Below are 72,089 nucleotides of genomic sequence, written 5' to 3'. Positions count from 1 at the left end.
CAAGCAGAAGACTTAGAACCAGAACAGAGTTGCAATCAGACTCCTCTCTAGCCAGGGCTATAGGCTGCTTAGTCCGTTCCTGGCCATGTGTGGTCCATCTCCTGTTGGCCATCTCTGTGACATAGCTCCATCACCTACACAGGGACATGGCACACTGAGGACCATCCAACAGCTCCCATTCTGTGGCCACTTCCAGGATTGATGATGAACTGTAGACATGCCATAGAAGGAGAGGAGAGGGTGGTGATCCTCAGAAGAAACTGTGGAAACTTTAGTCTCCAACCTGGCCCTATCCCCCACTCCACATACAAAATGGTCTTTCAAAAGACACTCCTAATCACAACTAAACAAATTGAACTCTGACAGGCCAAACCCTCAGCTGATATAAATCGGCCATAGGGCCAGGCCATCATTCACATAACCAGCTCTAGCTACTCTGAAATCAAGGGAACTATCTTAATTTACACCAGCTCAGGACATGACCCTTCTTTTTTAATGTTTGCCTCTGGCTACTTCTTAGTGATCCATTTCAAGCAGCCAGGGCAGCCTGAGCTGTGGGTTCCTCTGCTGGCTGCATCCCAAGAGCTGCTGATCCAATGCAGGGAAAAAAACAAAACAAAAAAACCCTCTGTTCTCTCTAGAAGTAATTATGCAGTATGAATGAAAGAAGAGGCTATTCCAGGCCGGCTGAGCTTCTGGTACCACTAGGCTCTAAGATATTTAAGGTCACCTGTCTCTGATATAAATATATATTTGATTTGGCAAATATCTTGGGACACTCTTTGGCCTCAGCCCTGCCTTGTTTTTTAGCCAAGGGTCCTTTCAGAGATGTTGCCATTGTGTAAGATCCAGATTGGGTTGTGTTCTCCCTCTGTGGGGTCAGTTAGAGTATTTTGTCAGGATGATTTGTTCAGCGGTAAGCTCATTGCTGGGCTCATAACCCTGGAGACATCATTCGACTATTTAGCCCCAGAGCAGGGACTTTCTGGGCTGTAGCCATGTCAAGCTGTACAGCTGGGAGGGACTTTCAGTCCCTGATCCTATTTAACCCTTCTCTTTTCAGCCAAGCCTACCACAGGAGTGGAGCAGGAAGTGCCCATCTGTGGAGTGGATCCCTGTCTGCTTGGAACTGCAGAGAGACCCAGCAACTCAGAAATCCAGTGGCAGAACATGAAAATCAGTGCTGGATAATGCAGTGATGGGTTAAGGAGAGAGACAAAGAGATTGTTGTTCATAGAGATATATAGATAGACAGTGGCCAATAATTTCTAGTACTGCAGGATCAAATGCTTGCAAGTTGGGAAATACTGTCCAAAAACCAACACAGTAAGTTTGCTATTGTCTTTTTTTCTTCATTAGAAATGTTGTTTTTTTATAGAAGTCCCCTAAATTTCCAAACATTGGGATTTTTGCAACAGAGAACCAATCATTCTCTCCTGAAAACTGAAAAATTCCAATCAAAATCTCCCTCTCCCCAAAGAAAAAAAAATCAGCTTTTAGATAGACAGATAGATACTTTCCATGAAAAAATTTTAACTGAAAACACAAATTTTCCTTTAAAATTTTAAGCAAAACATTATTGACCAGGGTGGGAAGCAGTAATATTATCCAAAGAGGGATAGCTCGGTGGTTTGAGTATTGGTCTGCTAAACCCAGTATTGTGAGTTCAATCCTTTAGGGGGCTACTTAAGGATCAGGAGCAAAAATTAGTAAAGGCAGGGGGCTGGATTTGATCATCTCTTAAGGTCCCTTCCATTTCTAGGAGATAGATATATCTCCAATTATCAAAAAAAAAAAGCACTGTAATTCTGTTATATCCATTTTTATTTCTGTTTCAAAGACATAACTGCAGGAAGACAGAACTGAATAAACAGCATAGCTGACGCCCAGGGAATATGAGCTGTACCTAACAGACATTCTAGAACCTTGAAACTCAGAGTCTGGGTTGAATCGAGCAGTGGCAGGCTGTCTATCTGGACGTTGCCCAAGGACACTAAGGGCATATCTACACCACAGCTGGGGGCATGCTTCCAAAATCAGGTAGGCAGACTTCACTAGCTCATAGCAGAGTACATGGGGCTAGCACAGGGAGCGGCTCAGTCTAGCCATCTCAATACAAGCCTGCCTAAACTCTGTGGGTTCGTAGTCAGATGAAGCCTGAGTTTGTGCCCAGGCTACCTCTGGCTACATGGGTATGTTTTGTGCAGTATCTTGAGCAGACATAGCCCATGTCCATCTGCTGGAGCTGGGAAGCTATTCCCCTCTGCTATGTAGGTGAACCCTCTGGAGGTCAATGGAACAGGAACCCAGACTTCTTCGTCTATCACCATATCCCGTGTGCAACACTGCTGCCAGCTGAACACAGAGTCTGTAAATGGGTTCACAGTGCAGATACATGATAAGACACAGCCGATCCCTTTCAGAGCTCATTAAAAAAATGTCAGAGAAAAGGAGGGAGCGGGAAACAGAGGACTGAGGAGAGGAAGTGACTGTCCCAAGGTCACACAGCTGGTCCCTGGCAGAGAAAAGAACAAAAGCCAAGTCTCCTGACTGCCTCTGACCTGCACAGACCAGATATAAAGTCACAGAGGGAAACGACACAACCTACCAGCAACTGTGCAATGCTTCTAGCCCATCTTTACTCAGAGATGGGTGTGCTGCTGGGACTGATGCCATTAATCAATTTGTAAAAGCAGTAAAGAGTCCCGTGGCACCTTATAGAATAACAGACGTGATTGCTTTTACAGATCCAGACTAATACAGCTACCCCTCTGATACTTGATATTAATCAATTTGTAACCGAGTGGCAGGTTATCTATAAAAAGAGTTTGGGGAGTAATTGTTACAGACAAGCTAGCACTTACGATGCTCAGCGAGTCTGTCATATTCCCCTAGAAAGTGGGATTTGGGCTGTCCTGGGTTTCTAGTACTTTAGTTTCATTCCCATGTTTTTCCTGTGTTGTTTGACAGAGTTGAGGACCCATCTTTGCTTGATCTGTGGGAGATTTTTGCAATTTGTTCCAGTTTTAATGCATTTGTTCAAGTGACATCTTAGGCCAGATCCCCAAACGGTGCAAACTGATGCAGCCCCATGGATTTTATGGGAGTTATGCTAATCGACACTAGTGGGATAACACACCTGAGTAGTGGTGTGATTGTATGCAGTACTTGTAGCCATGTTGGTCCCAGAATATTAAATAGACAAGGTTGGTGAGGTAGTATGTGAGGCTCGAAAGCTTTTGTCTCTCACCCATGGAAGCTGATCCAATAGCAGCTATTACCTCACTGCCCTTCTCTCTCTAGTGCTCTGATCGTCAGCAGTGAGGAGCACTCCCTGCCCCTAGTCAATGGAAGTATGGGAGGAGTGCTGTGAACATTTAATAGAGGATTGTGGGACATTACTCAGAAGGGAATCAAGGCCATTCTCTCTGACACTTGAATCCTGACTATAGACCTTCTTCCCTCCACAGTCATCACACAACATGCTGAGGAAGAAAATGTCCAAATGAACCACCATTACAGAATTCATTCTCCTGGGTTTTTCTGATATTCAGGAGCTGCAGATTTTGCACTCTGTGATGTTTCTGGTGGTTTACCTGGCAGGCCTTATTGGGAACCTTCTCATAATCACAGCTATACACCTCAACCACCATCTTCACACACCCTTGTACTTCTTCCTGATGAATTTGTCTATTCTGGACCTTGGATTCATCTCTGTCACCATCCGCAAATCCATGGCCAATTCCCTCATGAACGCCAGGGTGATTACTTATTCTGGATGTGTCACCCAAGTCTTTCTTCTCATATTCCTTGGTTTGGCTGATCTCGGCATCCTGACTGTCATGGCATACGACCGATATGTCGCCATCTGCCAACCACTGCACTACAAGAGAGTGATGAATGGAGAGCTTGTATACAAATGGCAGCCAGTGCCTGGATCAGTGGTATTCTTTACTCTGCCCCGCACGCTAGGAACACATTTGCAATATCCTTCTGTGGAGGAAATGTGGTAGATCAGTTTTTCTGTGACATCCCTCAGTTACTCAGGTTGGCCTGTTCTGACTCAGACCTCAGTGAAAGTGGGGTTATTGCCTTTAGTACATGCTTAGTCTTGAGTTGCTTTGTTTTAATAATTGTGTCTTATGTTCAGATCTTCAAAGCAGTGCTGAGAATCCCATCTGAGCAGGGCTGGCATAAAGCCTTCTCCACCTGCCTGCCTCACATCACTGTTGTCTCTTTCTTTGCTTTCACTGGCATCATTGCCTACCTGAAACTCAACTCCAGGTCTATATCATGTCTGGATCACATGGTGGATGTTTTCTCTTCCATGGTACCTCCGATGCTGAATCCGATTATCTACAGCATGAGGAACAAGGAGATCAAAGCTGCCCTGAGGAAACTGATTGGGCAGAGGTTATTTATGACCAAATAAATGTCCATCTTTCTCTTTTGATTTTAATTTCCTTTTATGTTTCCTTATAAATATAATCAAATGATGACATAATTGTCTCCACGAGAACATGGTTTGCCATCTCTTTATGTAAAAAGGGGAATTTTTACTGGCAAAAATTAAAACACCACTTAAGTCAATGGACCTAATGTAAATGTATGCCAATGTAAATAATATCATTATCTATCTGTTTGCCTGTATATCTATCTATCACAGGATTGTGTACTGCCACCCATCATCATTCTATGTTAGCACCTTCTGCATAAAATCATTAGCCATATCAAAGTCCTTAGAGGACCTCAGGGAATTTTGTCTCTTCTTTTTTGGAGTAAAAATTGGATTGCAGTATCAGTTCAGTAGCTGTTTGTTTTTTGCCTCTGTTTCTGTCTCTGTGGGGTTTTTTTTTAATTTTTTTTGGGGAGAGTTGATTTCTTTCTTTGTTTGAAGTTTTTTTAAGGTGGGAACGACTGGACAGATGGTAAGGGTTCACTTAGACATCATTGCCGATGTTTTGTTACCTATCGGGAATGCCCAAATGTCATCTGTTTGATGAGGTTTTCTGAGCAAACTGAAAGTTTCTTTCCACAATGATAAAGGTGTGCACAAGAAGTGTCTGCATGGTTGAGTTTCTGTTGAAATAATTATATGAATAGGGCTGGGATATCATCTTACTTTTAATGATGTGTTAGGGAATCAAGAGCCTTAGGTAAACATCTTTTCATTATTGTAACCCTAAATAAATCAATCCATGTTGTGTCATGTGTGCTATGGTGGGAACGAGTTGTTTCTTAATTTGTTTGTTGAAGAGAAAGCTGTGGAGTATTTCTTAAAGACAATCAGATAAGATAATGCGTCCAGTTTTGATTCCTGTTAAATCACTGAGATTAAGCCACTCACTTCAAATGTATTAGGATTTGGCCAATAGTCAATATACACAACGATCCAAGAATGGGTAATGGTGGCCTGGAGAATGTGAATGCAACAGAGATGCATGAGTAAATTCCCCATCTCAGGTTCAGAGGGGTATCTGTGTTAGTCTGTATCAGCAAAAAGAACGAGGAGTTCTTGTGGCACCTTAGAGACTAACAAATTTATTTGGGCATTAGCTTTCGCGGGCTAAAACACACTTCATCAGATGCATGGAATGAAAAATACAGTAGACAGGTATAAATATACAGCCTACCATATTTTTCACTCCATGCATCTGATGAAGTGGGTTATAGACCACAAAAGCTAATGCCCAAATAAATGTGTTAGTCTCAAAGGTGCCACAAGGACTCCTTGATGTTTTCCACATCTCAGCTAATCCCTTGCTAATGCAGAGTAGCTCCATCAACATATCTGGTTTGATACTGGCTCAGAGACACAAGGCTAAATTCAATAGTGACATAAACACTGGTGTATGCAGTGTTTTTGCAGCCATGTTGGTCACCAAATATTAGAGAGACGTGGTAGCTGAGGTAATATTGTTCATTTGACCAAGTTCTGCAGGGGAGAGAGACAAAATTTCAAACGTATACAGAGCTCTTCTTCAGGTCTTGAGATAAGCTCTGCATGAGGGCCACTTTCTCTCTCTAATAAATACTGGTATGAGTAATTTGCCTGGTGTCATATTTTTATAATATTGGTTTAAGTGGAAAAGTACCATCACATGCACTGACCTCTGTTACTGAGAGTGGAGGAGTCAGGGCCCTGCACCCCCAATTCCTGTGATTCACCGTGACTCTCAGCCAGCCAGTAAAATGGAAGGTTTATTGAATGACAGGAACACAGTCCCAAACAGAGCTTGTAGGTACAACCAGGACCCCTCAGTCAAGTCATTCTGGGGGGCAGGGAGCTTAGACTTCAGTCCTGGGGAATCCCTCCATTTCCCCAGACAGCTGTAAACTGAAACCCCTTCCAGCCATCTCACTCCTGTTCCCCCTGGTTTCTCCTGCAGCCTTTTTCTAGTTTCCCGGGCAGATGGGGTCACCTGGGCCCAACCCCTTCCTGGGCCCTCATGTTACATGCTCAGGTGTCTTCCCTCAAGGAAAGTCTCCCATCCCTAATGCAGACAATCCCCAGGTCAATACTCTCCACTTCCTGCTGTGTCACAACTTGGTATTTCATTCATCAGCTATTGTAAAACTAGTCACATCCAAGTTAAGAAAGAATCTCTCAATCCAGGCCTATTATTAGTATTAGAATATCCATCTTTGTGCATAGATATATACAATTCGTATATGAGGGACAAAAGCATAGTATGTGATTCGAGAGAGAGATCACTCAATATATAGATAAATAATGCCAATTATTGTGACTCATTTCCTCTTCGTGTCTGTCTATAAGTATTCATTATTAAACATTATTTACCAAAGAATATCTATGATTATCTTACTCTGCAGATCATTTACAAGTAGCTCATCATAAGTAACTGGTGTTTGAGTCTTTTTCTCTGGGAACCTTTTTAACATGCACTGTTTCTTTTCCTTGAGTGGATACACTGAATTATCACACCAGGGTTCATTAAATATGAAGGTGTCAATCCTCAGCTGGTTTAAGCTCTCATTGCTCCACTGAAATCAATTGAGTTTGAGAACTTACATCATCTGAGAATCTGCTCTCAACGAGCATGATTATTAATCCATAGCTCACTTCCTTTGAATGTTTTGCACTAAGGCCCTGATCCAGCAAACCCCTTTAGAAAGTGCTCAACTTTAAACACGTGAGTAGTTCCACTGACGATTTATATTTTAAAACTCATCCTTTATTGGATTAGGGGTAGGACTTGATCTAAATTGGTATCAGAACTGTCACCACCTGAATAATTTTGCTTCCCCGGTTAATTCATCTCCTACAATTGATGCATTTAAATTACTCACCCCTTCTGGGGACTGGTTTATTAACACAGAATAAGAGTTGTCTCAAAGCTAGAATCTCCGCGTTGCCTTCGCCCAGACTCACCAGGCCATTATGCCCCTCCTGGGCTCCTAACTCCCACTGATGGGTTCTGTTCCTGCTCTGCAGTGCAGGTCACTCAAGCCAGGCCTCCCCTCTGGCTGCTCTGGAGAGCTTCTTCAAAAGTTCTCTCTGGCCCTGGGTCTCCTTTCTGCATCTCCTGCTAGAGGCTCCCTACTCCCTGACTTTCTTTTACTTTTTATCCCTGGATCAGAGATCACAGTTGGAGGTGCTTGGCTAGAATGGGAGCTCAACTCTCAGCTCTTCATTCTGGAAATCCCAAGAACCTTGGCTCAAGAGTGGGGTCTGAGGGCTTCCAGATTCCATGCGATGAAGCTGGGAGCCTAGAATCCCAGAGTCCATGGCTCTGGGGTAACCTTGCCATGCAGACTGTCCCGGGTCAGGAACTTGAGGGCTTCCAGACTCCCTAGTCTAGAACAGTTCCATGGTTGGCACTGTCCCTGCACAGCAGTTGCTAAGCCCCATGCAGCCACTGGGTGAAACTGACAATCTTGTCAGTCACAGCTGCTGATAAGCTAACAGCTGTTCTGAAACTGACAAGATTGTCAGTTTCACTCAGCAGATGCCTTAGTCCAGGGAAGCAAATTTTGTTTCTGAGAACTATGTGTTGATATTTCTAAAAAAAAAAATAACAATAAATAATGTTTTTTTTTGTTCGGAGTTTCTAGTTAGAGTGAAATTTTCAAATAGCAATATTTCCTATGACTCAGAAATCCTGCCTTTTGCCCAGCTCTACTTACAAGCTTTGTTTGTTGCTATATATTTCAGTAAATACTCATGTTCATTCACCACCTATCAGAACAACTTTCTGGCCACAGACTGTTAGCATTTCCAGAAGTTGCAATCATTAGAAACATGAAAGTGCAGTGCCTCTCCTCTCCTCTCCTATCTTCATTTAGACACCAGGAGAACCAGAATCTGCTGAGACAACTGAGCAAACCAATGCTGGTTCATTGACAGTGAATGCTTTCTGAACCCACAGCCCAAGTCTGTTAAACTTCAGGATGTGACCTGTGGCTTAAGCCATTCTCCAAAGCTTTCCTTGAAGACATGAATACAGGACATGATACGACTGGGAAGAATTATATGGAGGTTTTGTTGGCTGAGGAGGCAGAATGTTATGGTTGGTGAATGGGGCATGTTCTCATCACTGAAAAGGGAAGAAGGCTAGTGTTGATTGGGAGAATTGTATAGATTATAAATGAGGCGGAAGATAGGTGGGAGAGGGAAGATATGTGATTTTTGGAAAGTGGAGAAGTGTAGAGGTACTGAAGGGCAGAGAAAACTATGGCTGGTTGAAGAAGGAGAATGTGCTAGCTCATTGGTGGAGAAAAAATTGCCATTTGCTTAATGGGGGAAATTAAAGTTAGTTAATGGGAAAATTGTTTGCTGAAGGAAGGAGAATGTTATGCTGGATAAATTTCTTAGTATTTGGTGAATCAAGTCAATGTATTTTACGTGTGTTCTTACCGTACTGGGCACAGACCTACAGTTTGGGCTCTCTTATCAGTCAAAATAGACAAGAAATGCAAATATTGCCGTGACTTGATCCTATGGCTCACGCCACAAGGCTATATCTATGTAAGAGATTATCCAGTTGGACGGGTCCCATTCCTGCAGCCATTGCTCGGACTGCACTGCCACTGACTGCTGCCAGAATGTTGAGTAAGGGCTGCAGGATCTGGCCCTGGCATCCCAAATTCAGCCACAAACAAGCACACCTTCTCCACTGTAGAGTAACAGCAGGGGCTGAAAAATGTTTCCAGATCCCTGAAGTCTGCAGAGAAAGCCCTCTGGTTCCTCAGTGCAGGACAATGTGTCCCAGATCACATGGTCTTTGTCAGAAGACAGAACAAAAGCCTTGCTAGGCAGAGATCTGTGCACTAAACATAAGAATGTAAGAATATGAGAACAGCCATACTTTGTCAGACCAAAGGTCCATCTAGCGCAGTATCCTGTCTTCCAACAGTGACCAATGCCACATGCCCCAGAGGGAATAAACAGAACAGGTAAACATCAGGTGTTCCATCCTATCGCCCATTCCCAGCTTCTGGCAAAAAGAGGCTAGGGAGACCATCCCTGCCAATTCTGGCTAATAACCATTGATGGACCTATCCTCCATAAATGTATCTAGCTCTTTTTTAACTTTATTATAATCTTGGCCTTTGCAACATCCTTTGGCAAGGAGTTCCACAGGATCACTGTGCATTGTGTGAAAAATATTTTTTGTTTGTTTTAAATCTGATGCCTACTAATGTCATTTAGTGACCCCTAGTTCTTGTTTTATGGGAAAGAGTAAATAATACTTCCTTATTTACTTTCTCCACATCAGTCATGATTTTATAAAACTCTATCATATCCCCGCTGAGTCACTGGAAAGGGGTTTGCTGAGCAACGTCCCCCAGCCTTAGTGGAGAAGCCATTTCAGAGAAGCTGCTTCCCAAATGCTTGAGTTGGATTCACCAGCAGGCCACCTTGGGAGATACATTGACTATTTCATCGATGTGTTTTATTGGAAACATTTTTTTAAATCTGTATTAAAGATTTTCAAAAATGTTAATGGGAACTCAGAATCCATAATCCCACAGCAGTTTTGAATATTGAAACAGGGGTGCATAGACAGAAATATTTTTGTGTTCACAGCTTTCAAATTCAGGTGTTTAAAATTATGCACCGGAATCCACGGGCACGTAATACAGTGACTGGATTTATTTCAGATGTGGTGAGCACATGCAATTGCTTCTAAAGACAATTAGAATTAATTCCTTCTCTTCTTGTAACCAAAGGCACACACTGGGTGTGTGAATCCTCTAAATAAGTGGTTCTCCAATTTTCCATTCCAACCCTTCTTCAGTTTTAATCAGGAACTATGTTGGATCGCCTTGCCACATATGGATATGGGAAGAGCATTCTGTTTGTCATGAGCACCTGACAATTTCTTATGACCCCCACATTGAAGTGCAAACAATTCAAGGTTTATTGGGGTGAACTTCCAGCAAACTTAAATCCAAGTTCCTTTTTCCTTATTTTCGAATCCCAACTTACTTCTTGTTTGCCCCTAACTTATATAGCAATATTTTTAGCTATACCTTAACCAATCTTTCTACTAAAATTTACCTAACCAAACCTAACATCTTGTAACATGGCTATTTAACCAATTATATCCCACCACCTTAATTAGTTTACATCCAGCAAAATTAATTATACAGCAGACAGAAACAATTACAGAACCAAATAGAGATCATGCAAACAAACATACAAAACAATACAGAAGTGAGGATTTCACAGCTAAATCTATACAGATATAAGGGTTCTCCAGCTGTGTCTATTGATAAGTGAATTCTTGACAGACAGAAAAGTATCAAACTAAATTTCCTTTTACATGTTTTAGGCTCTTTCCTTTCTCTGGAGGTAATAGATCGGATCACCTTCCTAATAGCCCCAGATTGCCTTATTTCAATTTGACTAAACAAGGCCTCAGACTGTCACAATGAGAGAAGGCCCTTACAGAGATAGACAGTGATTTTGATTCTTTATTTAATATCTCTATAACTAGTTAAGTGATAAGAATACATCTACATTTTTAAAGTATAAGCCAAACAGGCTTGAATATTTCTATCCTAACAGTTAGGCAAAGGTTTGATTTCATAGGTAGGCTGCTCCTTTTCACACCCAATGATCCCCAAACTCAGGATGACAACTGGTGTAGTTCATAGGGTCTGCTGTAGCAGGGATGCCCTGCACTGAGGATGACTGAATTTAGTAAACTAAGATAATTATTAAAAAAGTGTCTGTCAAGAGGCATTAATATTGACTTAATACTAGTAATTCAAGAAGGGAATAATAAGAACTTCTTCATACTAATTATTACAGTTGCCTCTCTAGACATGTTTTGAAGCTAGTAAATGGAACAGCAGAATCTCAGCTCCACAGTGATAGAATTTGTCCTCTTGGGCCTCACCCAGAATGCTGAGCTGCAGCAATGCCTCTTCGTTGTTTTCTTCATAGTCTACCTGACATCCTGGTTGGGAAACTTCACCATCATCACCACTGTGATCACCAGCCACCAGCTCCACACCCCCATGTACTTCCTGCTGGCCATCTTGGCTTTCCTAGATGTTAGTGACTCATCAGTCAATGCTCCAAAATTGCTGTTGGGTCTCCTCTCCCAGCACGGAACAATTTTGTTCAATGAGTGCATCCTCCAGATGTTCTTCTTCCACTTCTTCGCTAGTGCTATGGTTGTAGCCCTTGTGATAATGGCTGCTGATCGGTATGTAGCCATCTATAAACCACTGTGTTACTTGACTGTCATGAACCGTGGTATGTGCGTGGGACTGGTGGCAGGGGTATAGCTGGGTGGATTGGCTCACTCTGCTGTTCAGATTGCATTGATCCTCCAGTTGCCTTTCTGCGATCCAAACATCTTGGACAAATACCACTGTGCTATCCTACAAGTCGTCAAATTGGCTTGCATGGACAGCTACTTGGTCGAGCTGCTGATGGTTTCCAATGGTGAGATGCTTCTCATAGTAATGTTCATCATCCTGCTCATTTTGTACACCATCATATTTGTCAAGCTAAAGACACATGTTACAGATGGGAAGCACAAAGCTCTGTCTACCTGTGGATCCCAGATCACAATTGTGTGTTTACAATTCGTACCCTGCATCTTCATCTATGTTAGGCCCTTCCGGAAATTGCCCATGGACAAGTTGGCATCAATCATTTACACTGTAATCACCCCAATGCTGAATCCAATGATCTACATGCTGAGAAATACTGAGATGAAAAAGGCCATCAGGAGACTGATGAGCAGAATCCTGTCCTCAGGGAAGAAACTATAAAGGTAGAATGTATCTTGAATTATCATTGTTTTTTAATTGTTATTATTGTCTTAAAAGAAATTTTCATCAGAGTTATAACAATCCATATCTTTAATCCCTATTTTTGACATTTAAAAACATTGTGTTGGTCAACCTCTTAGCATGAACTTTGTACTCATTATGTCCAAATTCCAAAAATGGAAATGATTCAATATGTACTCTACTTGACCCCAATTCATAGAATCATAGAATCACAGAATATTTAGGGTTGGAAGGGACCTCACAGAATCACCGAATCACAGACTGTCAGGGTTGGAAGGGACCTCAGTAGATCATCTAGTCCAACCCCCTGTTCAGGGCCAATCATCTAGTCCAACCTCCTGCTCAAAGCTTTAGACTTGAAATTAGACGAAGGTTTCTAATCATGAGAGGAGTGAAGTTCTGGAACTGGCTTTCAAGGGGTGTAGTGGGGGTAAAAGACATATCTGGCTTTAAGACTAAGCTTGATAAGTTTATGGAGGGGATGGTATGATGGGATAGCCTAATTTGGCAATTCATTTGGCAATTGACATTTGATTATCAGCAGGTAAGTATGTCCAGTGGTTTGTGATGGGATGTTAGATGGGATGGGATTTGACTTACTACAGAGAATTCTTTCCTGGGTGCTGGCTGGTGAGTCTTGCCCACATGCTCAGGGTTTAACTGATTGCCATACTTGGAGTCAGGAAGGAATTTTCCTCCAGGGCAGATTGGCAGAGGCCCTGGAGGTTTTTTGCCATCCTCTGAAGCATGGGGCACGGGTCACTTGCTGGAGGATTCTCTACAGTCTGAGGTGTTCAAACTACGATTTGAGGACTTCAATAACTCAGACATAGGCTAAGGGTTTGCTACAGGAGTGGATGGGTGAGATTGTGTGACCTGCATTGTGCAGGAGGTCAGACTAGATGATCATAATGGTCCCTTCTGACCTTAAAGTCTATGAGTCTAATCCCAAATAAATGAATGAATGAGTCTCTGCCCTTTTATCTATTAGAAGGTTTGCCCATACTTTATTTCCCTATGCCATTAATGTTGGTGGATCTATCCTTCTCCAAACATGAGCTATCACATATCTTGTTACCAGAAGTAATTGTGTTATCAGTATGCCCTTTCCTGAGTCAATAACCAACTTTGGACAATAATTCTGGGTTCTATAGGTGACCTTCCTTTACTATTCTTGAGAAATCTGTTTCATTAGTCAAAAATAGTGTCCAATTTCCTTTACTATTATCTTAATGAAATCCCAGCATATATGCCTCCACACCTTCTCTAACGATTAGATTTCCCTTTCTTATACCTTTTCCTGAGCTTAAGTGGACTGACTTAGCATTGATGAAGTATTTTATAATACTTTTTCCTGAATAGTTGCAAATATAGATGTTTTAGCTTCCTCTAGCTGTTGTCCATTCTTCCAAGTAATATCTGCTTTTAGATACTTTCCCCATTTTTTTTCATAAATGTGCTCTTCTCTCTCTCCTAGATACATCAGTAACAATAATACTCAGTGTAATAGGTAGGGTCTCACATTTCATAGCTTTTGTCAGCTGAGCCCCTTGCTTTCCTCTTTTAGCCCCACCAGCTTCCTGTGTGCCACCCTCCCATCCCCCTCTGTTTCATGGACTAAGTAGCTACTTTCCACAAATGGTATGCAATGCATCAATCTTAAATTCATTTAATTTGGCTAAATTGAAAATAGTTTGTACCAATATAATTATTCATATTGAACAAGAAATAGTGCCCAGCCATTTTATATTCATGCAATGTTAAGTTAAGAAAATTGTAAGTTTTACATTACAACATTAAAATATATAAACAACCGTACGGGGTCAAACCAATGGTCCATCCAGTCCAGTATCCTGCGTTCTGACATTGGCTGATGTCAGGTACTTCAAAGGAAGTGAACAGAAGAGGGAAACTATTTGATTGATCCATCTCCTGTCATCCAGTCCCATCTACTGGCAGTCAGAGGCTTAGGAACACCCAGACCATGGAGTTGTATCCCTGACCATCTTAGCTAATCGTCATTGATGGATCTGTCCTCCATGAACTTATCTGATTCATTTTTATATTTTAGGACTTCACAACATCACCTGACAACTAATTCCACAAATTGATTGAGTGTTGTGTGAAGAAGTACTTCCTTTGTACTTCCTTTTTTGTTTTAAATGTACTGCCTATTAATTTCATTGGGTGACCCCTGGTTCTTGTGTTTTGTGAAGGGGTAAATGACACTTCCTTATTCACTTTCTCCATGCCTGTCACAATTTTTTAGACCTCTATCATATCCCATTTAGTCATCTCTTTTCCAAGATGAAAAGTCCCAGTCTTTCTAATCTATCTGCATATAGTAGCTGTTCCATTTGCTTAATCATTTGTGCTGCCCTTCTCTGTACCTTTTCCAATTCTTCTACATCTTTTTTGAGATGGGGGTGACAGAACTGCACAGTTTTCAAGGTGTGGACATACCATGGATTTAGAAAGTTGCATTATGATATCTTCTGTCTTATTATCTATCCCTTTCCTAATGGTTCCTAAAATTCTCTTTGGATTTTTTGACTGCTCCTGCACATTGAGATGTTTTCAGAGAACTATTCCCAATGACTCCAAGGTCTCTTTCTTAAGTGGTGACACCTAATTTAAACCCCATCATTTTGTATATGTACTTGGATTTATGCCCAATGTGCATTACTTTGCATTTATTGACATTTAATTTGCCATTTTGTTGCCCAGTCACCCAGTTTTGTGAGATCCCTTTGCAAATTTTCACAATCTACTTTGAGCTTAACTATCTTGAGTAATTTTGTATCATCTTCAAATTTTGCCACCTCATTTTTTATCCATTTTTCCAGATCATTTATGAGTAAGTTGAACAGCACTGGTCTCAATACAGATCACTGAGAAATACCACTATTTATCTCTTTCCATTCTTAGAACTGACCATTTATTCCTACCCTTTGTTTTCTGTCTTTTAATCAATTACTTATTCATTGGAGGACTTTCTCTCTTATGCTATGACGGCTTATTTTGAATAGGAGCCTCTGATGAGGGAAATTGTCAAAGGTTTTCTGAAAGGCCAGGTACACTGGATAACCATTGTTCATATGTTTCTTGACCCCACCCCTCAAAGAATTCTAGCAGAGGAGAGAGTAGAAACCAGATCAACAGAATGGGCCAAATTTATCCCAGGAAGAAATCCAAAGATATCCAATGAGAAATGAGGAAAGGAAGCAAGGGGATTTGTGGCAGAATCTGGAACTATACAGTGAACTCTTGAACCAGGATGTGAACTTTGACTAGGATTTTCAGAACAGTTTAAAGAAATTAGGTGCCCAACTCACCTTGACTACCCAAGGGGATTTAGGTACCTAACTCCGTTATATCTCTTAGAATATCCCATTCTTAATACACAGATATTACTATCATGTGCCCTGTTGTTCCTTCAATTGCCCAAATCAGTCAGATCATTCAGTACAAGACTAGAGTCTTACATTTTGGATTTGGAATGCATAGAAGCCTAGGTAGCAGCTGTAAAATATTTTCCTAGTCACTTGAAATGTGCTCAGACACCAACACACTAATGCGAGCCCAAATCTGTAAACCTGGACTCTAAGACACAGGCTTTTCTTTGCCATGAAGACATACTGTCTGTTGGGGTGGCTCCAGGCCCCCGCACGCCTGTGGGAGGTCCGCCGAAGCCAAGGCACCAGGAGACCCTACACAGGCAAGCTGCCAAAGGCAGCCTGCCTGTCATACTTGGGGAGGCAAAATCCCTAGAGCCTCCCCTGCTCTCTGTCTATCTAATCACTGTATTCTTTCTGCATTTGACTACATCTACATGGAATGCTAGGCCAGTGTATATGATGGCTCTTCTCCATTTACACAAAGGTTATAATAAAATGATTCCTCACAAATAACTTACCCCAGTGATTATGTCACTACTGAGTTTATCCCGGAGTCTTTGGGCAGAAGCTCATTAGTGTTAAACATGGATGTCAATGGAGCAACTCTGCGTAGGTCCAGCTGAGCTGGAAGTCAAACACTTACAAACCTTCCACTCATCTTCTCCATGGTACCTTTAGCCATATTTGGATCCTTGTGTGTATTAACCATTTGCCAAACCTGGATCCCTTCAAAAGGAGAAGTTAAATCCCAGCAACAAAAATAGGATCACATTTTGACTTCATTTTCCTGAATCAGCTTGTCTTTAGGACACATGTCAAAACCTTGCTCTTCCAGAAAGTCTTTCCATCGTAGGAAAAATGTCAGGGTATTGATGTATGTCTTTAGGTACAAAATAATAAAAGGATGCATATTCAAGGCTCCAGGCACCCTTATTAAGCATAATTAACACAATAAAATCCTAGATGCATTAACATAATAATCTCAACATGAGGTGCCCATGGAAACTCTTTTGTTCCCCTATTTCATTGTGGGGAACAAATTTTCTCCTTCAGAAAACCCATTTAAGAGGCGACATATGGGTAAAACAGGAAAGAACAAAACATTGATTACTGCATGTAACTAATCATTCCTATTCCCCAAGTATATCTACCCTCAGAAAACTAAACGTCTGGAAGAATCAGACAAATATAGATTTTGATTTTATTTACACTTGTGGAATCCTAAATATAAGAACATAAGAGCAGCTGTCAAGGTTCCTTCTCCACTCTGAACTTTAGTGTACAGATGTGGGGGACCTGCATGAGAAGCTCTAAGCTCAATTAACAGCTTAGATCTGGTCTGGCTGCCACTACCCCCAAGCACTCCCTTCCCTGGGTAGCCTTGAGAGACTTCACCAATTTCCTGGTGAACACAGATCCAAAGCCTTTGGATCTTAAAACAAGAATAAATTAGTCATCCTCCTCCTTTCTCCCACCAACTCCTGGTGGATCCAGTTCCAACCCCCTTAGATCTAAAAACAAAAAAAAAATCAATCAGGTTATTTTAGGAAAAAGAATTTTAATTAAAGAAAAGAAAGGTAAAAGAAAACCCTCTGGGAGAGATTAGCATACCAGCTACTCTCATAGACAACATATTCAAAACACAGAGGATGTTCCCCTGGGCAAAAAATTAATTACATCAATGAAAATACCCAAATATCCAATTTGATTCTTCTTCTAATTGCACAAGACTGGTACAAAGAAATAAATATAAACCTATTTATTCCTTTCTAAAACTTACTACTCTGATAAGAAACTGGTTCCTTGATCTTTTTCACTCCAGCAGAAACTGAAAAAAACCTAAACAAAGGAAACTTCCCTCCTTTCTTTTGAAACATCTTGTTCCCCCATTGGTTTCTCTGGTCAGGTGTCAGCTAGGCTAGGTGTACTTCTTAACCCTTTACAGGTAAAAGAGGCATTAACCCTTAACTATCTGTTTATGACAGCGGCCATATTGGATCAGACCAAAGGTCCATCTAGTCCAGTATCCTGTCTTCCAACAGTGACCAATGCCATGTGCCCCCGAGGGAATGAACAGAACAGGTAATCATCAAGTGATCCATCCCCTAGTGCTCATTCCCAGCTTCTGGCAAACAGAGGCTAGGGACACTATCCCTGCCCATCCTGGCTAATAGCCATTGAAGGACCTATCCTCCAGGAATTTATCTAATTCTTTTTTGAACCCTGTTATGGTCTTGGTCTTCACAACATCCTCTGGCAAAGAGTTCCACAGGTTGACAGTGCTTTGTGTAAAGTATGTTGTCATGTGTCAAAGCCTTATTCTTCCAGAAAGCCATTCCATCCTAAAATAACTGTTTGACTTCAATAGTGTTAGTCTGATTTTTTATTTGTTTGTTTTGTTGGGGTTTTTTGCCACTGTAAAAGCAGCATTTTGCGTATACACATCAGGCACCATGTTCTCATGGACACAACATTTTCACCTATTGGTTAGATTAATTAGGAAACACAGAATTAAACCATGGTCATGAGAGACAGATGGGCATTTTATTTTTGATGAGTAATCTCCCCTGAGTCAGTTTCTTTGTGGAGCTTTGATCTCATTGTTCCACATCCTGTAGATGATCGGGTTCATCATGGGAGGCACCACAGCATAGAGACCACCCACCACAAGATCCAGACCTGATTGAGACCTGGAGTGGGTTTCAGGTAGGTAAAGGTCCCAGTGCAAAGTAACAAGGAGGCCACAATGAGGTGAGGAAAGCGTGTGGAGAAGGCTTTATGCCGGCCCTACTCAGAAGGGATTCTCAGCACTGTGGTGAAGATCTGAACATAAGACATTACTATTAAAACAAAAAGGCTTAATCCTAAGAGTGCATTAAAGGGAATAACCCCAACTTCACTGAGATAGATCGATAGATGTACATAGATACATAGATAGATAGATTTTCATGGATCTGGGTGAAATATTTGTTGTTGTTTTTTCAAAATAGAATTTGCCTGTTTCCCACAGGAATGTAGGAATCACCAGAGTCTAATGCCCATTTCACTGGGCCCAGTATCAAATGCTGCACCACCCAGAACAGCTGGAGTTGGTGCTGGGGAGCTGCTCTAAGTGCAGCCAGTGCAGGATCATTTGCCTGGGTCTGCAGAGAGCCTGAGACAATGGATCTGACAAAGTGGAACTGCCCCAGGCTTTTCCATGGGTGCTCACCTCCCAGCCTCACTGCTCTTGAGAACCCCACCAATCCCACCTCCAGCACGGGGCTCTGTGTGCAGGAGGCAGGGAAGAGCACAACTGTCCCCACCACCTCACACAAGCAGATACTGTCTGGTGGGCAAGTGAGGACGGGGGGACAACTGCTGTCACTCCATGTGGGCCAGGGTCAAAGGGGCAGAGCCCCATGCATGGCCCCGGAGTGTCTGAACCCAGCCCTGAGAGCAGGCAGAGATTTATCGGACTAAATGTGCCTCTTTCCCCAGGCTTCAGGGAACAGCCCTGCTCAGAGCAGTGACTCCTGGTGGGACCAGCCCCAGCTGCTATAGAGGGTGAGGCAGGGAGCACCCCCTCTCCCATGGACAATTCTGCACTGACCTTCATGTCAAGGAGTTTCTAAGTGGTCTAGAGGCTGGGTGGAGACCTTCACCAGGCAGGTTTATTTCATTCTGTTATCTAACATAACCATGGAGGCTCTCATAATCCATGCCAATGTCTCACCTGCTGAGCTCTTTGTCTCAGTGATACTTTGTGGCAATGAGTTCCCCAGTTCAACTGTGTGTTCAGCTGTGCTGGGCAGAGGCCACCCTGGGCACTGTTCAGAACAAGGGGACTGGCTAGGCACAGAAAGGAGGAGAGTGAGAGAGGACGGAAATGATGATCAGGGCTTGCCAATGGGCAGAAGCAGGGGAAATAGTCTTTTGCTTGATGATGAGGGTAGGGGGAAGAAGGCAGGAGTGGGTGGACTGTTCCATGGGCCTGGGACCAGGTCAAAGGAGTGGGGCTGAGAGAGGAGGGAACTAGTAGTCATAGGGGTTAAGCAGGGATCTCTGAGGAAGCTGAGTCAGGAACTCTGGGTGGAGGAATTGGCTCAATGATCCTCTCTTCCAAGTAAAACCCAACAGTGATGTCATGGACAATGTCCACATTCCTGATTGAAAGATTTTTTCAGTAATGGTCTGATTTCTGACATTTCAAAACATCGGTACTTTTGGCATTTTTTACCTAATGTAAGATCACATTGAAATAAGAAAGAAGGCCCATGTAAGGCACTTTAGCACATAACTGGCAGTGCAAAAAATAAAGTTGAAATAATAATTCAAAATGGAAACCACTGTTTAAAACGTTCCCAATGTAAAATAAAAACATTTAATTGAAAATGACATTTTCCCATTTAAAAAAATTGATGTCAGTGAAACTGTTTGTTTTGTTGAAAATATTTTTTTGGTCAAAGATTTCTGACCACTTCAGCTGTCTAACAGCTAATGGTCCTGACTGGAAAGCATTTGTTAATCATTTGCTTACAGTCAATTAGATGTACTTCAGTGCATTGTTGGGTCAGGCTACAGTGGTTAGCACCTTGAGGAACTGAACATGTTAGAAACCCTCAGGGTTAGATTCACAAGAGACCTGAGGTGCCAACTGCAGCTTTAGGCACCTGGGGCTGGACTCACAAAGAAATATAACCTTGCAATGCTGAGCGGTCCCCACAGCTAAGTGTTAGGTACCTAGAAAATCACTGGGGTTCAAAAAGCCTGCACCTAGTGCTCAATGAATGGAGGATGATGGCACCTCAGAATGGGATCTGTAAACGCCAATGCATTTGGCAGCTCCTCAGCTAAGGCAGCCAATGGGAGATGCAGTGTGCTAAGCCCTGCCCCTCTCTCAGAGGTAGGCACCTAAGCGCCGGCTACAGGGAGGCGTGTCCTGCTGCTGGGGAGTCCCAGCTGTGACTCCTCTCCTGGAGTTAGGAGCTTAAGTCATGTTAACGGCAAAGCAAAAGCTCCCTCACAACCATTAGCCCAGCACTTGGGGTATCATCTGGGAAGTGGGAGACCCTAGATGCACATCCCCACTTCCGTCTTCCACACCCCAGATGAATGCGCTGACCATGTGGCTAAGAGCTACAAGGGAAGTACTCCTGCTCCATCATTCTGTGTGACATGCCTATGGTGTCCCGCTCTGGTAGGCAAACTCTGGGCAGACTTACTGCATTGGCCGTGCAGCCAAGTTAGGGGATGAATGTCTGTTGTCCCTGGCTTATGGATTGCTCTGGGGTTTAGGTATCTCTCCCCTCTACCCCCCATCTTCCTGCATTGACTCCCAGAAATGGATCACAGTTGGGAATCCCAAGCAGAGGGAGGCACCTCCCTGCAGCTCAGACTTAAGTGCCAAATTCCCCAAGGGAGGCAGGGCTTTCTGTATGCCTATTTCCCTGGCATCTCCCCCTGGCTAGCTTAGGTGAGAAGCTGCCTTTGCAATGCCTACATCCCTCTGTGAATCTGGCCCTTGCAACCTGCTCAGGCTGACTGGGTCAGCCAGCATGTCAGGGACACTCCCCTTTGCAACCAGGAACCTCCCCATTGCATAATGTTATCACTCCCAGAATGTGACTGGACAATAATAGGTGACTGGGCTGGATGAGAACCAGTGCTTGGGGGCTTTCCATTGGCCACGATGCCCGTCACTCTCAATGACCTCGGAGAAGGTGGATGGAAAGAGGAGGTGAAGGCAGCACAGACAAGATGGGGAAATGGGAAGCTGGATGCTCCTTTCCCGTGGGGGGATAGACAAGCCAAGGGAACCCCTCGCCCCAAGGCACTCAGCAGTCAGATTGCCTCAGTGGATCTTGCCTTCAGAATCAGGGGTACAGGGATCCCATGTCAGGCCTGCTCCTTCCCCCAGGAGCCAGTGGCCAGCCCCCTCAAGCGGGTGCCAGTGACTAGTGCTCCCCACGATCCTCCCCCTGCCTCGAGGGGCTTGTAGTGAGGGCTCTGCAAATCTCCCTGAAATTAACGTGGAAATGTTGGTCAGTTGGAGTCTAATCTCATTCACACTGGGCTTACTCACTTTGATACCTGCTGTCATAACATTTTTCCCAGATCTGGACCTTAGCGTCCAAAGTATGGGTGTTAGCATGAAAACCTCCAAGCTTAGTTACCTGCTTGGACCTGGTAAAGCTGCCACCAGCCAGGAATCTATACAGTGCCTAGCGCACTGTGGTCTCCCCAAAACCTTCCCTGGGGGACCCCCAGACTCAGATTCCTTGAGTCTCACAACAAAGGGGAATAAACCATTTCCCTTCCCCGTCCTCCCCTCCAGGTGTTCCCTCCCTGGGTTCCTGGAGAGATATACAGAAGCAAGCTCCATGAATCTAAACAGAGGGACTCCACCTTCCCTGTTTCCAGTCCTGGAAAACAGAAGTACCGAGAGCTAATCTCTCTTCCTCACTCACCCAGAGGGTATGCAAAGTCAGGCTTAGTAAATATAACACAAAGAGATTTTCCCCCTGACCTCTTCCTCCCACCAATTCCCTGGTGAGCTGCAGGCTCAATTCCCTGGAGTCCCCACTAAAGAAAAACTCAAACAGGTCTTAAAAAGAAAGCTTTATATAAAAAGAAAGAAAAGGACATAAAAATGGTCTCTCTGTATTAAGGTGACAAATACAGGGTCATTTGCTTAAAAGAAAAAAATGAATAAACAGCCTTATCCAAAATGAATACAATTTAACACATTCCAGCAACTACACACATGTAAATACAAAAGAAAACAATATAAACCTACGTCTTACTATCTTTGTGCTTACAACTTGGAAACAGAAGATTAGAAAGCCAGGAGACAGAAAAATCACTCTCATAGCCGAGAGGGTACAGACACAAGACAAAGAACAAAGAACTCAGACACAAACTTCCCTCCACCCAGATTTGAAAAAGTCTTGTTTCCTGATTGGTCCTCTGGTCAGGTGTTTCAGGTTACTGGTGTTACCCCTTTACAGGTAAAAGAACATTAACCCTTAGCTATCTGTTTGACACCTGCCAACTCCAGTAGAGATACTAATGGTCTATACCAGGGGTTCTCAGCCTTTCTCTTTTGAGGCCCCGCTCCAACAGGCTATAAAAACTCCATAGCCCACCTGTGCCACAACAACTGTTTTTCTACATATAAAAGCCAGGGCTGGTGTTAGAGGGTAGTAAGAATGGCAACTGACCAGGACCCCACGCCACAGAGGGCACCGCAAAGCTAAGTTGCTCAGGCTTCGGCTTCAACCTTGGGTGGTAGGATTCAGGGCCCCGGCCTGCAGTCCAGCACAGCAGGGCTTTGGCTTTCTGCCCTAGGCCTTAGTGATTGTAGCACTGACCATGCTTGGTAGACCCCCTGAAACCTGCCTGCAGCGCCCCAGGGAGCCCAAACCCTAGCTGAGAACCACTGCTGTAGACCAGGTGTTCTCAACATTTTTCTTTCTGAGGACGCCCCCAAACATGCTATAAAAATTCCACGGACCACCTGTGCCACAACAACTGGTTTTTCTGCTTATAGAAGCCAGGACTGGCATTAGAGTGCCATAAGCAGGGTAATTGCCTGGGTCCCCATGCCACAGGGGGCACCACAAAGCTAAGTTGTTCAAGGCTTTGGCTTCAGCCTCCAGTGAGGGGCTCATGGCCCTAGGCTTCAGCCCCACACAGCAGGGCTTCAGCTTTCTGCCCTGGGTCCCAGTAAGTCTAACACTGGCCCTGCTTGGTGGACCCCCTGAAACCTGTTTGAGGCCCTCCAGGAGGCCCCAGACCCCTGGTTGAGAACCACTGGTCTACAGCATTGAGAGATCAGTCTTAGGCCCATTCATTGAGGCTTCCCTACAGTTTATTTACCTGATCCTCTTGGGCATGAATGACTTGACTTTAACGCAGTTACTCCTGATTTGCACTATATTGGTGAGAGCAAAATCAAGCTGACTCACTCCTGCTTTCCAATATGTCACATATAGCACCCTGCCCAACACATCTGGGGCTTAATTGTTTATTGCCCGGCATGTTGGGAAATTGCTTATATTTGTGTAAAATTGAGTGCAAAGTGGGTGTCAGATGCTACCTTTCTAGTACAGTAGAGTTTCACACTCATTTGACACAGATGTAAATGGCTTGGATTGAACTGAGCCATTCAAAGGAAGTCAAGTATCAGAGGGGTAGCTGTGTTAGTCTGGATCTGTAAAAAGCAACAGAGAGTCCTGTGGCCCCTTTAAGACTAACAGATGTACTGGAGCAGAAGCTTTCATGGGCGCCTGACAAAGTGGATATTCACTCACGAAAGTTTATGCTCCTATACATCTGTTAGTCTTAAAGGGGCCACAGGACTTTGTTGCTTATTCATAGGAAGGACATTTACATTGTGATCTCTCTCCATAATTTTGTGTAGAGGACAGGAATTATAGTCTTTGCTTTCTCTCTCCCACATGTGGCCTCCAAGGAAAATCCAGACAATCCACCCTCTTATGCTGAATGTTAACAACAAAGAAAAGAACTGAACACAAATATTCTCTCCAGATAAAATTATGAGATGCTTCATGGGACCTACATCCCAAAGGACTGTAATGAAGCATTAATATAGGGCCTTGCATAGGAGCAAAGACAATTTATCACTCTTCTCACTTCTGCATCACTCATTGACGTAACTCCTTTGTCAGAAACAAATGAAGGTGCATGTGAGTCTGTTCAGGGACTTCATATTTTTTACCTACTTCATAATAATTCATGGGTTGCAAAGCAGGATAGACCACCTGGGATATTCGCAGCAACAGTAAGTCATTTATTTATTCTGGTATGGTTTCATATTCATTAAGGGTGCTGGAGGACATTGGAGCCCAACTGTCATTGAATATTACCATGGATTGAAGTGGTCTTTGTTGATATTCCTGGATTCAGGGTTTCTTAAATAAAGTGATAACTAATCACAGAGATCTGGGAGGTCTGACAGATAGATAGATAGATAGATAGATAGATAGATAGATAGATAGATAGATAGATAGATAGATGTGTTGTAAAGAGAGAGAAAAAGGAATAAAATCTAGTTTAAAAATGCCATCATTACAACTAATTATATTTGCTAAGATTTTTTTCTTCCTGTACCAGATTCCAGAGTTTTCTTGTTCATATGAATAGCTCATTGTGACCTGGCTTTTGCCTCAGCACTTTGCTTCAGTAATCAGTAGAACTTGTAAATATAATGGAAACTTGGGCTGATGCTGATGTTTTCAAAAGTAGAAGGGAGATACGGAGTCCATTCATCCTAGGGATTATTGGCAAATTTTGATTTTTTAGTGCAAAAAAACCAACTTCAAAATGGTTTGTTCAAAAAAATCAGTTGGTCAATAAATCGCTCCCCTCTCCATGCTGGAAAGCAGTCACAAGGCACAATAAATATATAATAAAAACAAATAAAAATAAAATAAATATTTATTCAAAAATCGAGTTTTCCATCATAACAAATGTTGTGGAGGGAAATTTTCGACCTTCTCTACCGATCTTCCTGAAGTGAAGCTGGATTTTCAGAGGATCTCAGCTGCCATTATAGGTGCCTAAATGAAGTGACCGACCTTTTCAAAGAGCAGAGCAGCCAGAACCTTCTCCTGAGAATGGTAAATTCCTTTGACTATCTGGTTTCATTCTTTGTGTGTCTAAGCAGGAGTTGTCAGGTGCTGATCTTTTTTGAAAATCAGACCGAGAGTATTTTTTGTGATCCAGTAGCTCAGCAGTTAGAACACTAAGCTTCTAAACCTGAGCTGTGAACTTGAATCTCAGTTGACCATCATAAGTTCTTCTTCTTTCGAGATCTCCCAGAAATGTACAAGAATTACACTTGATCAGAAATTCTGTCAATTTTCTTCTTTTAGCAGAAAAATTTCTATCTAGCAAAACTTTTTGTGGAAACTGTTATCTGTCTCCCAAAATTTTCAGTTATGGCAAGGGAAAATTGAACAATTTCAGCCAAGAACAGAAAATATTTCAATCGGGAGGGAAAGGTGTCAGAAAAAGCATTTCACTTACAAAAATCAAAATGTTTTGGGACTTTATTGGATGAAATGTTACAAGTTTCCAATGAAAATTTCAAAAAAGAAAAGAAAAGGAAAGAAAAGAAAAGTATGTTTTTGCCATTATTTTTTTTTCATGGCAGTAAAAGGAAACACCTTCTGACCAAGTCTAGGAAGAATCTGTATAGAACCTGAAAGTTACAATAAAAGGTGGCAGAACATATATTAATATGGTTGGATAATGCTGATGTGTCCTCGGTACTCAGAGAATGAGTAACGACTGGCCAGTGTGGTGTATTGACAGGACAAGCTATCATTCTAAGTTTGTGAGGGGTTTCCTGCTCCTAACAGCAGACTAGGGGAAATCTGTTGGGAAGTGTGTGGCTTTGGCATTCAGTTTACATAAAGCCAGACTAGGGTAAAATGGGGTGAAATATGTTTCTCTCCTTAGGAAGAAGCCTGTTTTCTCTCTCTCTGGTTTTAGGTTCTTCTGTATTATTCTCAGAAATGAATGTAGTGTTATATTGCTGCCTTCCAGCAAGAGTATTTTATGTTTTTTATTTAACTTCCTTATGCATAACAGACAGCAGTGTCACAACCTTCCTCTGCATACAAAGTGTTGTAGGACTTATGCATTGGGAAAAGATGTTTGTTTTAGCTCTCTTCATTCTAACTGCATTTTTCTGATGTCTCTTCCTTGTCTTTCCCATTCTTGCCAGATAGGATATGACCAACCAAACATCTGTGAGTGAATTCTGTCTCCTGGGATTTTCTGACATACATGAGCTGCAGATCTTGCACTTTCTTGTGTTCCTGTTTGCTTACGTGGCAGCCTTCATGGGGAATTTCCTCATCATTGTCCTCGTGACCCTCTACCATCACCTCCACAGCCCCATGGACTTCTTCCTCAAGAACATGTCGTTCTTAGACCTCTGCTACATCTCTGCCACTGTCCCCAAATCCATGGTGGATGCCATCATGCAGTGCCACTCCATTTCTTTCCACAGCTGCTTCCTGCAGTTGTTTTTCTTCAGCACGTTTGGGACAGCAGAGATGGCCTTGCTGACAGTCATGGCATATGACTGCTACCTGGCTATCTGCAGCCCTCTGAGATACAGGACAGTCATGAACAGCAGAGCATGTGTCCAGATGGCTGCAGGGTCCTGGCTTAGTGGAGCACTGTATTCAGTGTTGCATGTGGGTAACTCATTCAGTTTACCCTTCTGTGGGCCCAACTTTGTCCACCAGTTCTTCTGCGACATCCCACCCCTTCTGCGGCTCTCTTGCTCTGACACACAGCCCAATAAGGTCCACAATATGGTCTTAGCCCTCTGCTATGGCTTTATCTGCTTCATCTTTATCTTTGTGTCCTACAATCACATTTTCAATACTGTAGTGAGAATCCCCTCTGCAGAGGGCAGGTATAAAGCCTTTTCCACGTGTCTGCCTCACCTGATTGTAGTCTCCTTGTTCATTGGCACTGGATTCTTCATGTACATGAAGTCAAACTCTAGGGCCCCATCCACTCAAGATATGCTGGTGTCTGTGCTCTATGCTGTTGTACCACTTAACCCTATTATCTACAGCCTCAGGAATAAGGAGATAAAAGCAGCGCTGAGAAAAGTGAAAAGGCAAGGGTGGAATATGGCCACATATTTCCGATGATCTGCTAAAAAAAATTCGGAAAAGCATAGCAGAAGGTATCCAGATACTATAGCAATGGGTGAAAAAATAAATAGTTGAGGTTGGGATTATTAGATAGATAGATAGATAGATTCAGGATGTATCAACATTTATATTTCTCTCCATATGTCAGCAAATATAAGTTTCTTCTATTTTATCTTACTCCTAGTGATGCTCAGAAAGCATCCTGGAAATATTTTTTCATATGTAAAATTTAGACTTTTCTTAGACTATCTCAAAACCAGTGTGTGACCTTCAGTAAGTCATTTGAATCTCCCTATGCCCCAGTTCCCCTTATGTAACATGCAGGTGATTGGGACAAAAGGTCAAAATTTTAGGGGAAAAAAAGTGATGGAAGGGAAATGGAGGGGATAATGGAAATGGGGTATTTTGTCTTGATCTGTAGGCAACTGACTCTCTGACTCCCAGGCGAATGCCTTCCAGATCGATCTGATTTCCCCAGTGTGCAACCTGGCTCCCAGAAGCCTTCTCCACCTATGCCTCATACATAAGGCTATGTTTTAGTCATGGATATTTTCAGTAAAAGTGATGGACAGGTCATGAGCAGTAAACAAAAATTCATCGTCCTTGACCTGTCCATGACTTTTACTATATATCCCTGACTAAAACTTGCAGGGGGCTTGCCAAAGTATGAACCTCCACTCAGAACCTTAGCGTCCAAAAGATGGGGTACCTGCATGAACCCCCCCGAGCTTAATTACTAGCTGGCAAATGGTAGAGCTGCCACCACCCAAAAATATAGTGTTTTGGGGCACTTTCTGGCCCCCAAACCCTTCCCTGGGGACCCAAGACCCAAACGCCTTGGATCTCAAAACAAAGGGAAATAAACCATTCCCCTCCTTTCTTCCTCCCAGATTCTCCCCTCCCTGGGGGAGATCCCTGTGATTCAACTCCTTGAATCTTAAAACAAAGAGGAACAAAGAGGAAATTCACTTTCCCCCCCTTCTGTCCCCCTCCCAGACTCTCCCTGAGAGAGAGACAATAATCCTAACACAGAGAAATCAGGCTTTTCCTTGCTCCCACCAATTCCCTGGTGAGTGCAGACTCCCTCCCCTTGGGTCTCACACAAGAATAAAAAAACAATCAGGTCCTTAAAAAGGAAAACTTTTAATAAAAGAAAGAAAAAAGTAAAAATTGTCTCTGTAAAATCAAGATGGAAAATGTTACAGGGTCTTTCAGCTTATAGACACTAGAGAGAATCCTCCCCCCAGCACAAATACAAGTTGCAGCAACAGAGATACAATCCTTCCAGCAAAATACACATTTGCAAAATAAGAAAACAATTAAAAGACTAATCCACCTTTCTAACTGGTACTTACTAAATTGAACAGGAGATGCTGTTTCAGAAAATTGGAGAGTCTGTATACATGTCCGGTCCCTCTGAGAACCCAGAGAGAACAACAAAAAAAAAAAAAAACCAAACCCAGAAAGCACAAAGGCTTCCCTCCACCGACATTTGAAAGTATCTTGTCTCCTGATTGGTCCTCTGGTCAGATGTTCCAGATTTACTGCTAGTTAACCCTTTACAGGAAAAAAGAGACATTAACATTTAACCATCTGTTTATGACAGGGCTGCACAGGTGCACTGTGGGTGCTGGGGGAGGGCAGGCCAGGTGCTGAGAGGGAGGTGGGCAGCAGCATGCAGGCCGTGCTGCCACTGGTGCTGGGGGGGTTGGCGGAGCTCCCTACCTGGCTCCACGTATCTTCCCCCCCCCCAGCATCAGTAGAGTTTGGGTATAGGTGGGGGCAAGGGATTGGGACATGGGACGGGGTGAGGCAGGCTCTGGGCAGTGCTTGCCTGGGGGGCTCTTTCACTCAGCAGCTAGGCAGAGGTGCGGCAGCACTCATTGGCCAAGGAGGCCAATCCCAGTTTTGAGCCTAACTGCAGGAAAGTGGATAAAGCTTCATAAACAGTTATTATAACTTATAGCAGCAAATGTTGATGGGAAAAGATACAAAAGGGAGACAGAGAGACTGGATTATTCTGAAGAAAAAGGCCTCCTGATATAATCAAGGACTGTGTTAAGATTGCATGCCTGGTACACAGGGTAAGTGTGGGACTGGAAATCAATGGACCCAAATTGGTGGGTCAGAAATTAGTTCTAAATGATGGACACAATAATTAGGGGATCTCTTTATTTCTTTATATCTTCTGGTCTTTAAAAGGAAACTTCAGAGGTAAAATTGAGGGATGGTGACACAGATGTGGACTCTGGCTGACTGAAAGACAAGGAAAGGGGAAGAAGTGAGCTTCACAATCTTGGCTGCCACCTCCACCATCTGCTGGGATCCCAGTGTCTGCCGTGACACTATTGGGCCTTTGTCATCCTAATCCTGAGAGATGTTCTCATCAGACTAGGCCAGAGAGAGGGATTCAGATGATATTGCCCATTCAACTGACTCCAGCTCAAGCTCAGCCACTACCCGAGATGGGAGACTTTGCCGTCCCCCCCGACTCATATGCCCTTTTTCTTCCCCACCTTTTTCCTTTTCTTTTTTCTCCCTCTCCTTTTTCCTTCTGTCTATTACAAGTCTGGCTTAGCTGGCCAAGATGGCATCTTCTGTTACATTTCTGTAAGCCTTTGACCAAAGAGGCAACTAAAAGCAATGTCCCAAACAGCCTAAGAACATAAGAAAAGCCCTACTAGGTCATACCAAAAGTCCATCTAGGTCAGTATCCTGTCTTCTGACACTGGCCAATGCCAGGTGCTTCAGAGGGAATGAACAGAACAGGTAATCACAAGAGATCCATCCCCTGCTACCCACTCCCAGTTTCTGGAAAACATTCTGGCTAATAGCCATTGACCGACCTATCCTCCATGAACTTATCTGGTTCTTTTTTGAACCCTGATATAGTCAAGCTACACAGACCAGAGCCCAGCAACCCTGCAGGTCCACTCTCCCGGTGGAATCCCAGAGGCCCCGGTACACCGGCTAGAGCCCTGCAACCCCGGAGACCCGCTCTCCCAGCCAGAGCGCCGCAACCCCGCAGCCCCACTCTCCCAGCCAGAGCTCCACAACTCTGCATCCCCACTCCTTCGGCTGGAGCCCCACAACCCTGTGGTCACACTCCCCCAGCTGGAGCCCCACAACCCCGTGATCCCGATACCCCAGCTGGAGCTCCGCAACCACTAGGGCCCGCTATCCCGGTGGCAGCGCGGCAGGTCCCGCGGCCCAGCTACACTGACCCGAGCCCCACAACCCCACTGGCCCGCTATCCCAGCTGGAGCTAGGAGGCCCCGCTACCCCGGCGGAGCTCCGCTACTCCCGTGGCCCCGCTATCCCGGCCAGAGCCCCTCAACCCCGCTCCTTCGGCCAGAGCCGAGCAACACTGTGGTTCCGCTCTACCGGACAGAGCCTGGAGGCTCCGCTACCCAGGCTAGAGCTCCGCAACCCCATAGCCCCGCTCTCCCAGGCCGGAGCCCTGCTACCCCAGCCAGAGCCCCTCAACCCCGCAGCCCCACTCCTTCGGCTGGAGCCCAGCAACCCTGCAGTTCCTCTCTCCAGGCCGGAGCCAGGAGGCCCCACTATCCAGGCTAGAGTCCCGCAACCCCCTAGCACCTCTCTCCCATCCAGAGCCCTGCAACTCCATAGTCCCGCTCTCCCAGCCGGAGCCCCGCAACCTCGCGGTTCCGTTCCACCAGCCAGAGCACCACAACCCGGCGGTCCCGCTACTCTGGTGGCAGCGTGGCAGGGTCCCGCGGCCCCGCTACACTGACCCGAGCCCCGCAAAGCCATGGTCTTGCTCTCCTTGCTCGAGCTCAGAGGCCTTGCTATCCCGGCTAGAGCCCCGCAACCCCGCAGCCCCGCTACCCCAGCCGGAGCCCCTCAACCCCATGGACCTGCTCCCCCAGCTTGAGCCCGGAGGACCCGCAACGCCGGCTAGAGCCCCGAAATCCCAGAGCCCCGCTCTCCCACCCGGAGCCCCACAACTCCGCGGTCCCGCTACCCCCGTGGCAGCGCGGCAGGTTCCGCGGCCCCGCTACAATGACCAGAGCCCAGCAACCCAGCGGCCCCGCTCTGTCGGCCTGAGCCCAGAGGCCCCGCTGCCCTGGCTAGAGCGCACAACCCCATAGCCCCCCTCTCCCAGCCAGAGCCCCACAACCCCTCAGTCCCGCTCTCCAGGCCAGAACCTCACAACCCTGTGGTCACGCTCCCCCGGCAGGAGCCCGGAGGCCCCACTACCCAGTCTAGTGCCCCGCAAACCCGTAGCCCCGCTCTCCCGCCCAAAGCCCCGCAACCTCTTAGTCCCGCTACCCCGGACGGAGTCCCACAACCCCGTGGTCCTGCTATCCCGGCCGGAGCCCCTCAACCCCGCGGCCCTGCTCTCCCAGCTGGAGCCCTGCAACCCCACGGTCCCGCTCCTCTGGCCGGAGCCCCGCAACCTAGCATACCCGCTCCTTCGGCCGGAGCCCCACGGCCCTGGTCCCCCGGTCGGAGCGTGGCAAGTGTGGCTGCCCAGCTCCTGCGGCCGGAACCCCGAGGTCCTGCAACCATGAGGCCCAGCTACCACCGCCCGAGCGCGGAAATCTGAAGTTTCGCCCGGACAGTACATGCCCTACAAATCGGCCCCGCACTGGCTAAAACCAACCCTGGAGCTGGGAAGAGTTTAAATCCCTGATCCTGTTGAGGGCTTCTTTGTAGGAACAATGAGTTCACAGCCAGCTGGTGAGTGAAACGACTCTGCTCCAGCCCACTGCAGACTAACTGTCCCTAGGCACTCTGCTGACATGCAGTAACAGTTGGTTACAGCACTTTGATCCAGTGCTCTTTGAAACAGGACAAGATCAGCAGGGTCACATGAACAGTTAGCCCACTGGCTAGTGCAGTGTAGATTCACATCCCAGCTTGCGGCATATTAAATGTTCATGTACACAAGCCCATAGTCCTTTACATCCCAGCCAAGCCTGCCCAAGGAGGGGAGCAGGGAGCGCCCATCTGTAGAGTGGATCCCTGGCTGCTAGGAACTGCAGAGAGACCCAGCAACTCAGGAAATCCAACAAATAGACATGGAAATGGCCGCTGGATAATACAATGATTGGTTGACAGATAATGACCCATGATGACTCATTCTGGAGGATCAAAATCATCACAAGTTGGGAAAAAATCCATAAAAACTGTCACAGTAAGTTTGCATGATACAGTTTTAATATATAGAAAAAATTTAAGAATATATCTATCTATATATATATCTATATAACTAGTGGGGCTTCTTAAGACTTTCACTATCAATCCTCTAAAGCATACTGAACCTGAGAGAATTTTTTTAAGCAGAAAAACAATTGATTTTTCAAGAAGTCCCCAAAATCCCTAAATTGTGGGGTTTTGGTGACCAAGAACCAAACCTATTCAGCCACAAATGGCTGAAAACTGAACATTTTCAACAGTCACTCCCCCCCACCAAGGAGTTTTCTTTTTTCTGTGTATCTAGAAAAAGCAGAAATCCTATTTTTGCTTTGCATATCTAGATCTATAGATATGCAAAAATAGATATAGATATAATTGTATATACATACACACAGAGGGGGTAGCTGAGACTTATTTGGAAAAGTTCTTGGCTTGAAAACCTGATTTTGCTTTCAAATGAATTTAAAGAGAAAATTTCTGGCCACCTCACCCCACATTGGAAACATAGCATTAAGTTCAGTTGAGGAACACTGATATTGTCCACTGACGCCATAATTTCAAAACCATTCATTTTATTGCAGCCATTTTCATTTCAATTTCACAGGGAAGCTGTAGAATGGCAAAGCTGAGTAGCAGCAAAGCTAAGAGCCCAGAGAATGTATTCTAGACACACTAGTACTTTTACAGTCAAGGTCAGAGTTGAACCAGGCAGCCAAAGTTTGGCCCTGCCTGGGGACATACAAGGGGTAATGGGTCTAAAAACCAGATCTCCTGGTGTAGCTTCATTGCCACTGTACAGCCCTGCCACCAGCGGAGTACAAAATACTGTGAGTGCAGAGAATATACTGGTAAGACATAGACTATCCCCCACAGAGCTCTCAGTCCTAGTGGACCAGGCAGAAAAAGGGAGGGAGGGGAAACAGAGTCACAGGGAGGGGAAGTGACTGGCCCAAGCTCACACAGCAGATCAGTTTAAGATTCAAGAAAAGAATCTAAAGAATGTCTTGTAGCATCAATAGCTCTTCTCCTTCCCTGGTGTTTACTCCTTGCTGTATTCACAGAAGGCCTCAACATTTCCAGGCTAAACAAGCTGAACTCTTTTAGCCACCTCTTGTAAAACAGGCTCCTCATTGCCGCAATAGGACAACTGTCATTCCTAGGAGTCATTAATTCAGGATGTAATTTTATTCCATTTTAATGCTGCATTGCATTGAGCCCCATCTTGGAACAGATCCTCAGATAGTGGGAATGGTCAACATTCCATTAACTGTAAGAGAACTAGAACAATTAACACTCATGTGATAATGCACCTGACAAGTGATCTGATTGTCAGAGGTCAGGAGCACTCCAATCCTAAGCCTTGTCCTTCCCTCCACAGAGGCAGCACACAATGAACTGAGAAGGAAAATGTCCAACCACACCACCGTGACCAAGATCCATCTCCTGGGATTCTCTAAAATAAATGTCAACATATATAAAACCCCAAACTCTCCTTTCCCAGGCAGAGCCTTTTTCCCCCAAAAGGAGAAGAACCAAAGTTTCCATGAAGTCCATTAGAGACCTTACTATGGCTATTGATTTTGTGTGCAAGGTGCTTAGGTAGCATGATGATTGGTGGCACTATAAAACCCTAAAATAGATAGATAGATAGATAGATAGATAGATAGATAGATGCCAATTTTTCCATTCATTATTCTCTCTGTCTAGTTGGTCAGATCATGCAGTTTCAACAGAGGTGAAGCTGTTTATGTGAATGTGTCAATTTCCTCAAAGCATTCAATGGAAACCAGGTGTAGGAGAAGGAGAAAGCCCTTACACCAGGCTCCACGTTTCAGGCTAAGGCCTAAATAAAAATCATGCCCTGCTGATGTAAAGCCAAGTTAGCAAGAGTTAGGCTTTGAGCAAAAATCAGGCCTTGTTACGAAGCAGAGGCCTGCTTGCAGAGTCACTGTCTGGTATGTGAACTTGGCAAGAATAGGGCTAGTGCTGCAAAAATAGAACACTCTGAAGAAATGCTTGGCACAGTACACGCACCCCGGAAGGGCGGAATCAATACACCCCGATACCAGGCATGGTATAAACACACTCCCTGAAGGTGATACAAGGACACACCAACCCCTCCTAAGGATAAGGTCAGGATGACAGGATGATGGATAGAGATGTTTTGACCGAACCAACAGGTACAAGGTAAAGGGTGGTAACTAAATACGTCAGAAGGTCAATATGTAACTTGTTTGTATCAGTGTATAGAAGAGGGGTCACAGAGGTGGTGTCTTTGTCTGGCTGAGGGGGGAGAAGGCGGCCCATTGTAATGGGCATACGTGTCTTAGTATCCCTGTACAATCTATGGGATGCTATTACTGTTCTTCATTGACAATAAACCTGGCCAAGTGCCTTGGCCTCTGAACTGAGTCTGTGGTCTTCTTGGGCAGTTCGATTAGAGCCTGCCATACTGGCTACCTGCCCAGAGGCAATGCAGCATGCAGAGAGAAGGAAACACCCCAATGACCCACTCCCTCCGGGAGTTCCCTGGGAAGGTAGATCAGCACTGTATATTGCTAACACTGTTGCAAGCATCACAAAGCATTTTGGGGTGGGTCAAAATTGTGTGAGTGGAGAGTGGAAGTTTCCTTTGCAGAGTCCGAGAGGCCGAGGGGGGGAGAAAGAAGAAGAGCAGAGAACAGGTTAACTCAACACTGCAGCTAGCAAGCTAAGTCTGAATATAAGAAGCTGACTCCATCCCAAGGCCATTTGCTACCTGACAAGACAGAAGAGGGAAATCTAATCCCCCCCACATCCCGGACTAGCCGTGGGAAGGAGAGTTGTTGAAAGAAATACAGGGGCCTGAGAAAGGAAAGCAATGGCAAAGGCCAAACAGGAACAAACAGAACTGTCTCACGGCCCTGAAGCTGATGTATTTTGGGGAAAGCTGAGGAAGCCGTGGAAGGTTGGTTTGAACTGGTACACAGAGCATGGAGAACAAAGGTTCCTGAAGGAGACGCCCCCCGAAAGAACCCAGGACTTAAAAACCCTCCTGAGAGCTGAAGCAAATCGGAGAACACTGCAGATTCTTGGATGACCTGGGCCCAGGACAGCACTCCCATCCACCTTTCCCCCCTTCTTCTTTTCTTCTTACGTTACACCCAGGCTTGGCCAATTTTGGGTTGGGCATATGTGAATATGAAAGTGGGCTAGGACTTGGGGCATTAATGTTTTCTTCCTTCCTCTGAGTGATATGGAAGCATTTCCAGTGCTCTCCACTGTTATTTTATTATTTTGTCAATAAAGCTTTAAAAATTAGACCCTTGGCGTGTGCTTTGTCATCTCCTCCCCAAAAGATCCTTTAGCCCCAGCCTGATCAACTGTAGGCCCTGGGCAGATTAGTAATGAAAATCTGTAACAAGAACACAGATACAGCCAACAACTGACAACACCAGACAGGAAGTCAGGCTATCTGGCTGGCCAGTGCGTCTCCCCCTGGGGTCCTGTCACTCCAACTGCCAGCCAACCTGCTCCACAACTGCCTGGCTGCCAGGCTCACAAATCCTTAGCAGTCCACTTCACAGGGCATTTGGTAGGTGGCGCTTGCCAGGCAACTGCCTCCCCAGGCTAAAGGGGAGACTGTGTGACTGCCCCATGTGTCTCCCCAGTCCCATGACTTCTCCTGCACCCTGCACCCAGCCCGTGGTCACAGCACTCTCCCCAGGCCATTTTAATTGTGGGAGGATGAGGGAGGGAAGGCTTCTGCCTATGAGAACCTGGTTGGGACACTCGCTTTCACATACACACACACACACACTCAACTCACCAGGGAGAGCAGTGAAATGTTCCAGAGGGAGGCACAGGGAGAGAAGAATATATCCCCTCTCCTTTCCCGCCCATAGCAGGCCAATCTCCGGTGGCACTTGACCCCCATACCTCCCCTACGCATTACCTCTGGCAGGATGGAATTTCTGGAGAAAGAACCATCAGATCCAACAGCCCAAGTGGTCACAGCTCGGGCTGCTCTGAATTAGGGAAAACAGGGACTCTCACAGGGCCCCCAGCTGTTGGCTACAGAGTCACTATCTTTGTCCCAATGAGGAGTTAATTATTTGGACAAAGTTGAATGGTTCCAACAAGAAAAATGGAGGAAAAGCCCAAGACTTTTTCCATCCTGATGTTTAGGACGCTTGTCTGGAAGGAGGGAGAGCCAGGTTCAAGCCCTTGCTTCTGACATTTAGAGAAAGGTCCCTCCTGGGGAGGCTATAGGCATGTTTCTGGTGAATAGGGGAAGACTGTACAGCTGCTTCCAGGGCTTCTATATGTTCTATTGAAAAAATTAAGACTTTAGACCCTTGGGCTAATCATCTGGCCAGGTAGGCTTAGGATGAGCAATGAAAAATAAAATACCAAGGGGCTTTTGGAAATCTTTCTGAATGAAGGCTGGGATATTTGAAAGGGTCTTCAGGATCTAGGTGGGTCACACGCATTGTTCAGTCAATGGGCACCTGATTCCTTTAAGCCATTCTGACAACCCTTGTCACAGATCACAGCCTGTAGTAAGAATTCACTGTATTGTTCCAGACTCTGCAGCACCCACATCCCTTTGTTCCCACTCTAATTACACAAGATGCTGCAGGTCCCTCAACTGGGCCAACCTCGTTCCTGGTGCCTTTCCATGAAAATCAATGGATATGAACCTAGGATAACTTTAGTCCATCCTGATAAGATGTTTTCCAATAATTCCCCTGCTAATTCCCAGTGGGGATAATAACAACTCTGCACTCCTCATGGGGATTTCCTAGGGGATTCTGCTCTCAGTCTGATTGCTTTGGTTGCTATCAGTACCTGAATCCTCAGGCTGATATGTCCCTTGAACACCATTCAGAAGCTTAATGCTGTGTCAAGGCCTGAGACTAGATTGTGCCCCAATAAGAAATCATTAGAACGCAGGACAATCTCTGGCCTCAGCCCCCACTGGACGTGTGAAAGGACATGATGTCTCAGTTCATATCCCATTTCCATGTAACTGTTACAGACATCTCAGAGCAGAAAGGGACAGGCTGGCTTGGAAGATAAGAGATGAAGCAGTTGCTTTCATTCCTAGACCAACTGTCCCAACCCAACCCCACTGAGCAGTGATGAGATCCACAAAAGTATTTAGATACTTAAGTCAAAAATTTACATGCTCAAAACCTCTGCGCAACTGCTGCCTAACCCTGTAAGTGCCTATGTTTCCCTGGCTACAGACAATTACAGTCTCATGCTGCATGGGTTTGCAGATGGTGACACAGTGGCCATATAAACCCAAGGTTTGTTCTATTAGGTTCTTTTGGCAAATCACAGGCTTAATATTTCTGAAATTCAGGAGAACCCCAGGCCTTGGAAGCTAACAAGATACAGACAGAACCAAGATTGCAAAAGGACTTAGGCACCTAACTGTTCTAATAGGTACCCAGTGGGATTTACAATTCACTTAAGCAGACTAGGTGCCTAAGTGCTATTGAAAGTGAACAGGACTTAGCCACCTAGCTCACATAGGAGCTTTGATAAAGCACACTAAGTGCCTGTCTCCATCTTAGGTGCCTAAAAGACTTTGTAAACACAGAAGCTGGGCTGGAATCAGGAAACACTGCAGGAGATCTTAAGACCTGTGCTATGCAGGGGTCAGACTGGAAGATCACAATGGTCCCTTTTGGCGTGGAAATTGATGAATCTGTTAGTATGTAGGCCTGTTAGCCTGATACAGAATTTTGGGTTTTGTTTGCCTGTTTGACTATTGATACTTTTATATCCTTACTAATATGTGTGAACAAAGAACAAAGACACTGTGTGTTGCATTTCCCACAACCAGATGGGGTTTACAGTACAATAAGAAAAGGTAAGGGATATAGTTAAAGTGATTCTGGGCATGGTGGGAGTGTAATATATGAGCATACTCTGGAAGACTGCCTGGCTCCTCTCTTAAGCCAAGGTCAAGAAACCAATTAGGAGGGACAAGGAGGAATGTTGGCGGGAGGCATAAGAAACATTAAAAGCTAAAGAAATGCCTGTTCCTGACCAAAGCACAACCTCACTCCTTACCTCTCCCATGGGATACAAAAGAGGTGGTACTGAAGCCCCCTTACTCAAGACCCTCCAAAATGAAACATGACCATAAATTGTAAGAGGTGGGACTGAGGGCATGCACTGCAGGCATATTTGGGCATGCTAAAAAGGAGGGGACCAGGAACATGGGGACAAAGGCTCTGCAGTGTCAGAGCTATGGACATGCTTGCTTGAAACAGACCCCAATAAACATTGGTCTTCTGCTTTCTGTCTATGTGACAAGAACCAGGGGAAGGGGTGAAAGGAAATCCCCCAACAGAATCAATTAATTTTTGCCTCTGGACTTCTGCTTCTGAGCTGTGTATGACTCTCATAAGTCCTTCTGAAATAGACACAGAAAAATCACACATCATAGGTCCTTTGATTCCAGCAAAGCTCAAAGCCAGCTACACACTGCTCATCTACAGAGAGAAACAAGTTTGGCACTAGTTCTGACAGTTCAGTCTTGGAGTCCGTGTTGGCACTTTGGGAAATATAGCAGCATAGCCAAGGTTCCATAGATGTGCCAGAATAACCCTGTAGCGAGCAATATGAGCAATGGGGGGTTAATAGGAAAATCACCTAGCTGAGCAATGGGGGGCAATAGTGAGCAATGGGGGGTTAATAGGAAAATCACCTAGCTGAGCAATGACAGCTAGATTGAAGTATTCTTCCATTGACCTTACTAGGTGTACACCTGGGCTCAGCTTGTCATAGCTACATCACTCAGACCTTTTCACACTCCTGAGTGATGTTGATCTAAATTTTAAGTGTAGACCAGACATAGGTGTATTATAGCTGCCAGGGCATGTCTGGGGCACTAGATGCTTATATAAAACTCCAGTTGCCCTAACAACTAATTAATAATATACTAAAACCTCTGAAACATTAAAATAATCATTCAGTAGGAACTCAGCCATCTGGACATCTACAGAAACTCTTTTCCCTCTTCATCACTGTTGGAAGCAAAACTTTAACTCTCTCAGAACACCTCACCAAAGAGATGATGACACTGACATCTCCAGTATATGAAAAAAACAACCCACCTGATATCCCCATCTACACAAATACCCCACCCTTTCAAACCCCTCCCCGCAAAAAAAAACCAACCCACCTGGAACAAAGAAATAAATCAACCAACCAACCAATGAAACAAAACAAAGAAACCAGAGAAAATCAAGGAAACAAACAAAGCCCCTCATGTCCTAGGTAGAATTCCCCCACCCCCCCCACACACACACACACTCCAAAAGAGATTCCAGGAAGTCCAACATGATTTAGCTATGGTTACTGGGTTTATCTGCCAGGCACTCTGATTGCCTGGTGGAAGCATAAAACCGATTAGATAGATAGATAGATAGATTCATTCTGATCTTCTTTCCGCTGCTATAATTCTACAGTAACTCCAATAACTTGAGTGGTGTTTACCACTACCTAACCTGATTTCATGCTTTATTTTCATGGAAAAAGATATTGTCATCAATTGAATATATCCTAGAATATCAGGGTTAGAAGGGTCCTCAGGAGATCATCTAGTCTAACCCCCTGCTTAAAACAGAGCCAAACCCCAAATGGCTCCCTGAAGGAGTGAACTCACAGCCCTGGGTCTAGCAGGCCAATGTTCAAACCACTGAGCTATCTCTCTCCCACAGTGTTGTTGAAACACAGCATGAAATCTTGTTCAAAGGAAGCTGTTTTATTCCTGGTGAATAACCTCCACCTAGTCACTTTACTCAGGGCAGCTTTGGTGTCTTTGTTCCTCATGCTATAGATTTCAGATTTATCATTAGAGGCACCACAGAACACAGAACACCCATCACAAGATCAAGTTCTGATGCTGAGCTGGAGGAGGGTTTCAGGTAGGCAAAGGCAGCAGGGAAAAATAAGGAGATGACAATAAGGTGAGAAAGGCAAGTGAGGAAAGCGTTATGCTGGCCCTTCTCAGAGGGAATTATCAGCATCATAGTGAAGAGCTGAACATACAACACAATTATTAAAGCAAAAGAGATTAGGAATAGGGATATCCTAAAGAAAATAGCTCCAGTTTCACTGAGATCTGAGTCAGAGCAGGCGAGCTTGGGTAGCTGGGGGATTTCACAGAAGCATTGGTTCATGGTATTAGAGTGTCAGAAGGGTAACCTGAGATGTTCCCGGTGTGCACTGAAGCATAGACAGTACCAGTAATCCAGGCACTGGCTGCCATTTATACACAAACTCTCCTATACATCATTCACTGATAGTGCAGTGGTTGGCAGATGGCAACATATCAGTCATATGCCATGATGGTGAATAAGGACATATTGGTCACAGTGAAGAAGCCAAAGATAAAGACTTGGACAACACATCTAGAATAAGAAATCAACCTAGTGTTCAGTAGAGAATTGACCATGGACTTGGGGACAGTGACAAAAATGGATCCAAGGTCTAGAATGGAGAAATTCATCAGGAAAAAGTACATGAGGGTGTGAAGGCGGCAGTTAAGGGCTACAATGGTGATTACAAGAAGATTACCTGTCAGGGATGTCAGATACATCACCAGAAACATGACAAAGTGCAAAATCTGCAGCTCAGAGAAACCCGAGAGCAGGAACATGGTCACAGTGGTACAGCTGGACATTTTCATTCTCAGTACATCGTGGAGGGGAGGACAGAACAAAGGCCAGGATGGAGCAGTCCTCACCTCTGACAATCACACACCCAGTCAGATGCATTATCACACGAGTGTAAATAGGTAGGGTCCTGGTGATAATCAATAACTGATCATTAATAATTTGTCGATATCAACAACCAATGACATGATAACCAATAATTGCTAAACATTTCAACTCTGATTATATACTTAGCGAGAGGGCTTTTCTTGTGTTTAGATTCGTTTACTTGTAACAAACCTCGGAAAAGTCAAATTTGATTGGATGTATTGATTAACAGATAGTAAGGATAGCACACACAGAGGGAGGCATATAGTTACCAAGAACTGGGGAAGAACTTCTCCATAGTTCTCTGCAGATTGGGCTCTACTACTTCCTCATTTTTCAGGGCAGTTATACCCTTGTTACCCTCATTGTGTATGATTCTGGTCCTTATCTATTTTTTTCTTTTTCGAACACACTTCTTATCTTAGGCTATTTCCAAGGTTCCCTGCTCCATTGGAACTTTCCAACTGTCTCAACATCTGTTGGTGAGTCAATAAGTATGCCCTTCTAAGAGACGTTGATTCATTTCACATCATGCGGTTAGAACATTGCTAAGATATCTCTATAAAAGTTCTGAAAATATGCTAAGGGTTACTGCTTGGCAAAAGTCCACTCTCTAAAGTTAGCTTCCTCTTAACTGTGAAGCATCATAGGACTCTTGCAAGCCTTAAAGTCTTTCTTGGCCTATCTTAAGTGTCAACACTCCCTTAAAGTCAATAGAGTGGCATCTATTTCCACATTCTGGCAATCTGCTTCAAAATATGTTCGATAATATGCAGTATAAATATGGAACAAATTACCATCTCAACCCAACAATCTTGGAACAATAGTTGTTCTATTGCAATGATAGACAGTTTATTTTGTGAGAGGAGACTAAAAGAGTTTAGTTTGTTTAGCCTAGCAAAACACAAGCTGAGGCAGGAGATGGTCACTCTCTATAAATACTTCAGAGGGACAAACACCATGGAAGGAGAAGGGCTATTGAAGCTAAAGGACAATGTTGGTAGAAGAACAAATGGGGAGAAACTGTCCATGGGTAAATTCAGTCTGAAGATGAGAAGAAGATTTGCACACATCAGAGGAGGGAGGGTCCAGAAGAGCAATGGGTCAAACAATCTAAGTAATTTTAAGATGGAGCTTGATAACTGTATTGCCAGGTTTGTATGATAGAGTTGCCAGTGATATCAGGGGTTGGATTTGATGACTTGGGTCATGTCCAGTTGTATGTTCTTATGGTAAACAGCAGGCTCACAACTTGGCCAGGAAACTAAAATTCTAAACCACTGGTACAGCCTGATTCCCTCTTCCCATTGAAACAGGACATGGGCGTGCCCAACATCTGAAGTGGCAGCTTGTCTGTGATGTTTCCACCCAATGTCACGTCGATGGCCTGCTACTCGGCTGCGCACTGATTTATGGCACCTTCTGCTGCACTTTCCTATCACTGCAATAATGGGCTGATACCATCCCTCCGCTACTGCTGTGTTGTATTGTTTCCCTCTGTGCTGAGTGGATCAGTCACCCTCAGAAGACTTGGGTTCTATTTTTGGCTCTGCCACTGACCTTGGGCCTCTGCTGTGTGACCTTGGGCCTCTGTTTCCTCTCCCTCCATCCTATTTCTCTACCTTGTCTAGGAGGGCTGTGAGCCCTTTGGGGGATGGGCTGTGTCTGAATATGTATATGCTCCATCTTCAGATTTGTGCTCAGCTAACAGCAGTACACAGGATACAGTGCTAGATTAAAGAGCTCAGTTCTAGTTCTGTTAACCCCTTATTTGTCCTTGGGCAGGATACAGACAGACAGAAATTGTCTGCTTGGTTCAAATCTGTCCCTGACTGTAAAGGTGCCAGCATGTACAGAACAAATTCTGTTGTCTCTCAGCTTTGGTACTCTGCAGTTTTGCCATCCTGCAGCTTCCCTGCAAAACTGAAATTAAAATGGATACAATAGCATGAATGAGCTTGAAATTGTATTATTGGAAAATATTAGTGATCCCCAATCTTGTGGAAAGCTAAGCTTCCAATTAGGGGTGATCAGAAAAGTTCTGATTAAGCTGTTTTTAAAGGAAAACTGGGGGGTTGATTACATTTCCAGGTAAAGTCTCAGCTATCCTTCCTCTCCCCCGGCGGGGTGTGTTTGTGCGTGCGTGCATGCGCGAACGTGTCAGAAAAATTGAAAACTCATTGTGGGGGACATTATAGCTGAAATTTACATTTTCATATGACCCACATTTGGAGTTCTTTAAGCTAGGTGTTGCTGAGACATAAGCTATGAAAAAGGTTTCTAAGTAGTGATTTTTTTTTTAAGGGGGGTGGTATTTTTGATTTTGATTTTTCGTTTTGGGGGTCTTTTTGTGCAGAAATAGAGGTCAAATAATTGATGTGATGCAGTTCAAAATTCTCATGATCTGTTGACTTTTACAAAAGGTAGATCATGACCTCCATAAAAATCTTTGGGGAGATCAAATTGAGAATGGTATTTGAGAAAATGTCCATTTTTAGTGTGCATGCACCAATGCAGAAAAATGGCTACAAAGTTTCCATTCCCAGCAGTTTATATTCTTTAAAGCTTGACTCTTGTAGGTGTTCTAAAATATGCTTTGCTCTAAAGTTTGGTGAGCCACTTGCAGGCATGGGGTAGCTTTAGTGATCTAAATCTGGGGTCATTTCTCTGCAGGTATCCTGTGTTTCTCCTACCCTTCCCCCCAAAAAATGTTTCCTTCCGCTGTCTTGCACTGTTAAACTGAGAGGTACTAAGGACTAGATGAATCACAGAACATGTTGAGATGGATACCTGTGAACTCACCCTTCAGTTAACATAACTAAAAGTCAATTAATCACAAGTCCCTATCCACCACAAAAGGAATTTTGGACTTAGTGGCAGGTAGTTACTAAATTTGTGAAGCCTGGGTGGCAATTTTATTTTAGGAGGAAGGCCATAGAAAGAGAGGGTGCTGGTCTTCAGGGGAAACTGCTGGAGCTTCCATCTCCACCACTGTCCTATTCACCTCCACACACATAAAGGGCTTTCAAAAAGTCCCCTCAATTCCAAATAAATGAAGCAAACTCTAACAAGCCAGAACCTCAGCTGGTGTAAATATGGAGATATAGGGACCCTGAAAGGCCATCAAGTCCAGCCCCCTGCCTTCACTAGCAGGATCAAGTACTGATTTTGCCCCAGATCCCTAAGTGGTCCCCCTAAGGATTAAATTCACAAGCCTGAGTTTAGCAGACCAATACTCAAACCACTGAGCTATCCCTCTCCCAGATCTTGACCAAACCTTGATTGAAACCAAAGGGCCAGGTCATCAGTTGCATAAATAGCCCTAGCTACCCTGAAATCAATGGCACTATATCAATTTACACCAACTCAGGACCTGATCCTAAGTTTTTAGTCTTTGCCTCTGGATATCTCTTAGTAACCAACTTCAAACACCCAGGGCAGCCTGAGCTGTGGAGTCTTTTGGTGGTTGCATCCCAAGAGCTGCTGATGCAGTGGAAGAAAAAAAATTCTCTTCTCCCCTGGTGGTAATCATGTGTAGTTAATGAAGGAATAGGCTGTTCAAGGCCAGCTGGGGCTCTGGTGCCACTAGGCTCTTAGCTATTATAGGTCATATGTCTCTGATATATATCTGTATTTGATTTGTCAAATACCTTAGCAAAACCTGCCTTGTTTTTAGCCAAGGGTCCTTCTGGGGATGTTGCCATTGTGCATGATCAAGGGCAGGTCATATTCCCACTCTGCGGAGTTAGGTTCGGTTAGGGCAGGTTGTCAGAGTGACTTGTTCAGAGGTCACATCAGAGGTGGGCATACAGCCCTGGAGACCAGATTCAGCTATTTATCCTCAGAGCAAGGACATACTGGGATGTAGCCGCCTCTGGATGCTGCACAAGCTGGTATCAACTCTAGAGTTGGGAGGTGCTTTCAGCTCTAATCCCATTTAGTCCATCACGTCTCAGCCAAACCTGTCCAAGGAGGGGAGCAGGGAGCACTCATTTGTGGAGTGGATCCCTGACCGCTAGGAACTACAGAAAGACCCAGCAACTCAGGAGAACCAGTGACAGAACATGGAAACTGCTGCTGGATAATGAAGTGATGGCTCCATGGGAGAGATAAGGTGATAGACTGTTGTGCATGGAAATATATAGATACACAGTGGCCAATAGTTTCTAGTACTGGAGGATCAAATGAATCGCAGTTAAGGAAAAAAACTGTCCAAAGACCAGCACAGTAAGTTTTCTATTGCAACTAAATATGTTAGACTATTAATGCACAGGGCAAATTTAAGAACATAAATGTGAACTGCAGTTGAAACTCTTTATGATGTTTACTATCAATTCAATCAAACAAATAGAGCCAGTCAGATTTATTTATTTTATTAGAAAATTTTGACTTTTCATAGAAATCCATAAAATCCCTAAATGTTGGGGTTCTTCTGAAAACTGAAAAATTCTAATCAAAATCCTCCACAAATTAAAAAAAATCAGTTTTTGGATTGATAGATAGATCGATAGATAGATAGATAGATAGATAGATAGATAGATAGATGAGACCTTGCATAAAAATTTCTTTAACTGAAAACCCAAATTTTCTTTAAAAAGAGTTAAAGCAGAACATTATTGACCAGGGTGGGAAGTACTAATATTGTCCAATGATACCATAATTTCAAACGCTTTCATTCTGTTACATCCATTTTTATTTCTGTTTCAAAGACATAACTGCAGGATGGCAGAACTAAATAAACAGCAGAGATGACACCCAGGGAATATGAGCTGTACCTAATAGACATGCTTGAACCTTGAAACTCGGAGTCCGGTTTGAATCAGGTAGTCGTAGCCTGTCTACCTGGACCCTGCCCAAGGACATGGAGGGCACATCATCAGCACAGCTGGGAGCGAGTTTCCCAACACATCTAGGCAGACTTCACCAGCTCTGTGTTAAACATTGAGGGGTAGATGGGGACAGCGCAGGCAGCAGCTCAGTCTCGCCACTTCAGTGGAAACCCGGCTGGACTCTGAGGCTTCGTAGTCAGCTGATGCCCACGCTACCTCTGGCATTTAGGATGCTCAGCGAGTCTGTCCTATTTCCCTAGAATGTGGGCACTGGGCTGTCTTGGAGTTCTAGTACTTTAGTTTTGTGCCCAAGTTTTTCCTCTGTTGTTTTACAGATTTGAGGGGCCATATTTGCTCGATCTGAGGGTTTGGGTTGTAATTTATTCCAGTCTTTAATGCATTTGATCAAGTGACTCCTTGGGCCACATCCTCAGATGGTGGAAAGTGATGCAGCCCCATGGCCTGTAAGGGCATTACACCAATTGATACTAGTGCGATAACACACCTGGGTTATGGTCTGTTTGCATGCAGCAGTTGTAGCCATGTTGGTCCCAGGTTATTAGAGAGCCAAGGTGGGTGAGGTAGTCTGTGTGGCTCGAAAGTTTGTCTCTCTCACCCACAGAAGTTGGTACAATAACCGATATTACATCACCCTCCTTGTCTCACCAGTGCTCTGATTGTCTGAGGTGAGGAGCACTCATTGCTCCTAGTCAATTGAAGTGACAAGTGCTGTGCACCTTTGATATTCAGATCATAGGGTATTACTCGGAAGGAAATAAGGGTAATTCCCTCTGTTGCTCTAATCTTGACCGTTGCCCTTCTCCTTCTCTCCACAGCCATCATACAATGTGCTGGGGAAGAAAATGTTCAACCGAACCACTGTGACCGAGTTCCTTCTGCTGGCGTTTTCTGATGTTAGGGAGCTGCAAATTTTGCACTTTGTGGTGTTTCTAATGATTTATCTGGCAGGCCTGATGGGGAATCTTCTCATCATCACAGCCATAGCCTTCGACCAACATCTTCACACTCCCTTGTACTTCTTCCTGGTGAATCTGGCCATCTTAGACCTTGGCTCCATCTCTGTCACCACCCCCAAACCCATGTCCAATTCCCTCATGAACACCAGGGTGATTTCTTATTCTGGATGTGTCGCCCAAGTCTTTCTCTTCATGTTCCTTGGTTCAGCTGATCTCGGCATCCTGACTGTCATGGCATATGATTGATATGTCGCCATTTGCCAACCACTGCACTATGAGAGAGTGATGAACAGGAGAGCTTGTGTCCAAATGGCAGCCAGTGTCTGGATCAGTGGTATTCTTTACTCTGCCCTGCACACTGGGAACACGTTTGTAATATCCTTCTGTGGAGGTAACAGAGTGGATCAGTTCTTCTGCGACATCCCCCAGCTACTCAAGCTTGCCTGCTCTGACTCAGACCTCAATGAAAGTGGTGTTATTGCCTTTAGTGCATGCTTAGTCTTAAGCTGCTTTGTTTTAATAGTTGTGTCATATGTTCAGATCTTCAAAACTGTGCTGAGAATTCCCTCTGAGCACGGCCGGCATAAGGCCTTCTCCACCTGCCTTCCTCACGTTACAGTTGTCTCTTTGTTTATTTTCTCTGGCATCTTTGCCTACCTGAAACCCAACTCCAGCTCAACATCACGTCTGGATCTCGTGGTAGATGTTTTCTATTCCGTGGTGCCTCCAATGATGAATCCGATCATCTACAGCATGAGGAACAAGGAGATCAAAGCTGCCATGAGGAAATTGATTGGACAGAGGTTATTCATGATCAATAAAATGTTCATCTTTCTCCTTTGATTTTAATTTCCTTCTGTGCTTCCAGGAGTGCTAGAACAATTTTTATAGTGGGGGTGCTGAGAGCCATTGAACCAAACTTTATAAACCCTGCATATAATAGAAACTACTTCAAGCCAGGGGGTACTGCAGCACCCCTCACACCCTTAGTTCCACCACCCATGTGTGTTTCTTTACAAATAAATAAACTGATGACATTTTTGTCTCCATGAGCATATGATTTGCCATCTCTTTATACACAAAGGGGAATTTGCATGGGGAAAATGAAAACATCACTCGAGTCAGTGGAGCTACCATAAATTTATACCAGTATGAATAATATCAGCATCTATTTGTCTGCCTGTGTATCTATCACAGGATTGTATACTGCCATCCATCACCATGCTATCTGAGCACCTCTGTATAATACCAGTACCCATATCAAAGTCCTTAGTGGACTTCATGGAGTCCCTGACTCTTCTTTTTGGGAGTACAAAATTGGATTGCACTATCAGTGCAATAACTGTTGTTTTTTTGCTTCTGTTTCTGATTTTTAGTTTATATTTTTGTTACCTAATCGGTAGGTGGGTTTATTTCTTTCATTGTTCCATTGTTTTTAAGGTGGGACTGACTAAGAAGATGGTAAGTGTTAATTGAGACAGCATTGTCAATGTTTTGTTACCTATTGGGGATGCCTCTTCTTCACCTCTTTGATGAGATTTTCTACACGAGCTTCAAATTTTCTTTCTACAATGATAAAGGTGTGACAAGTGTCTGCATGGTTGAGTTCCTATTGAAATAATTATATGAATAGAACTGGGTTATTACTGTGTTTTTAATGATGTGTTAGGGAACCAAGACCCTTAGGTAGACATCTTTTTATTATTGTAACCTAAATAAATAAATCTATGCTGTGTCATTCGTACTATGGTGGGAAAGGATTGTTTGTTTGTTTCAGAGCAAGCTGTGGAGTATTTCTATGCATATCCTCCAGGAGGCTCACTACTCCCTGAAATTGTTCTACTCTTTATCTCTGGATCAGAGATCACAGCTGGGGATCCCTGGCTTGAATGGGAGCTTCAGCTCTCCACTCTGCAGCCTGGAATTCCCAAGAACCCTGGCTCAAGACAGGGCTCTGAGGGCTTCCAGATTCCATGCCATGAAGCTGGGATCCTGGAATCCCAGTGTCCACAGCTCTGGGCTAACCTTGCCATGCAGACTGTCCTGGGCCAGGAACCCAAAGGCTTCCATATTCCCAGGCCAAATGGCTGCTTGGAATCAATGCTGAGAGGGGAAGCCTGGGGAGCCAGGGTTCCCAAGAGACTGGAAGCCCTGGGGTACCCAATCTGGGACAGTTGCATGGCTGGCCAGACCCAGAGTAGCAGTCCCTAAGCCCATTCCCTAGGCCCATTCCTGCAGCCATTGTTCAGACACCACTGCCAATGACTGCTGCCAGAACCATGATCAACGGCTGCTGAATCTGGCCCTGATATCCCAAATTCAGCCCTGAACAAGCACAGCTTCTCCAAGATGGAGCAACAGTAGGAGTTGAAAAACTATTTCAGATCCCTGCAATAGGCAGAGAAAGGGCTCTGGGTCCTCAGTGCAGGACACTGTGTCCCCAATCACATGGTCTTTGTCAGCAGGACTCTAGAGGCACAACACAAGACATGTTAGGCAGAGCTCTGTGCCCTCCAGGGGGGTTTGCTGAACAATGCCCCCCCACCGCAGGTGGAGCAGCCATTTCTAAGACGCTGCTTCCAAAATGCTTGAGTTCAATTATCCAACAGGTCACCAGACTTGGTGGACACTGACCTGAGGAACCTCCAGTGAGATCCTCAGTTTCCTGCCCCAGGTCAGGAGGTGGCAGTACTGGCTGGTTGTTGTTCAGCTTGGGCCTTAATTTATGGAAGGTTTATCTGGAGCATGGTCCAAGCACAGGACTTAGAACCAGAACAGAGTTTTTATCAGACTCCTCTCTACCCAGGGCTATAGGATGTTTAGCCCATTCCTGGACATGTGTGGTGCATCTCCTGTTGGCCATCTCTGTGATGTAGCTCCGTCACCTACACAGGGACATGGCACACTGAGGACCATCCAACAGCTCCCATTCTGTGGTCACCTCCAGGATTGATGATGAGCCGTAGACATGCCATAAAAGGAGAGGAGAGGGTGGTGGTCCTCAGGAGAAACTGTTGGAACTTCAGTCTCCAACCTCGCCCTATCCTCCCCTCCACACACAAAATCATCTTTCAAAAGACACCCCTAATCCCAACTAAACAAACTAAACTCTGACAGGCCAAATCCTCTGCTGATATAAATCTGTCGTAGCACAGTTGAAATCAAAGGGCCAGGCCATCATTTGGCATAATTAGCCCTAGGTACTCTGAAATCAGTGGAACTGTATTAATTTATACCAGCTCAGGAAATGATCGTTCTTTTTAGAGTTTGTCTCTGGCTACCTCTTAGTGATCAATTTCAAGCAGCCAGGGCAGCCTGGGCTGTGAGTTCCTCTGGTGGTGCATTCCAAGAGCTTCTGATCCAATGCAGGGGCAAAAAAACTCTCTTCCTCCAAAAGTAATTATGTGGCATAAATGAAAGAAGAGGCTATTCCAGGCCAGTGGAGCTTCTGGTGCTCTAAGCTATTGTAGGTCAACTGTCTGTGCTATAAATATATATTTGATTTGGCAAATATCTTGGGACACTCTTTGGGCCTCAGCCTTGCCTTGTTTTTAGACAAGGGTCCTTCCAGAAATGTTGCCATTGTGTAAGATCCAAGCTGGGTTGTGTTCTCCCTCTGTGGGGTCAGTTAGAGTATATTGTCAGGGTGGTTTGTTCAGAGGTGAGATCATTGCTGGGCTCACAACCCTGGAGACATCATTCGACTATTAGGCCCAGAGCAGGGACTTCCTGGGCTGTAGCCATGTCAAGCTGTACAGCGGGGAGGGACTTTCAGTCCCTGATCCTATTTAATCCTTCACCTCTCAGCCAAGCCTGCCCCAGGAGTGGAGCAGGAAGTGCTCATCTGTGGCATGGATCCCTGTCTACTTGGAACTGCAGAGAGACTCAGCAACCCAGAAATCCAGTGACAGAATATGAATATCAGTGCTGGATAATGCAATGATGGGTTTCTGAGAGAGATATATCGACAGTGGTCAATAATTTCTAGCACTGCAGGATCAAATGCTTTGCAAGCTGGGAAAATCTATCCAAAAACCAACACCGTAAGTTTGCTATTGTCTTTTTTTCTTCATTAGAAAATGTTGTCTTTTCATAGAAGTCCCCTAAATTTCCAAACTTTGGAATTTCTGCAACAGGAAACCAATCATTCTCTGCTGAAAACTGAAAAATTCCAACCAAAATCTCCCCCCCAAGAAAAAAAATCAGCTTTTGAATAGATAGATAGATAGATAGATAGATAGATAGATAGATAGATAGATAGATGAGACCTTGCATAAAAATTTGTTTAACTGAAAACCCAAATTTTCTTTAAAAAGAGTTAAATCAGAATATTATTGACCAGAGTGGGAAGTACTAATGTTGTCCAGTGATACCATAATTTTCAAAGATGTCATTCTGTTATATCCATTTTTATTTCTGTTTCAAAGACATAACTGCAGGATGACAGAACTGAATAAACAGCAGAGCTGATACCCAGGGAATATGAGCTGTACCTAACAGACATTCTTGAACCTTGAAACTCAGAGTCTGGGTTGAATCAAGCAGTGACAGGCTGTCTATCTGGACTTTGCCAAAGGACACTAAGGGTATATCTATACCACAGCTGGGGGCATGCTTCCAAACTCAGGTAGGCAGACTTTACTAGCTCATAGCGGAGCAGATGGGGCCAGCACATGGAGCGGCTCAGTCTAGTCACCTCAATACAAACTTGCCTTAACAGCATGGGTTCATAGTTGGATGGAGCCTGAGCTGGTGCCCAGGCTGCCCCTGGCTACATGGGTATGTTTTGTGAAGTAACTTGAGCAGAGCTAGCCCATGTCCATCTACTGGAGCTGGGAAGGTGTTCCCCTCTAGTGTGTAGATGGAACACCATGAGGTCAATGGGACAGGAATCCAAACCTCCTAGTCCATCAACATATCCTGTGTGCAACACTGCTGCCAGCTGAGCACAGAGTCTGTAAATGGGTTCACAGTGCAGATACATGATAAAACAAATCCCACCCCCACAGAGCTCATAAAAGAAAAATCAGAGAAAAGGAGGGAAAGGAAATGGAGACATGGGGAGAGGAAGTGACTGTCCCAAGGTTATACAGCAGGTCACTTGCAGAGACAAGAACAAAAGCCAAGTCTCCTGACTTCCTCTGACCCACACAGACCAGATATAAAGTCACAGAGGGAAACGACACAACTTAGCAGTAACTGTGCAATGCTACCAGCCCATCTTTACTCCGAGATGGAAGTGCTGCTGGGATTGGTGCCATTAATCAATTTGTAACCAAGTGGCAGGTCATCTATAAACAGAGGTTGGAGAGGAATTGTTACAGAGAAGCTAGCACTTAGGATGCTCAGCGAGTGTGTCACATTTCCCTAGAAAGTGGGAATTGGGCTGTCTTGGGGTTCTAGTACTTTAGTTTCATGCCAAAGTTTTTCCTCTGTTGCTTGACAGAGTTGAGGGGCCATATTTGCTCAATCTGTGGATTTATTTTGCAATTTGTTCCAGTCTTTAATGCATTTCTTCAAGTGACATCTTGGGCCAGATCCTCAGATGGTGCAAACTGATGTAGCCCCATGGATTTTATGGGAGTTATGCCAATTGACACCAGTGTGATAACACACCTGAGTAGTGGTCTGATTGTATGCAGTACTTGTAACCATGTTGATCCCAGAATATTAAATAGACAAGGTTGGTGAGGTAGTATGTGAGCCTTGAAAGTTTGTCACTCTCACTCATGGAAGCTGATACAATAATAGCTTATACCTCACTGACCTTCTCTCTCTAATGCTCTGATTGTCAACAGTGAGATCATGGGACAATTACTGAGAAGGGAATCAAGGGCATTCTCTCTGACAATCGAATCCTGAGTGTGGACCTTCTTCTTCCCTCCACAGCCATCAGATAACATGCTGAGGAAGAAAATGTCCAACTGAACCACCGTGACCGAGTTCCTTCTCCTGGGTTTCTCTGACATTTAGGAGCTACAGATTTTGCACTTTGTGGTGTTTCTAATGATTTATCTGGCAGGCCTGATGGAGAATCTTCTTATCATCACAGCCATAGCCCTCAACCACTATCTTCACACCCCCATGTACTTCTTCCTGGTGAATCTGGCCATCCTAGACCTTAGCTCCATCTCTGTCACCATCCCCAAATCCATGGTTAATTCCCTTATGAACACCAAGGTGATTTCTTATTCTGGATGTGTCGCCCAAATCTTTCTCTTCATGTTCCTTGGTTCAGCTGATCTCGGCATCCTGACTGCCATGGCATATGATCGATATGTCGCCATCTGCCAACCACTGCTCTATGAGAGAGTGATGAACAGGAGAGCTTGTGTCCAAATGGCAGCCAGTGTCTGGATCAATGGTATTCTTTACTCTGCCCTGCACACTGGAAACACATTTACATTATCCTTATGTGGAGGAAATGTGGTGGATCAGTTTTTCTGCGCCATCCCCCAGCTACTCAAGTTTGCCTGCTCTGACTCAGACCTCAGTGAAACTGAGGTTATTGTATTCAGTGCATGCTTAGCTTTAAGCTGCTTTGTTTTAATAATTGTGTCATAAGTTCAGATCTTCAGATCAGTGCTAAGAATCCCCAATGAGCAGGGCCGACAAAAAGCCTTCTCCACCTGCCTGCCTCACATCACTGTTGTCTCTTTGTTTGTTTCCACTGGCATCATTGCCTACCTGAAACCCAACTCCAGGCCCATATCACATCTGGATCTCGTGGTGGATGTTTTCTATTCCATGGTACCTCCAATGCTGAATCCAATCATCTACAGCCTGAGGAACAAGGAGATCAAAGTTGCCCTGAGGAAACTGATTGGATGGAGGTTATTTAAAACAAATAAAAATATCCTAACAGGAACAAACCTGACACTGTCAAGACCTTCATTGATTGACTTCAACCTTCCGGGACTTCTTCTGTACCTTTGGGCAAATCATTTGATCTCTTTCTTCCTCAGTTCCCCTTCTGTATTACAGGGGCAATGACATTTGTCTACTACACAAAGGTGTTGTGAGGACTAGGGTTGTGAAGTGCTCAGATACTCTGTTATGGAGGACATATAAGTACATAAAATTAAATGACTGAAAATCTTGGCCAACAATTCTATCTCATAGAACAGAGGTGTGCAAACTACAGCCTCTGGGCCACATCTGGCTTGCATGACTGTCTTTTCTGGCCCTTGAGTTCCCAGCTGGGGAAGCTAGCCCCTAACTCCTCCCTTATTGTCCTCCCTCCCCTGCAATGAGGATCCAAGGAACAGGGGGTGTTGGATGGGGAATTTATGAGGGGGGCAGTCAGGAGGCAAGAAGTGGGAGGGGGAGGGGGCTAAGCTTCTTGGGGATGCACAGGTTTCCCTACCCAGCCTTCCATACTATTTCACAACCCCAATGTCACCCTTGGGCCAAAAAGTTTGCCTATAATCAGGTTCTTTCATGTGGATCTTCTCCTGAAATTAAAATAAATATAATTTCAGATTGAAAGTTCGGAATCTCAAAGCTGCCTAAGGGCTTAAACATGCCTAAATCCCATGAAAATTAATGGAATTTGAGTATCCAGATAGCCAAGAAAGCTTGGAAGTATTTAGAAAGACAAAACACACAATTGGCCTGCAACACAAATCTGTTTGAAGTTTGCTTTCCTCTTTCAGCACAGGGACCTTCCCATTAACCTCTTGATGGAACTTTTCATCTCAGTGTTCCTCAGGGTGTAGATCATTGGGTTCAGCGTTGGAGTGATCATTGTGTAGAGCACAGACACTGCCTTGTCCACAGTGAATTTCTGGAAAGGCCGATCATAGAAGACACAAGGCCCAAAATGCAAACTCACCACTGTGATCTGAGCTGCGCAATTGGACAGGGCTTTGTTTCCCTTCCATGACATGTGTCCTTATCTTGACAAGGATGATGGTGTAGGATATGAGCAATGCAATGAAGACTCCTGTAGTGACCAGCCCACTGTTGGAGACCATCAGCAACTCCATTATGTACGTGTCTGTGCAGGCCAGTTTGATGACTTGGGGGACATCGCAGTCGAATCTATTTTGTATGTTGGGTCCACAGAAGGGCAGCTGCATGATCAGTGAAAGCTGGACAATGGAATGGACAAAGCCACCAGCCGCATGCACATACTTCTGTTCATGATAGACAGGTAGTGCAATAGCTTATAGATGGCCACATACCCATCAGCTGCTTTCAATACTAGGAAGAAGACCACAATGCCCCTGATGAAGTGTAAGAAGAACATTTGGGTCAGACACTCATTGAATGAGATGATTTGGCACTGGTACAGGTGGTCCTTTAGCATCTCGGGGCAGTCACTGAGGACTCACTGAGGTCCAGGAAAGCCACGTTGGCCAACAGGATGTACATGAGCATGTGCAGGTGAGGGTCAGAGATCATGGTGATGATGATGGTGAGGTTCTCAAGACATGTAGTCCTGTAGACTAGGAGGAAGACCAGAAAAAGGACAAAATAAATTCTGTCACAAGTTGTGAAGTTCTCCTGTTCCATTTAGGATCCTTAAAATATACCTCCAGGGATGACATAAATGAGAATGATGAACTCCTTGAGGTTCTTACTGTTAATTACTGGTAACCACTCACAACCTTATTAAAGTTTTTGTTTTGTGCATTATTTTGCTTAGAAATTACATTTCTGATTGAGAAAACACACAAAAAAATAGTATGTACCTGCAGTGGAAAAGAGTAGATGCTTAATTAGGTATCTAGGACGCCCTATTTGTGTTGGTTCATATGCTAGGTGAGTGTATAAACTATTGGGCGGTAGTGTCCCAGGCCCATTGTCTTTCATAATGGCAAGTCATAGTGATTCTTAGTATTTGTGGCAGAAAGCTGGTGAGAATGATTCTATAGCCTGGTGGTTAAAGTAGTCATGGGCATACTCAAATCAAATCCTTGCTCCAGTCTACCTTTAATTATTTACACAAAATAGTGGAGTATTAAGAGTAGAGATTGATTAAACCCCTTATCCCAATATCCCATAAAACAGGGGATGCTCCTCTCTTATGGAAGATCTAAATTCAAATTCTTTCTCTGTATTAGGCAAAAAGGGAAACCAAACCCAGTTGTCACTCCCCACAGGTAAGTCTGCAAACCACTAAGCTACAACTTATAACAGAGGCACCACCTCCCCTGAAATGTTTGGAAATTTTTGATCCACCACCAAATTCTGAAAAATATGTTCACTTGCTTTTTAGTATTACTATTTTTAAATTACTGGTAACAACTGTCAATCTTAACTGCAGCTTGGCAAGGTTTGCATTTCTTGTTGTCATTATTTCCTTTAGGACTTCCCATCTTTCCCCAAACATTGTGAAGTTGACCGCTCCTGCAAACTCAGGAAGGAGACATAAACCTGTGCACTTTAAGAAGTTACACATTGCTGCATTCCTTTCACCTTTCTCTCTGGTGTTGGTCAAAGGCAGGGAACTCTACTAAAAGTATAATCATCAGATGATTCCTATATTCTATCTGTATGTAAGTTCAACAGTGCTAGGAGGTTTGTGTGCGTAGAAACACTAGCACTGAATCTAGAAGCATTTATATAACTTATGGCACATAGAAGGGGTGAGGATCTTGTAATTACCCTCTGTCCATTTCACTAATCAGAAATTATTGATGCATGTCTTTATTTGTGTATACTATGTTTCCTAGTCAGAGTCAACACAACCCCTGTCCAATAAAGAGTAAAGCACAGTGGAGCGCATGAACCCTGATAAATAAATCCCCTATTTATGGATGAGTGAGACTGTGTCTACACTACAAGCTATGCCACTGCAGTGTAGATGCTTACTACAGTCACAGAAAGGGATTTTCCATCACTGTAGTAAATCTACCCTCTTGAGACTTGGTACCGATATTGATAGAAGAATTCTTCCATCAACCACACTGTGGCTAGAGAGCAGGTTGGGTAGATCTAACTATGTCGCAGAGAGCAAGACATTTTCACAGCTCTGAATGATGTAGCTAGGCTGACATCCATTTTAGGTGTATAGCAGACTAAGACTCCCCCAGAATGCATGTTTCATTATTTCAGAATGAAGCCAGAGGTGGATGGTTAAGGTTGTTTGGTTATTTTGAACTGAGCATTTCCATTCTTTCAAATATTGGTTTTCTTTTTAAGTTCAGTCTTAACACTGAATTTCCCTGAATCTCTATGTACCTTTATCCACTATGACTTCCATCTGTCAATGACTTTTTTCTTCCTTTCCTTAGGAATTAATGCTGGGACTTACAGAAGAGCTAGATTGTTAAAGTTCTTTAGGTGCCTAGTAGGATTTTCAAAAGAGCCTAGGTGTCTAATATACAATGAAATTGTTGTATTTTATGGACCTAGAGTGGGATTCATGAAGATATTTAGATGCATTTTCAGAAGTGCCTAATGGCCAAGTTTTTAAAAGTACTTAGGCATCGAAAAACGCAGATAGGTGCCTAGTGGAACTTTCAGAAACACCTAAACAGATTAGGCATCTAATTCTTTTTTAAATCAATGGAAGTTAGGCATGTATAAATTTTAGGCACTTTTGAAAATCCCACTAAATCCCACTAGGTGCATAAATATTTTGAAAATCTGGCCCTTTTAAATTTTTGAAAATCCCACTTTAGGTCTGATGGAAGGGACTGAGAGCCAGGGTCTGATAACAGACCTGATTCTGTGAAATCAGGATCACGGAATCTGAGAATGTTTTCATCAATATTTTTAAATGTATGATTAAAAATTGCAAAAGATAAAGTTTGAAATTTCAAAAGTTTTAATGAAACTGCTGTTAGGTTTCTTGGCCAGGTCCAAAGCAAAAATATCATCTCCTAAAGCCACATATGAACGGCCAGATTTTTTTCTGAACTCTTCAGTCTAAGAGATAACGGTATATCATTCCCCTCTATTTGACATTGGTGAGGCCTCACCTGGAGAACTGTGCCCAGTTTTGGGGCCCACACTACAGGAAGGTTGTGGAAAAATTAGAAAAAGTCCAACGGAGGGCAACAAAAATTGTTAGAGGGCTGGGGCCCATGACTTAGGAGGAGAGGCTGAGGGAACTGCAATTTTTTATTCTGTAGAAGAGAAGAATAAGGGGGGGATTTGATTGCTGCTTTCAGCTACCTGAAAGCAGATTTCAAAGACGATGAATCTAGACTGTTTTCAGTGGTAGCAGATGATGAACAAGGAGTAATGGTTTCCAGTTGCAGTGGGAGAGATTTAGATTAGATATTAGGAAAAACTTTTTCAGTAGTAGGGCGGTGAAGCACTGGAATGTGTTACTGATGGAGGTGGTGGAATCTCCTTCTTTAGAGTTTTTTAAGGTTAGGCTTGCCAAAGCCCTGGCTGGAATGATTTAATTGGGGTTGGTCCTGCTTTGAGCAGGGGGTTGGACTAGATGATCTCCTGAGGTCCCTTCCAACCCTCATATTCTATGATCATTTCGAGGGGGTTTTCCAAGTGAGCCATAGGTTTGCTTTCCACTATGACCAAAGAGTAGAAAAGAGGTTTCTGTGTAGTTGAGTTCTCCTTGAAATTATGTCAGACTGAAGGGATATTACTGTATTATTGACTATATGCTGAAGTGCCTAGAGTCTTTATCATCATAATCATCATTCTTCTTCTTCTTCTTCTTCTTCTTCTTCTTCTTCTTCTTCCTATTATTATTATTATTATCTAATTAAAAATTAAAAAAATAACTAAAAGTTGTGTCATTCGTACTAGATTGGAAGAGGCTATTTTGATGAGGAAGGTTTCCTGTTGTTTCCCAAAGTATATCTGACTTGCAATAATGAGGCCAAATCTGCATCCCATTGAAGTCACTCGGGATTAGCCTTCCACTTCAAAGACAGCAGGATTTGGCCAATGGCTTGGAAACAAAAAGACCCATTTTTTCTCTAATGTCACCCTAGCGAAAGTCAGTGTGACAGAGATGTAAGGGTAAAATTTCCCATGTTAGTTATACTAGCAGCAAAGCAGAGAAGTTCCATTGACATCACCAATTTAATGCCAAAGAAGGTTTGGCCAAAGACTCAGGGCTAAACTCAGTATTGCTATACACATTGATGTATGTGACTTTGATAGCGAGGCTTAGAAGGATCAGATTTTTATTGATAAATGTTGATAAGTTAGTAAGAGGACCAAAACAAATTCACTGTGGCTAAACAGCAAAGTAATATAAGTACTGTACTTAGAGACAAAAAGTCACCCTTTAAACAGTGGAAGTTAAATCCTAATGTGGAAAATCATAAGGAAAATAAAGCTCTGCAAGTCAAGTGTAAAAGTATAATTAGGTACGCCAAAGAAGAGAACAAGAGTACTTCACAGTTTGAACTCATGGCACAGAGATGGGTGCATAGCTACTGCCGCTTAGGAAAGTGGATTAACTACAGTCAGTGTAGAAGCATCTTCACTTAAGCACTACAGGCGTGCAGCTGCATCAGGTCACCTATGCCGATGCATAGTTTTAAGTGTTGACTTGCACTTAGGTACCTGTTAGAGGGTGTGGCTTAGCACACACCTGTCTGGTCAGTGTTTCCTGCAGTTTAGTTAGGTGCCTCCCTACAAAGCATACTGGCTTCTCTGGATCCCATTTTTCATTGTCTGTCTCTCCCTGTTCACTGTACAGGAGGCTGGACACCTAACTCACAGTTTGCAAATCACAGTGATTTTCTGGGTACCCAAAGGTTAAGTTCTGAGATGTTCAGGGTTGCAACACAAAATGTTCAACTTTCTAAATGTATTTGGGTGCCTTGTGGGATTTTCAAAAGCTGCTAGGTGCCCAACACCCATGAAAACTATGAATTTTAGGTACCTCAGTTCTTTTACAAATCTTTTTGGCATCTAAAAACCTTTGAAATTGTGGCACTCAAATCCTTTTGTGAATCTATCCTTGAATGTCTGAAATCCCCTAAGAGGCTTTGAACATACACCTTTCCAATATTGAGGGTTTTGGAAACTTCATCTGGTTTTTACCAATGGTTCCTTTCTTAGTAATGGGCTGAACATAGTTTCCAGTTTCAAATGCACTTGCTTTTTGGGCATTCAAAATTTAGGACAGGAAAGTGTAGGGGAGAATTTCCTGACATAAGTGATGGAGAAACAAAGTAGGGGCAGAGTTCTTCTTGACCTGCTGCTCAGAAACAGGGAAGAATTGGTAGGGGAAGCAAAAGTACATAGGAACCTGGGAGGCAGTGACCATGAGATGGTCAAGTTCAGGACCCTGACACAAGGAAGAAAGGAGAGCAGCAAGGTATGGAGCCTGGACTTCAGAAAAGTAGACTTTGATTCCCTCAGGGAACTGATGGGCAGGATCCCCTGGGAAAATAACATAAGGAGGAAAGGAGTCCAGGGGAGCTGGTTGTATTTTATAGAATCCTGATTGAGGTTGCAGGAACAAACCATCCTAATGAGTAGAAAGAATAGTAAATATGGCAGGCAAGCAGCCTGGCTTAACAGTGAAATCCTTGCTGATCTTCTACACAAAAATGAAGCTTACAAGAAGTGGAAGCTTGGACAAATGATCAGGGAGGAGAATAAAAATATTGTTCAGGCATACAGGAGGGAAATCAAGAAGGCCAAATCACACTTGGAGTTGCAGCTAGCAAGGGATGTTAAGAGTAAGAAGAAGAGTTTCTTCAGGTATGTTAGCAACGAGAAGATGACCAGGGAAAGTGTGGGTCCCTTACTGAACGGGGAAGGCAACCTAGTGAGAGAGGATGTGGAAAAAGCTAATATACTCAGTTCTTTTTTTCCTCTGTCTTCATGAACAAGGTCAGCTCCCAGACTGCTGCACTGGGCAGCACAGTATGGAGAGGAGGTGACCGGCCCTTTGCGGAGAAATAAGAGGTTCAGGACAATTTAAGAAAGCTGCATGAGCACATAGGGCCAGATGTGCTGCATCCAAGGGTGCTGAAGAAGTTAGCGGACGTGACTGTAGAACCATTGGCCATTATCTTTGAAAACTTGATCTGGGGAACTACAGATCAGTCAGTGTCACCTCAGTCCCTTGAAAAATCATGGAGCAAGTCCTCAAGGAATCAATTCTGAAGCACTTAGAGGACAGGAAAGTGATCAGGAACAGTCAGCATGGATTCACCAAGGGCAAGTCATGCCTGACTAACCTAACTGCCTTCTATGAGGGGATAACTGTGTCTATGAATGAGGGGAAAGCAGTGGATGTGTTATTCCTTGACTTCAGCAAAACTTTTAATATGGTCTCCCACAGTATTCTTGCCAGCAAGTTAAAGAAGCATGGAATGGATGGAAGGACTATAAGGTGAATAGAAAGCTGGGTAGATTGTCGGGTTCAACGGGTAGTGATCAATGGCTCCTTGTCTAATTGGCAGCCCTGGATACCCCTGTCATAAACAGATAGCTAAGGGTTAATGTCTCTTTCACCTGAAACACCTGACCAGAGAACCAATCAGGAAGCCGGATTTTTTCAACTTTGGGTGGAGGGAATTGTGTGTCTGGGGTCTTTGTTTTCTGGCTGCCTGCTTCCTCTGAGCTTTGGAGAAGTAGTTCTGTTTTCTAATCTTCTGTTTCTAAGTGTAAGGACAAAGAGATCAGATAGTAAGTTATATGGTTTCTTTTCTTTGGTATTTGCATGAATATAAGTGCTGGAGTGCTTTGATTTGTATTCTTTTTGAATAAGGCTGTTTATTCAATATTCTTTTAAGCAATTAGTCCTGTATTGTATCACCTTAATACAGAGAGACCATTTGTATTTTTTCTTTCTTTTTTATATAAAGTTTTCTTTTAAGACCTGTTGGAGTTTTTCTTTACTTCAGGGAAATTGAGTCTGTACTCACCAGGGAATTGGTGGGAGGAAGAAATTAGGGGAGATCGGTGTGTGTTGAATTGGCTAGCCTGATTTTGCATTCCCTCTGGGGGAATAGGAAAGTCCTTTTTGTTTCCAGGACCGGGAACGGAGAGGGGGATTCACTCTGTTTGGATTCACAGAGCTTGTGTCTGTGTATCTCTCCAGGAGCACTTGGAGGGGGGAAGGGAAAAAGGATTATTTCCCTTTGTTGTGAGACTCAAGGGATTTGGGTCTTGGGGTCCCCAGGGAAGGTTTTTCAGGGGGACCAGAGTGCCCCAAAACACTCTAATTTTTTGGGTGGTGGCAGCAAGTACCAGGTCCAAGCTGGTAACTAAGCTTGGAGGTTTTCATGCTAACCCCCATATTTTGGACGCTAAGGTCCAAATCTGGGACTAAGGTTATGACATGAGTGGCAGCCGGTGGGAGATAGACAGAATCCAGAAGCCAGTAGGAATATTATATTTTTCTTTTCTCTGCTAAGGGCTTTTTAGCAGAGAGAAACAGTTTGGTTTTAAAAGGGAACCAGAGAGAATTTTTTTTTCTGCTCTCTCTGGCAGTTTGTGGCTTGCATGTTAAGCAAGAAGTCGTTAAGGACTATTAACAGTCTTTTGTCACACAATAGCACTCCCATTGTGAGTCATACCAGCACTATATAAATGCAAATAAAGTGGTTTTTCAGGTTTACTTAACATTGAAGATTAGCTAAAGGCACTGTTGCTAGGCAGACTTCAGGAGGCAACAGAGAGCCTGCAGTTCAGAGGATAAACAACGGAGGGCACCCCAACACAAGAAAACAGGAATCATGACTTCTAAGGCAAAAATGGAGGCCGAAGCACAAGTCAGAGAAGCTGAACACAGGCGACAACTAGAAATAAAACAAAAAGAGATGGAGCTGAAAGAAAAGGAAGAAAGCATCAAACTGGCAGCCTTCCAAAGAGAACAGGCAGCCCAAGAGGCAGCACACAAAAGAAAACTAGAAGAAGAAGAGGTGGCCTACCGAAGGAAACAAGCAGAAGATGAGTTGGCCCACAGAAGGAAGCAAGAAGAAGAAGAGGCGGCCCACCGCCGAGACATGGAAAAACAACAAAAAGAAATGGAAAAACAACAAAAAGAAATGGAAAAACAACAAAAAGAAAATGAAGAGAAGGAAAAACAGAGAAAACATGAACTGGACTTGGCAAAAGCTGGGCTGCATGTGCCAGCCAACCCTAACAACCCGGCGCCAACTATTGCTCCACAGCACAGGAAATTTCCCACCTACAAGGCAGGTGATGACACCGAGGCCTTCTTGGAAAATTTTGAAAGAGCCTGTCTTGGGTACAGCATCCCCGAAGACCAGTACATGGTAGAATTAAGGCCACAGCTCAGTGGACCTTTAGCAGAGGTGGCAGCTGAAATGCCTAAGCAGCAAATGAATGACTATAAACTTTTTCAAACCAAGGCCAGATACAGGATGGGGATAACCCCAGATCATGCCCGTCGGCACTTCAGAACCCAAAAGTGGAAACCAGAGGTGTCATTTCCCAAACACGCCTACTACATTGCAAAAAACTATGAGGCCTGGATAACAGGAAACAACATTCAAACCTTGGAAGAACTGAACCTCCTCATACAAATGGAGCAGTTCTTGGATGGTGTTCCTGAAGACATCACACGGTACATACAAGATGGAAATCCCAAAGATATCGCTGAGGCGGGGGAGATTGGAGCCAAATGGATGGAACTGGCAGAAAGCAAGAAAGCTACTGTCAGGGGGAACGATTACCCCAGGGGGCACACAGACCATAAACCCTACAACCGAGGACAGCCAAAGACCCCACATACCACCTAAGTAAAGCCACAGATACCCTACCCTTCAACCTCACCAGTCTCCAGTAACTCACCTCGGCCCAGTGACCCATCAGATGGAAGATGCTTTAAGTGTAATGCACCGGGACATATCAAGGCCAACTGTCCCAAGAACACCATGCGAGTGCAATTCATTACACCACCATCACACCAAAGATCCCCAGGCCCGGATGCCTCTCAAATAACCTTGGAGCGAAGGGAAAATTTGAGAGTGGGCGGAAAGAAGGTTACTGCGTGGAGAGACACGGGGGCACAAGTGTCTGCTATCCACCAATCCTTCGTAGACCCCAAATTCATCAACCCAAAGGCCAAAGTTACAATTTACCCCTTCATGTCACAAGCTGTAGACTTGCCTACCGCTGAACTGCCTGTCCAGTACAAAGGCTGGTCAGGAATGTGGACTTTTGCAGTCTATGACAATTATCCTATCCCCATGCTACTGGGGGAAGACTTGGCCAACCAGGTGAGGCGGGCCAAGAGAGTGGGAATGGTTACCCGTAGCCAAACCAGGCAAGCTTCCAGACCCATTCCTGTTCCTGAGCCGTCCACAGAGGCCCCATCTGTGATACCAGAGACCCAGACAGAGGTAGTGGACCCAGATTCCATGCCTACCACTGAAACAGCCACAGCATCTCCAGTCCCAGGCCCGGAACTGGAACAGCAACCAGCACCAGCAAGTGCAACCACATCTTCAAACTCAACGCCAGAGGGCGCCAGCGAGCCAGAACTGGCAGAAGCACAAGACAGCCATACCCAAAAGGCTCAGCCAGAGCCTGAAATACCCTCAGGTGCACCAGCGGAGAGCGGTTCACCAGCAACGGAAACAACCCCATCACCTACATCGCTTCCAGAGGGACCAAGCCCAAGTCCACAGTCTGAGGAAGAACTGGTGACCCCAGCCTCAAGGGAACAGTTCCAGGCTGAGCAGGAAGCAGATGACAGCCTTCAGAAAGCGTGGGCGGCGGCACGGAGCATCCCACCGCCTCTCAGCTCTTCTAATCGATCCCGGTTTGTTATAGACCAAGGACTTTTATACAAGGAAATTCTTTCTGGTGGACACCGGGAAGAATGGCAGCCGCAAAAACAGTTGGTGGTTCCAACTAAGTACCGGGGGAAGCTCTTAAGCTTAGCCCATGATCATCCCAGTGGCCATGCTGGGGTGAACAGAACCAAGGACCGGTTGGGAAAGTCCTTCCACTGGGAGGGGATGGGCAAGGATGTTGCCAAGTATGTCCGGTCTTGTGAGGTATGCCAAAGAGTGGGTAAGCCTCAAGACCAGGTCAAGGCCCCTCTCCAGCCACTCCCCATAATTGAGGTCCCATTTCAGCGAGTAGCTGTGGATATTCTGGGCCCTTTCCCAAAAAAGACGCCCAGAGGAAAGCAGTACGTACTGACTTTAGTGGACTTTGCTACCCGATGGCCAGAAGCAGTAGCTCTAGGCAACACCAGGGCTAACACTGTGTGCCTGGTCCTAACAGACATCTTTGCCAGGGTAGGTTGGCCCTCTGACATCCTTACAGATTCACGGTCTAATTTCCTGGCAGGGACCATGGAAAAACTGTGGAAAACTCATGGGGTGAATCACTTGGTTGCCACCCCGTACCACCATCAAACCAATGGCCTGGTGGAAAGGTTCAATGGAACTTTGGGGGCCATGATATGAAAATTCATCAACGAATTCTCCAATAATTGGGACCTAGTGTTGCAGCAGTTGCTGTTTGCCTACAGGGCTGTACCACATCCCAGTTTAGGGTTTTCACCTTTTGAACTTGTGTATGGTCACGAGGTTAAGGGGCCATTACAGTTGGTGAAGCAGCAATGGGAGGGGTTTACGCCTTCTCCGGGAACTAACATTCTGGACTTTGTAAGCAATCTACAAAACACCCTCCAACACTCTTTGGCCCTTGCTAGAGAGAACCTAAAGGATGCTCAGGAAGAGCAAAAGGCCTGGTATGACAGACATGCCAGAGAACGTTCCTTCAAGGTAGGAGACCAGGTTATGGTCTTGAAGGCGCAACAGGCCCATAAGATGGAAACATCATGGGAAGGGCCATTCACGGTCCAAGAGCGCCTGGGAAATGTAAACTACCTCATAGCATTTCCCAATTCCCCACTAAAGCCTAAAGTGTACCATGTTAATTCTCTCAAGCCTTTCTATTCCAGAGACTTACAGGTTTGTCAGTTTACAGTCCAGGGAGATGATGCTGAGTGGCCTGACTGTGTCTACTACGACGGGAAAAAAGACGGTGGCGTGGAAGAGGTGAACCTCTCAACCACCCTGGAACATCTGCAGCGGCGACAAATCAAGGAGCTGTGCACTAGCTTCGCCCCATTGTTCTCAGCCACCCCAGGACGGACTGAACGGGCATACCACTCCATTGATACAGGTAATGCTCACCCAATCAGAACCCACCCTACCGGGTGTCTCCTCATGCCCAAGCTGCTATAGAACGGGAGATCCAGAACATGCTACAGATGGGTATAATCCACTCATCTACCAGTGCATGGGCATCTCCAGTGGTTCTGGTACCCAAACCAGATGGGGAAATACGCTTTTGCGTGGACTACCGTAAGCTAAATGCTGTAACTCGTCCGGACAACTATCCAATGCCACGTACCGATGAGCTATTGGAGAAGTTGGGACGTGCCCAGTTCATCTCTACAATAGACTTAACCAAGGGGTACTGGCAAGTACCGCTAGATGAACCTGCCAAGGAGAGGTCAGCATTCGTCACCCATGCGGGGGTGTATGAATTCAATGTCCTTCCTTTCGGCCTTCGAAATGCACCCACCACCTTCCAGAGGCTGGTAGATGGTCTACTAGCTGGACTGGGAGAATTTGCAGTTGCCTACCTCGATGATGTGGCCATTTTTTCAGACTCCTGGCCCGAACACCTACTCCACCTGGAAAAGGTCTTTGAGCGCATCAGGCAGGCAGGACTAATTGTTAAAGCCAAAAAGTGTCAAATAGGCCAAAACAGAGTGACTTACCTGGGGCACCAGGTGGGTCGAGGAACCATAAACCCCCTACAGGCCAAAGGGGATGCTATCCAAAAGTGGCCTGTCCCAAGGTCAAAGAAACAGGTCCAATCCTTCTTAGGCTTGGCCGGATACTACAGGCGATTTGTACCACACTACAGCCAAATCGCTGCCCCATTGACCGACCTGACCAAAAAGACCCAGCCAAATGCCATTAAGTGGACTAATGAGTGTCAAAAGGCCTTTACCCAGCTTAAGGCGATGCTCATGTCTGACCCTGTGCTCAGGGCCCCGGACTTTGACAAGCCATTCCTAGTAACCACAGATGCATCTGAGCGTGGTATAGGAGCAGTGCTCATGCAGGAAGCAACAGATCACAACTTCCATCCTGTCGTGTTTCTCAGCAAGAAACTGTCTTAGAGGGAAAGTCACTGGTCAGTCAGTGAAAAGGAGTGCTATGCCATTGTGTACGCCCTGGAAAAGCTACGCCCATATGTTTGGGGATGGCGGTTCAAACTACAAACTGACCATGCTGCACTAAAGTGGCTTCATACTGCCAAGGGGAACAACAAGAAACTTCTTCGTTGGAGTTTAGCTCTCCAAGATTTTGATTTTGAAATTCAACACATCACAGAAGCTTCTAACAAAGTTGCTGATGCACTCTCCCGTGAGAGTTTCCCAGAATCCAGTAGTTAAAAAGTGTTCTTACAATGTAAAAGTCTGTTAGTTATATACTTAATAGTATATGTAAAGGTGCATGTGTTGTATTAATCTGTTTATTTTCAAGTTCTAGAAGGAAATTGCCGCCAGTGAGCTTCCCCACTGTCTGCAATTTGGGGGGCGTGTCATAAACAGATAGCTAAGGGTTAATGTCTCTTTCACCTGAAACACCTGACCAGAGAACCAATCAGGAAGCCGGATTTTTTCAACTTTGGGTGGAGGGAATTGTGTGTCTGGGGTCTTTGTTTTCTGGCTGCCTGCTTCCTCTGAGCTTTGGAGAAGTAGTTCTGTTTTCTAATCTTCTGTTTCTAAGTGTAAGGACAAAGAGATCAGATAGTAAGTTATATGGTTTCTTTTCTTTGGTATTTGCATGAATATAAGTACTGGAGTGCTTTGATTTGTATTCTTTTTGAATAAGGCTGTTTATTCAATATTCTTTTAAGCAATTAGTCCTGTATTGTATCACCTTAATACAGAGAGACCATTTGTATTTTTTCTTTCTTTTTTATATAAAGTTTTCTTTTAAGACCTGTTGGAGTTTTTCTTTACTTCAGGGAAATTGAGTCTGTACTCACCAGGGAATTGGTGGGAGGAAGAAATTAGGGGAGATCGGTGTGTGTTGAATTGGCTAGCCTGATTTTGCATTCCCTCTGGGGGAATAGGAAAGTCCTTTTTGTTTCCAGGACCGGGAACGGAGAGGGGGATTCACTCTGTTTGGATTCACAGAGCTTGTGTCTGTGTATCTCTCCAGGAGCACCTGGAGGGGGGAAGGGAAAAAGGATTATTTCCCTTTGTTGTGAGACTCAAGGGATTTGGGTCTTGGGGTCCCCAGGGAAGGTTTTTCAGGGGGACCAGAGTGCCCCAAAACACTCTAATTTTTTGGGTGGTGGCAGCAAGTACCAGGTCCAAGCTGGTAACTAAGCTTGGAGGTTTTCATGCTAACCCCCATATTTTGGACGCTAAGGTCCAAATCTGGGACTAAGGTTATGACAACCCCTCCATTTTGTCTTCAGCTGACTAAAGAGAGAGCCTCCTCACTGCCCAAGATACGTGGAAGCAACTGGAACAAAGGGCAGTGACTTCAAGGAGTGTGAGTGATTGCTGGACCCAGGCTAAAAGTTAGTCTATAAAAGGTAGCATTCTGGAACTGGTGAGGTTTATATCTGTATTCAGTTTGATTAGACAAAGATTTGCACATTTTATTTTATTTTGCTCTGTGACTTACTGTGACTTTGCTCTGTCTGTTATTACAGGGAACCACTTAAATCTTACTTTCTGTATTTAATAAAATCAGAGTATGTATTAATACCTGGGGGAGGAAACAACTGTGCATATCTCTCTGTCAGTGTTATAGATGGCTAACAATTTATGAAACTGATTTACTTACGTTTAGACCACCATTGGGAGTTGGATGTCTGAGTGTTAAAGATAGGAACAATTATGTTAGCTACTTTCAGGTAAACCTCTAGCTTTGGAGCAAGTAATTCAGCCCCTGGGTCTTTGTTGGGGCAGATGGGAGTCTCTGGCTCCGGCAGGACAGGATACTGGGTCCCCGAGCTGACAGGGAAGGCAGGGGTAAAAGTAGTCTTGGCAGTTTCCAAGGGTGTTTCTGTGATCCAACCCATCACAACTATGAACTAGACCAACTGAGTAGATTTGTTTTTAAGAAAATTCATTGTATCTAATCAGGCAAAGAAAGAGAGTATGTTATAATGTATTAATTTAAAATGGCTCAAAGCTCCCAGGCAGTGCATGTAATGAAGTTCTTGTAAAAGAGTAATGGAGTAAGAAAGATTCAAAGACATAACAAGAAATAATGAATAGTCACAGGAAAACATTGAGTTGGACATCAACAGTCACAGACAGAAAAAAAGGCATGATATATTGGCATTGATTTTTCATGATCTATCTACCTATCTATCTATCTATTAGTCTATATGATTATTTTATCTATTGTATATGTAATACACACAACCATGCACACGCAGGGTTTAATAAATATTAATTAATAATAATAACAGCAACCAGCTTTGGAGAGCTAGACATATTTGGATACTTGTGTGGTTGAGAGTCGAATGGCTCTATACAGAGCTACACATTGAAGTGAATGGCTGTATCCCAATTGTTATGATTAAAAGGTTAGTTCAACCTCTTCTCCCTGCTCTGGTCTCTAACTTCAAGCCTTTTGGTCTAAGCTTTGTGGCTATCCCTGTCTTAGGGTGGAATCATGTGATTCTCCATCTCTCAAACTGGGTCCCAACCATGATTTCTCCAACTGTGTTTGGTATCTGCAGTTCTTCCCACAGGAGGAGTGACCAGTAGTATGTTGAGTGACTAGAACGTCTTCACCATGCAAAGTGTGATTTATTTACCACAGTAGGAACAGAGCATAACATAAGAGAAAATATGAGCACTTCCAGATGGAGCACTGCAGTAGTTTGGTGGAATCAAAGTTTGGCCTTATTTTTCAGACTTAGTTTGTCTTTAGGAACCATTTTAATACCTTTCTCTTCCAAATACCTTTCCACCATAGGAAGAATAAAACAGTATTTATTTATTTTAATAAATTTAAATAAATAACAATAATACTGTTATTATTAATAATGTATTAGGGCACCTAGAGCCTTATATAACATTTGTAAGGCTCTAGGAGCCCTAATACATTATACACAACACAATAAAAACCCATCAGCATTATAATCATCACTTGAACAGACACTTGCAGAAACTATTTTTCAATTCTACATCAATGGGGAAAGCAAAACTTCAAGTCTCTCAGAAAACCCCCTCAAGGTGATTCTGACATTGACACATTGAATAGATGACAAAATAAATGGATACCACCATTTAGTAAAACATACTCCACCCTCCCAAACTCCTCACTCCCCCCAAAAAGCCACCTGAAACAAAGAAACAAGTGAACGAATAAATCAACAAAATCAAACAAAATGAAAAAGAAACAAGCAAACACACAAGCCAAAACTCTCATATCCCAGGTTATAGGTGTCAGAAACCCTATAAATCCTTATGACAGATAGGTAGGTGCATATGTAGATAGATTCTGATCTTACGTACACTGATGTAATCTTATTCTAATTCATTTGACTTCAGTGAAGCTAGTCCAGATTTTATGATTTCATCAACAGATTGCACCCTATGCTCTCAGAGAGACAATTTTGTCATCAGTTGATTATAGCTACAAAGAAACTCAGAATGAAATCACAGTCAAGTTGCAGGGATGGACATTTTAATTCTTGGTGAATAACCTCCAGACAATCAATTCCTTCAATGCAGCTTTGATCTCCTTGTTCCTCATGCTATAGATGATCGGATTCATCACTGGAGGCACCAGGGAATAGAGAACACCCACCACAAGGTTCAGACCTGATGCTGAGCTGGAGGTGGGTTTCAGGTAGGCAAAGATGGCAGTGAAAAGCAACAAAGAGACCGCAGTGATGCGAGGAAGGCAGGTGGAGAAGGCTTTATGCTGGCCCTGCTCAGACGGGATTCTCAGCACAGTTTAGAAGATCTGAACATAATACACAATTATAAAAACAAAGCAGTTTAAACCTAAAAACACATCAAAGGCAATAGCCCCAGTTTCACTGAGGTATGAGTCAAAGCAGGTGAGCTTGAGTAGTTGGGGGATTTCACAGAAGAACTGGTTGATGACATTGGACTGGCAGAAGGGTAACCTGAAGGTGTTTCCACTCACATCAGGGCAGAGAGGACAATACTAGTAATCTAGGCACTGGTTGCCATTTGGACACAATCTCTCCTGTTCATCACTGTTCATCATAGTGCAGTGGTTGGTAGATGGTGACATATCGGTCGTATGCCATGATGGTGAGTAAGGCAAGATCAGCTGCAGCAAAAAAGAAAAAGAGAAAGACTTGGATGACACATTCAGGATAAGAAATCACCCTGGTGTTCATGAGGGAGTTGGCCATGAATTTGGGGATGGTAGCTGAGATGGAGCTGAGGTCTAGGATGGACAGATTCACCAGGAAGAAGAACATGGGGGTTTGAAGATGGGAGTTGAGGGCCACAGCTGTGATGATGAGATGATTCCCCATCAAGGCTGACAGGTAAATCACTAGAAACACCACAAAGTGCAGAATCTGCAGCTCCCGAACATCAGAGAATTCCAGGAGAAGGAACTTGGTCTGGGTGGTTTGGCTGGACATTTTCTTTCTCAGTTCATTGTGTGATGGCTGTGGAGGGAAGGACAAAGACAATGGGGGAATTACTGTGACAGAGGGAGTGGCCTGATTTCCTGCAACAATATGATGTGAGTGTCAAGAATGCACAGTACTCGTCACTGCTATTAACTACGAGTGGTGAATTATCACATGAATGTATGTTATCACACCTCCCTTAAAGTCAATGGATCTTCATCAGTTTGCCCCATTTGAAGATCTGGCTCATGATGTACTGTAATAAAATGCTGTGTGAAGGATGGAGCAAAGTCCAATCCCAATGCAACAATTCTAGCAAAGATGGATTCCCTACTGCTACGAAGAGCAGGGTCTGTACTTGGGCAAGAAACTAAAATGCTAAAATGTCAATGCTGCCTGATATCCTCTTTTCGTGGAAATATGAGATGGACATGGCATTTTGTAT

At 44.1% G+C, this 72,089-nt stretch overlaps 1 protein-coding gene and 5 pseudogenes across 1 annotated transcript; 4 read left to right on the top strand and 2 right to left on the bottom strand.

The window, feature by feature from the left end:
- Positions 1–11,313: 11,313 nt before the first annotated feature.
- Positions 11,314–12,255, top strand: LOC115638330 (annotated as a pseudogene).
- Positions 12,256–26,416: 14,161 nt separating this feature from the next.
- On the top strand, positions 26,417–27,355 carry LOC115638001 (olfactory receptor 14A16-like). The gene has a single exon (XM_030539602.1). It carries the CDS (start codon positions 26,417–26,419, stop codon positions 27,353–27,355), a length of 939 nt encoding a protein of 312 aa, XP_030395462.1.
- A 19,623-nt stretch (positions 27,356–46,978) lies between these two features.
- Positions 46,979–47,935, top strand: LOC115637999 (annotated as a pseudogene).
- Positions 47,936–53,119: 5,184 nt separating this feature from the next.
- Positions 53,120–54,085, top strand: LOC115637998 (annotated as a pseudogene).
- Positions 54,086–54,743: 658 nt separating this feature from the next.
- LOC115637997 lies at positions 54,744–55,609 on the bottom strand (annotated as a pseudogene).
- Positions 55,610–70,713: 15,104 nt separating this feature from the next.
- On the bottom strand, positions 70,714–71,653 carry LOC115638331 (annotated as a pseudogene).
- Between the last annotated feature and the right edge of the window lie 436 nt (positions 71,654–72,089).

Source organism: Gopherus evgoodei, chromosome 21 (genome assembly GCF_007399415.2).
Source record: "Gopherus evgoodei ecotype Sinaloan lineage chromosome 21, rGopEvg1_v1.p, whole genome shotgun sequence".
Classification (NCBI taxonomy): Eukaryota; Metazoa; Chordata; order Testudines; family Testudinidae; genus Gopherus; species Gopherus evgoodei.
The sequence above is the reverse complement of the archived record's forward strand: the minus strand, read 5'-3'. Positions and strand labels throughout refer to the sequence as shown.

Bases quoted from the DNA above. Each gene is read 5' to 3' on its own strand.
- LOC115638001 (XM_030539602.1), top strand. From the start codon at position 26,417: ATGACCAACCAAACATCTGTGAGTGAATTCTGTCTCCTGGGATTTTCT.